The sequence below is a fragment of the Salvelinus alpinus genome, chromosome 5, assembly GCF_045679555.1.
Source record: "Salvelinus alpinus chromosome 5, SLU_Salpinus.1, whole genome shotgun sequence".
NCBI lineage: Eukaryota > Metazoa > Chordata > Actinopteri > Salmoniformes > Salmonidae > Salvelinus > Salvelinus alpinus.
In genome coordinates this window covers 23,213,543-23,285,631 of record NC_092090.1, presented here as the reverse complement: position 1 = coordinate 23,285,631, position 72,089 = coordinate 23,213,543, and the positions used below count along the sequence as shown (strand labels likewise).

At 43.1% G+C, this 72,089-nt stretch overlaps 1 protein-coding gene and 1 long non-coding RNA gene across 6 annotated transcripts; one reads left to right on the top strand and one right to left on the bottom strand.

Annotated features, from left to right (window-relative positions):
• Positions 1-12,859: 12,859 nt before the first annotated feature.
• Positions 12,860-60,179, bottom strand: sema6d (semaphorin 6D). 5 transcript variants are annotated; one of them, XM_071401019.1, is made up of 19 exons: positions 60,034-60,179; positions 46,188-46,364; positions 41,774-41,946; positions 39,572-39,634; positions 39,090-39,191; positions 38,871-38,961; positions 38,463-38,582; positions 38,049-38,137; positions 34,564-34,781; positions 34,108-34,239; positions 30,951-31,106; positions 30,586-30,759; positions 29,692-29,832; positions 29,001-29,078; positions 27,697-27,755; positions 27,004-27,060; positions 26,151-26,381; positions 23,347-23,591; positions 12,860-17,033 (listed from the first exon to the last, which is right to left on the bottom strand). In XM_071401019.1, the coding sequence occupies exons 2-19, from the start codon at positions 46,297-46,299 to the stop codon at positions 15,828-15,830; spliced, it is 3,447 nt and encodes a 1,148-aa protein (XP_071257120.1). In that variant the 5' UTR covers positions 46,300-46,364; positions 60,034-60,179; the 3' UTR covers positions 12,860-15,827. The 5 variants fall into 5 exon arrangements, with proteins under 5 accessions (XP_071257120.1, XP_071257121.1, XP_071257123.1 ...); XM_071401020.1 differs by lacking the exon at positions 60,034-60,179 and adding an exon at positions 59,394-60,022; XM_071401022.1 differs by lacking the exon at positions 26,151-26,381.
• A 176-nt stretch (positions 60,180-60,355) lies between these two features.
• Positions 60,356-65,776, top strand: LOC139575755 (uncharacterized). The gene is made up of 2 exons (XR_011674998.1): positions 60,356-60,753; positions 64,916-65,776. It is a non-coding gene; the product is annotated as an uncharacterized lncRNA (long non-coding RNA).
• Positions 65,777-72,089: the final 6,313 nt, after the last annotated feature.

The following is a 72,089-nucleotide window of genomic DNA, read 5'->3' as shown; positions in this document are numbered from 1 at the left end:
TTATGTTCATTATGTGTTGTTAGAACCCTGTTTATGTTCATTATGTGTTTTTAGAACCTGTTTATGGTCATTATGTGTTTTTAGAACCTGTTTATGTTCATTATGTGTTGTTAGAACCCTGTTTATGTTCATTATGTGTTGTTAGAACCCTGTTTATGTTCATTATGTGTTTTTAGAACCTGTTTATGTTCATTATGTGTTTTTAGAACCTGTTTATGTTCATTATGTGTTTTTAGAACCCTGTTTATGTTCATTATGTATTTTTAGAACCCTGTTTATGTTCATTAAATGTTTTTAGAACCTGTTTATGTTCATTATGTGTTTTTAGAACCCTGTTTATGTTCATTATGTGTTGTTAGAACCCTGTTTATGTTCATTAAATGTTTTTAGAACCCTGTTTATGTTCATTATGTGTTGTTAGCACCCTGTTTATGTTCATTATGTGTTTTTAGATCCCTGTTTATGGTCATTATGTGTTTTTAGATCCCTGTTTATGGTCATTATGTGTTTTTAGAACCCTGTTTATGTTCATTATGTGTTTTTAGAACCTGTTTATGTTCATTATGTGTTGTTAGAACCCTGTTTATGTTCATTATGTGTTTTTAGAACCTGTTTATGTTCATTATGTGTTTTTAGAACCCTGTTTATGGTCATTATGTGTTTTTAGAACCCTGTTTATGTTCATTATGTGTTTTTAGAACCTGTTTATGTTCATTATGTGTTTTTAGAACCTGTTTATGTTCATTATGTGTTTTTAGAACCCTGTTTATGTTCATTATGTGTTTTTAGAACCTGTTTATGTTCATTATGTGTTGTTAGAACCCTGTTTATGTTCATTATGTGTTTTTAGAACCCTGTTTATGGTCATTATGTGTTTTTAGAACCCTGTTTATGTTCATTATGTGTTTTTAGAACCCTGTTTATGTTCATTATGTGTTTTTAGAACCCTGTTTATGTTCATTATGTGTTTTTAGAACCCTGTTTATGTTCATTAAATGTTTTTAGAACCTGTTTATGTTCATTATGTGTTTTTAGAACCCTGTTTATGTTCATTATGTGTTTTTAGAACCTGTTTATGTTCATTATGTGTTTTTAGAACCTGTTTATGTTCATTAAATGTTTTTAGAACCCTGTTTATGTTCATTATGTGTTTTTAGAACCTGTTTATGTTCATGATGTGTTTTTAGAACCTCTTTATGGTCATTATGTGTTTTTAGAACCCTGTTTATGTTCATTATGTGTTGTTAGTACCATGTTTATGTTCATTGTGTTGTTAGAACCTGTTTATGTTCATTATGTGTTTTTAGAACCCTGTTTATGTTCATTATGTGTTTTTAGAACCCTGTTTATGTTCATTATGTGTTTTTAGAACCTGTTTATGTTCATTATGTGTTTTTAGAACCTGTTTATGTTCATTAAATGTTTTTAGAACCCTGTTTATGTTCATTATGTGTTTTTAGAACCTGTTTATGTTCATGATGTGTTTTTAGAACCTGTTTATGGTCATTATGTGTTTTTAGAACCCTGTTTATGTTCATTATGTGTTTTTAGAACCTGTTTATGGTCATTATGTGTTTTTAGAACCTGTTTATGTTCATTATGTGTTTTTAGAACCTGTTTATGTTCATTATGTGTTGTTAGAACCCTGTTTATGTTCATTATGTGTTTTTAGAACCTGTTTATGTTCATTATGTGTTTTTAGAACCTGTTTATGGTCATTATGTGTTTTTAGAACCCTGTTTATGTTCATTATGTGTTTTTAGAACCTGTTTATGTTCATTATGTGTTTTTAGAACCTGTTTATGGTCATTATGTGTTTTTAGAACCCTGTTTATGTTCATTATGTGTTTTTAGAACCCTGTTTATGTTCATTATGTGTTGTTAGTACCATGTTTATGTTCATTGTGTTGTTAGAACCCTGTTTATGTTCATTATGTGTTGTTAGCACCCTGTTTATGTTCATTATGTGTTGTTAGAACCTGTTTATGTTCATGATGTGTTTTTAGAACCCTGTTTATGTTCATTATGTGTTTTTAGAACGCTGTTTATGTTCATTATGTGTTTTTAGAACCCTGTTTATGTTCATTATGTGTTGTTAGAACCCTGTTTATGTTCATTATGTGTTGTTAGTACCATGTTTATGTTCATTGTGTTGTTAGAACCCTGTTTATGTTCATTATGTGTTTTTAGAACCCTGTTTATGTTCATTATGTGTTGTTAGTACCATGTTTATGTTCATTGTGTTGTTAGAACCCTGTTTATGTTCATTATGTGTTGTTAGAACCCTGTTTATGTTCATTATGTGTTGTTAGTACCATGTTTATGTTCATTGTGTTGTTAGAACCCTGTTTATGTTCATTATGTGTTTTTAGAACCCTGTTTATGTTCATTATGTGTTTTTAGAACCCTGTTTATGTTCATTATGTGTTGTTAGTACCCTGTTTATGTTCATTATGTGTTGTTAGTACCATGTTTATGTTCATTGTGTTGTTAGAACCCTGTTTATGTTCATTATGTGTTGTTAGAACCCTGTTTATGTTCATTATGTGTTGTTAGTACCATGTTTATGTTCATTGTGTTGTTAGCACCCTGTTTATGTTCATTATGTGTTTTTAGCACCCTGTTTATGTTCATTATGTGTTGCTAGTACCATGTATATGTTCATTGTGTTGTTAGAACCCTGTTTATGTTCATTATGTGTTTTTAGAACCCTGTTTATGTTCATTATGTGTTGTTAGAACCCTGTTTATGTTCATTATGTGTTGTTAGTACCATGTCTATGTTCATTGTGTTGTTAGTACCATGTATATGTTCATTGTGTTGTTAGTACCATGTATATGTTCATTGTTGTCACGATCGTGTGGAAGAGATTCGGACCAAAACGCAGCATGAGGAAAATAAGCCATCTTCTTTTTATTATAGAAGAAGGCAAAACGAAACAAAACACTTACAAACTACCAAAACAACAAACGATCGTGAAGCTAAATAACGTAGTGCACACACACACAGGCTACAAACGTTCTACATAGACAATTCCCCCACCACAAACTAAAGCCTATGGCTACCTTAAATATGGCTCCCAATCAGAGACAACAGAAACCAGCTGTCTCTAATTGTGTTGTTAGCACCCTGTTTATGTTCATTATGTGTTGTTAGTACCATGTTTATGTTCATTGTGTTGTTAGCACCCTGTTTATGTTCATTATGTGTTGTTAGTACCCTGTTTATGTTCATTATGTGTTGTTAGTACCCTGTTTATGTTCATTATGTGTTGTTAGAACCCTGTTTATGTTCATTATGTGTTGTTAGGACCTGTTTATGTTCGGCCCGGATTCAATCTGAGCGCTCTATACGACAATGTGGCCTTTAAAGGTAATGATACTGCGTACATATAGATCACATTCAGAGTAAACGCAGATGACAGCTCAATTGGAAATTACCTTAAAATGCCAAGCACACTATAGTGCTGTTTCGGATTGAACCATGGCCTGAATGTGTTGTGTGTACTCTGTTAATGTGTTGTGTGTACCCTGTTTATGTGTTGTGTGTACTCTGTTTATGTGTTGCCTGTCGTGTTTATGTGATGTTGTATGTAGTGTTTATGTGTTGTCTGTAGTGTTTATGTGATGTTGTCTGTAGTGTTTATATGATGTTGTCTGTAGTGTTTATGTGATGTTGTCTGTCATGTTTATGTGATGTTGTCTGTAGTGTTTATGTGATGTTGTCTGTAGTGTTTATGTGATGTTGTCTGTAGTGTTTATGTGTTGTTGTCTGTAGTGTTTATGTGATATTGTCTGTAGTGTGTATGTGATGTTGTCTGTAGTGTTTATGTGATGTTGTCTGTAGTGTTTATGTGATGTTGTCTGTAGTGTTTATGTGATGTTGTCTGTAGTGTTTATGTGATGTTGTCTGTAGTGTTTATGTGATGTTGTCTGTAGTGTTTATGTGATGTTGTCTGTAGTGTTTATGTGTTGTTGCCTGTAGGGTTTATGTGATGTTGTCTGTAGTGTTTATGTGATGATGTCTGTAGTGTTTATGTGATGTTGTCTGTAGTGTTTATGTGATGTTGTCTGTAGTGTTTATGTGTTGCCTGTCGTGTTTATGTGATGTTGTCTGTAGTGTTTATGTGATGTTGTCTGTAGTGTTTATGTGATGTTGTCTGTAGTGTTTATGTGATGTTGTCTGTAGTGGTTATGTGATGTTGTCTGTAGTGTTTATGTGATGTTGTCTGTAGTGTTTATGTGATGTTGTCTGTAGTGTTTATGTGTTGTTGCCTGTAGGGTTTATGTGATGTTGTCTGTAGTGTTTATGTGATGTTGTCTGTAGTGTTTATGTGATGTTGTCTGTAGTGTTTATGTGATGTTGTCTGTAGTGTTTATGTGATGTTGTCTGTAGTGTTTATGTGATGTTGTCTGTAGTGTTTATGTGATGTTGTCTGTAGTGTTTATGCGATGTTGTCTGTAGTGTTTATGTGATGTTGTCTGTAGTGTTTATGTGATGTTGTCTGTAGTGTTTATGTGATGTTGCCTGTAGTGTTTATGTGATGTTGTCTGTAGTGTTTATGTGATGTTGTCTGTAGTGTTTATGTGATGTTGTCTGTAGTGTTTATGTGATGTTGCCTGTAGTGTTTATGTAATGCTGTCTGTAGTGTTTATGTGATGTTGTCTGTAGTGTTTATGTGATGTTGTCTGTAGTGTTTATGTGATGTTGTCTGTAGTGTTTATGTGATGTTGTCTGTAGTGTGTATGTGATGTTGTCTGTAGTGTTTATGTGATGTTGTCTGTAGTGTGTATGTGATGTTGTTTGTAGTGTTTATGTGATGTTGTCTGTAGTGTTTATGTGATGTTGTCTGTAGTGTTTATGTGATGTTGTCTGTAGTGTTTATGTGATGTTGTCTGTAGTGTTTATGTGATGTTGTCTGTAGTGTTTATGTGTTGTTGCCTGTAGGGTTTATGTGATGTTGTCTGTAGTGTTTATGTGATGTTGTCTGTAGTGTTTATGTGATGTTGTCTGTAGTGTTTATGTGATGTTGTCTGTAGTGTTTATGTGTTGCCTGTCGTGTTTATGTGATGTTGTCTGTAGTGTTTATGTGATGTTGTCTGTAGTGTTTATGTGATGTTGTCTGTAGTGGTTATGTGATGTTGTCTGTAGTGTTTATGTGATGTTGTCTGTAGTGTTTATGTGATGTTGTCTGTAGTGTTTATGTGTTGTTGCCTGTAGGGTTTATGTGATGTTGTCTGTAGTGTTTATGTGATGTTGTCTGTAGTGTTTATGTGATGTTGTCTGTAGTGTTTATGTTATGTTGTCTGTAGTGTTTATGTGATGTTGCCTGTAGTGTTTATGTGATGTTGTCTGTAGTGTTTATGTGATGTTGTCTGTAGTGTTTATGTGATGTTGTCTGTAGTGTTTATGTGATGTTGTCTGTAGTGTTTATGTGATGTTGCCTGTAGTGTTTATGTGATGTTGTCTGTAGTGTTTATGTGATGTTGTCTGTAGTGTTTATGTGATGTTGCCTGTAGTGTTTATGTGATGTTGTCTGTAGTGTTTATGTGATGTTGTCTGTAGTGTTTATGTGTTGTTGTCTGTAGTGTTTATGTGTTGTTGTCTGTAGTGTTTATGTGATGTTGTCTGTAGTGTTTATGTGATGTTGTCTGTAGTGTTTATGTGATGTTGCCTGTAGTGTTTATGTAATGTTGTCTGTAGTGTTTATGTGATGTTGTCTGTAGTGTTTATGTGATGTTGTCTGTAGTGGTTATGTGATATTGTCTGTAGTGTTTATGTGATGTTGCCTGTAGTGGTTATGTGATATTGTCTGTAGTGTTTATGTGATGTTGTCGGTAGTGTTTATGTGATGTTGTCTGTAGTGTTTATGTGATGTTGTCTGTAGTGTTTATGTGTTGTTGCCTGTAGGGTTTATGTGATGTTGTCTGTAGTGTTTATGTGATGTTGTCTGTAGTGTTTATGTGATGTTGTCTGTAGTGTTTATGTGATGTTGTCTGTAGTGTTTATGTGATGTTGTCTGTAGTGTGTATGTGATGTTGTCTGTAGTGTTTATGTGATGTTGTCTGTAGTGTGTATGTGATGTTGTTTGTAGTGTTTATGTGATGTTGTCTGTAGTGTTTATGTGATGTTGTCTGTAGTGTTTATGTGATGTTGTCTGTAGTGTTTATGTGATGTTGTCTGTAGTGTTTATGTGATGTTGTCTGTAGTGTTTATGTGTTGTTGCCTGTAGGGTTTATGTGATGTTGTCTGTAGTGTTTATGTGATGTTGTCTGTAGTGTTTATGTGATGTTGTCTGTAGTGTTTATGTGATGTTGTCTGTAGTGTTTATGTGTTGCCTGTCGTGTTTATGTGATGTTGTCTGTAGTGTTTATGTGATGTTGTCTGTAGTGTTTATGTGATGTTGTCTGTAGTGGTTATGTGATGTTGTCTGTAGTGTTTATGTGATGTTGTCTGTAGTGTTTATGTGATGTTGTCTGTAGTGTTTATGTGTTGTTGCCTGTAGGGTTTATGTGATGTTGTCTGTAGTGTTTATGTGATGTTGTCTGTAGTGTTTATGTGATGTTGTCTGTAGTGTTTATGTTATGTTGTCTGTAGTGTTTATGTGATGTTGCCTGTAGTGTTTATGTGATGTTGTCTGTAGTGTTTATGTGATGTTGTCTGTAGTGTTTATGTGATGTTGTCTGTAGTGTTTATGTGATGTTGTCTGTAGTGTTTATGTGATGTTGCCTGTAGTGTTTATGTGATGTTGTCTGTAGTGTTTATGTGATGTTGTCTGTAGTGTTTATGTGATGTTGCCTGTAGTGTTTATGTGATGTTGTCTGTAGTGTTTATGTGATGTTGTCTGTAGTGTTTATGTGTTGTTGTCTGTAGTGTTTATGTGTTGTTGTCTGTAGTGTTTATGTGATGTTGTCTGTAGTGTTTATGTGATGTTGTCTGTAGTGTTTATGTGATGTTGCCTGTAGTGTTTATGTAATGTTGTCTGTAGTGTTTATGTGATGTTGTCTGTAGTGTTTATGTGATGTTGTCTGTAGTGGTTATGTGATATTGTCAGTAGTGTTTATGTGATGTTGCCTGTAGTGGTTATGTGATATTGTCTGTAGTGTTTATGTGATGTTGTCGGTAGTGTTTATGTGATGTTGTCTGTAGTGTTTATGTGATGTTGTCTGTAGTGTTTATGTGTTGTTGCCTGTAGGGTTTATGTGATGTTGTCTGTAGTGTTTATGTGATGTTGTCTGTAGTGTTTATGTGATGTTGTCTGTAGTGTTTATGTGATGTTGTCTGTAGTGTTTATGTGTTGCCTGTCGTGTTTATGTGATGTTGTCTGTAGTGTTTATGTGATGTTGTCTGTAGTGTTTATGCGATGTTGTCTGTAGTGTTTATGTGATGTTGTCTGTAGTGTTTATGTGATGTTGTCTGTAGTGTTTATGTGATGTTGCCTGTAGTGTTTATGTGATGTTGTCTGTAGTGTTTATGTGATGTTGTCTGTAGTGTTTATGTGATGTTGTCTGTAGTGTTTATGTGATGTTGCCTGTAGTGTTTATGTAATGCTGTCTGTAGTGTTTATGTGATGTTGTCTGTAGTGTTTATGTGATGTTGTCTGTAGTGTTTATGTGATGTTGTCTGTAGTGTTTATGTGATGTTGTCTGTAGTGTGTATGTGATGTTGTCTGTAGTGTTTATGTGATGTTGTCTGTAGTGTGTATGTGATGTTGTTTGTAGTGTTTATGTGATGTTGTCTGTAGTGTTTATGTGATGTTGTCTGTAGTGTTTATGTGATGTTGTCTGTAGTGTTTATGTGATGTTGTCTGTAGTGTTTATGTGATGTTGTCTGTAGTGTTTATGTGTTGTTGCCTGTAGGGTTTATGTGATGTTGTCTGTAGTGTTTATGTGATGTTGTCTGTAGTGTTTATGTGATGTTGTCTGTAGTGTTTATGTGATGTTGTCTGTAGTGTTTATGTGTTGCCTGTCGTGTTTATGTGATGTTGTCTGTAGTGTTTATGTGATGTTGTCTGTAGTGTTTATGTGATGTTGTCTGTAGTGGTTATGTGATGTTGTCTGTAGTGTTTATGTGATGTTGTCTGTAGTGTTTATGTGATGTTGTCTGTAGTGTTTATGTGTTGTTGCCTGTAGGGTTTATGTGATGTTGTCTGTAGTGTTTATGTGATGTTGTCTGTAGTGTTTATGTGATGTTGTCTGTAGTGTTTATGTTATGTTGTCTGTAGTGTTTATGTGATGTTGCCTGTAGTGTTTATGTGATGTTGTCTGTAGTGTTTATGTGATGTTGTCTGTAGTGTTTATGTGATGTTGTCTGTAGTGTTTATGTGATGTTGTCTGTAGTGTTTATGTGATGTTGCCTGTAGTGTTTATGTGATGTTGTCTGTAGTGTTTATGTGATGTTGTCTGTAGTGTTTATGTGATGTTGCCTGTAGTGTTTATGTGATGTTGTCTGTAGTGTTTATGTGATGTTGTCTGTAGTGTTTATGTGTTGTTGTCTGTAGTGTTTATGTGTTGTTGTCTGTAGTGTTTATGTGATGTTGTCTGTAGTGTTTATGTGATGTTGTCTGTAGTGTTTATGTGATGTTGCCTGTAGTGTTTATGTAATGTTGTCTGTAGTGTTTATGTGATGTTGTCTGTAGTGTTTATGTGATGTTGTCTGTAGTGGTTATGTGATATTGTCTGTAGTGTTTATGTGATGTTGCCTGTAGTGGTTATGTGATATTGTCTGTAGTGTTTATGTGATGTTGTCGGTAGTGTTTATGTGATGTTGTCTGTAGTGTTTATGTGATGTTGTCTGTAGTGTTTATGTGTTGTTGCCTGTAGGGTTTATGTGATGTTGTCTGTAGTGTTTATGTGATGTTGTCTGTAGTGTTTATGTGATGTTGTCTGTAGTGTTTATGTGATGTTGTCTGTAGTGTTTATGTGTTGCCTGTCGTGTTTATGTGATGTTGTCTGTAGTGTTTATGTGATGTTGTCTGTAGTGTTTATGTGATGTTGTCTGTAGTGGTTATGTGATGTTGTCTGTAGTGTTTATGTGATGTTGTCTGTAGTGTTTATGTGATGTTGTCTGTAGTGTTTATGTGTTGTTGCCTGTAGGGTTTATGTGATGTTGTCTGTAGTGTTTATGTGATGTTGTCTGTAGTGTTTATGTGATGTTGTCTGTAGTGTTTATGTGATGTTGTCTGTAGTGTTTATGTGATGTTGTCTGTAGTGTTTATGTGATGTTGTCTGTAGTGTTTATGTGATGTTGTCTGTAGTGTGTATGTGATGTTGTTTGTAGTGTTTATGTGATGTTGTCTGTAGTGTTTATGTGATGTTGTCTGTAGTGTTTATGTGATGTTGTCTGTAGTGTTTATGTGATGTTGTCTGTAGTGTTTATGTGATGTTGCCTGTAGGGTTTATGTGATGTTGTCTGTAGTGTTTATGTGATGTTGTCTGTAGTGTTTATGTGATGTTGTCTGTAGTGTTTATGTGATGTTGTCTGTAGTGTTTATGTGTTGCCTGTCGTGTTTATGTGATGTTGTCTGTAGTGTTTATGTGATGTTGTCTGTAGTGTTTATGTGATGTTGTCTGTAGTGGTTATGTGATGTTGTCTGTAGTGTTTATGTGATGTTGTCTGTAGTGTTTATGTGATGTTGTCTGTAGTGTTTATGTGTTGTTGCCTGTAGGGTTTATGTGATGTTGTCTGTAGTGTTTATGTGATGTTGTCTGTAGTGTTTATGTGATGTTGTCTGTAGTGTTTATGTGATGTTGTCTGTAGTGTTTATGTAATGTTGCCTGTAGTGTTTATGTGATATTGTCTGTAGTGTTTATGTGATGTTGCCTGTAGTGTTTATGTGATGTTGCCTGTAGTGTTTATGTGATGTTGTCTGTAGTGTTTATGTGATGTTGTCTGTAGTGTTTATGTGATGTTGCCTGTAGTGTTTATGTGATGTTGCCTGTAGTGGTTATGTGATATTGTCTGTAGTGTTTATGTGATGTTGTCTGTAGTGTTTATGTGATGTTGTCTGTAGTGTTTATGTGATGTTGTCTGTAGTGTTTATGTAATGTTGCCTGTAGTGTTTATGTGATATTGTCTGTAGTGTTTATGTGATGTTGCCTGTAGTGTTTATGTGATGTTGCCTGTAGTGTTTATGTGATGTTGTCTGTAGTGTTTATGTGATGTTGTCTGTAGTGTTTATGTGATGTTGCCTGTAGTGGTTATGTGATGTTGTCTGTAGTGTTTATGTGATGTTGTCTGTAGTGTTTATGTGATGTTGTCTGTAGTGGTTATGTGATATTGTCTGTAGTGTTTATGTGATGTTGCCTGTAGTGGTTATGTGATATTGTCTGTAGTGTTTATGTGATGTTGTCTGTAGTGTTTATGTGATGTTGTCTGTAGTGTTTATGTGATGTTGTCTGTAGTGGTTATGTGATATTGTCTGTAGTGTTTATGTGATGTTGCCTGTAGTGGTTATGTGATATTGTCTGTAGTGTTTATGTGATGTTGTCTGTAGTGTTTATGTGATGTTGTCTGTAGTGTTTATGTGATGTTGCCTGTAGTGGTTATGTGATGTTGTCTGTAGTGTTTATGTGATGTTGCCTGTAGTGTTTATGTGATGTTGTCTGTAGTGTTTATGTGATGTTGTCTGTAGTGGTTATGTGATGTTGTCTGTAGTGGTTATGTGATGTTGCCTGTAGTGGTTATGTGATGTTGTCTGTAGTGGTTATGTGATGTTGTCTGTAGTGGTTATGTGATATTGTCTGTAGTGGTTATGTGATGTTGCCTGTAGTGTTTATGTGATGTTGCCTGTAGTGGTTATGTGATGTTGTCTGTAGTGTTTATGTAATGCTGTCTGTAGTGGTTATGTGATGTTGCCTGTAGTGGTTATGTGATGTTGCCTGTAGTGTTTATGTGATGTTGTCTGTAGTGTTTATGTGATGTTGTCTGTAGTGTTTATGTGATGTTGTCTGTAGTGGTTATGTGATGTTGTCTGTAGTGGTTATGTGATGTTGTCTGTAGTGTTTATGTGATGTTGTCTGTAGTGTTTATGTGATGTTGTCTGTAGTGGTTATGTGATGCTGTCTGTAGTGTTTATGTGATGTTGCCTGTAGTGGTTATGTGATATTGTCTGTAGTGTTTATGTGATGTTGTCTGTAGTGTTTATGTGATGTTGTCTGTAGTGTTTATGTGATGTTGTCTGTAGTGGTTATGTGATATTGTCTGTAGTGTTTATGTGATGTTGCCTGTAGTGGTTATGTGATATTGTCTGTAGTGTTTATGTGATGTTGTCTGTAGTGTTTATGTGATGTTGTCTGTAGTGTTTATGTGATGTTGCCTGTAGTGTTTATGTAATGCTGTCTGTAGTGTTTATTTGATGTAGTGTTTATGTAATGCTGTCTGTAGTGGTTATGTGATGTTGCCTGTAGTGTTTATGTAATGCTGTCTGTAGTGTTTATGTGATGTTGTCTGTAGTGTTTATGTAATGCTGTCTGTAGTGGTGACTGAGAGGAGAAGGACCCCCAGATGCATGGTGTACTTCAGGCCCAGTGTTACAGCATGCATGAGTGTGTGTGCCTGACATCAGAGCTTAACAGTGGGGGGGGGGGGGGGGGTGTAGCAGGCAAATAGAGGAGCCATTAAATAGCACTACATCTGCCACTGTAATGACAACACCATGAATCACACAGGTAAGCAGAACCCCATTGTGTGTTAGTGTGTATCTGTAAAACAGAGAATTTCATTCTTCAGCATAATTATTGTTCATTCAACGGATCAAGCGGGGTAAGAGTAGCCTCCTCATACCCCCACCCAGGCCTGGTCCGCTCTTCTATATCTCATCACTGTGACCGTACTGGGTTAGTGTGCATGTGTACGGTGTGGTAGTGTGTGTTCAATTGCCTGGCACAGTGCTGAGGCTCAGATCTTAAGCCCAGAGCAGGGAGGGAACTGATGTTCATCTCCACAGCAACAAACCACTTTGGAAACTTTCCCACATGACCACACACAGACACACACACACACACGCACAGGCACAGGCACAGGCACAGGCACAGGCACAGGCACAGGCACAGGCACAGGCACAGACACAGACACAGACACAGACACAGACACACACACACACACACACACACACACACACAAATACCCTTTGCTCTGCAACAGATCTCCTCTCAGATGGCAATCACCAATCCTGCACTGCTATGACCAAAAGGGAATCGAACCAAGGTCAACTGCAAACCTCAAGACCATGTAAGCCCACTAAGCTAAAGCCTAGGCATGCAACAGCACTACTTTGCTTTGGAAATGCAACAACTCAACATTGTTGTTGGCAAGACAACAACACTACTGGCAAGGCAACAATGACTTATCTCAGCAGAAACAGCCTGGCCTGCAACACCAAATCTTAACAAATCTCCATCCACATTTTGAATTTCTATTTCTGAAACAATGCTGTCTTACATGTATAACTGTAGATATGTAGCTCACTCAGTGCCAGAGGAAAACAGGACATTGTTTGGCAGAGGTGTAAATAGTGTTTGATGTTAGCTAGTGGTTTGTGATGATAGCAGGGGTGCATGGAGGCAAATAGCCTGTTCCTCTGCTGTGGGATATGTTGAAGAAGGAACACTTTAGTATAAATATAGGCATTAGTGTCCCAGTTAAGATTTCGCTCATGAAACTCTAATGAAACATAAGCTTGGGGAGTGGCTTTGCTAAATCACTACAGTTGAACATTAACAATATGTTGATGTCTGACTTCTATAGTGAGTTCAGTGATCGCTGCATCTTGTGCTCACTAACTGGATTAGAGAGTCACTGGTCTAATCCGCTGTCTTCTGAGAATCATAAAAAACAAGGATATCTCTCAGAATCAGAATTCTGTGCAGTAATATTTTATTTCAACTATACATGCCGTGTTAAAAAAAATTCAACAAGAAGTCCTGAAACAAAAGACGATCATTTTGTACACATTCACAGTTCCAACCTTACAACATATCTACAAACACTCTGAACAAACATCAGGGGGTCTTACTGTCCAATCAGAACAGTATTAGAAAGGTAATGTCAACGAGGCTGGTTCATCTGCACACATAGAGCATAGATAGACAGGAGGGTAGGAAGGCTGTAGACTGACACTGCAACACAAAGACCCAGGTCAATATGGTAATTCACAAGACAGCTGAGCACAGCCTGTCTGTCTGGACCAATGGAACAGGGGTGTGTGTGTGTGTGTCTCTGAGCCCAAACACTGGTTAGCAGAGGACGACTGATAGACAACAGACTTTAATTAATACAATTATCTTTTTTAACAAAATGTGGCTTCGGGTTCGAAATAGGCAGACAAATTAATTCCCCAAATAAAGTAAATGTACCCAAATCATGAACCTCATTGTCAATGTAAGATCTGACCCACATCCTGTTCTTATGTCCCGGTCACATGACCACTGCTCACTCTAATGGAACAGTTTATTAAGACATTAGATACACATCTTTGATCTATAATAATTACCCGGAGTGTTTACCTTAATACTGGGTTGGATGTTTTATTGAGTACTCTATCGACTGTTTACTGTATATTGGCTGTATAGTGCCATGTTGAGTGTTATGAAGCAAAGCGTTTAGAGAGAAGACACGAGTCAGTCTACATCCCCATGCCATAATAGTACATTCACTGCATGGAACCTCAGCTTGGTCTATCAGCAGCCTTTTTCTTCATGAGGTCATATATGGATACTGTAATCCCAGCATGCTTTGCTTCAGCCTGTATTCTGTAATGGAATGTTGGTGACTAAACCGACTCTTAGTTCTAGAATCGAAATAACTGCAGTTTGGTAGATAAATACAAATTTAAATGCGGAACACAAATTTCACTCTGAATTCAAATAATCAGAGTTGCTTAGGTTATATTGTAACAATAATGACATTCAGGACCAAATCACTTTTTTTCCTCAATATTTCTGTATATCGATCATTTGTTGAATAAGGCACACGATACACAGATTGGGATTAACTGGCCTAAAAATATGTATACTCATATATTTATAATATGTACAGTATCTTGTCATTACCAGCATGACTCGGTAGGACACATTGGTAGATGTTGGTGTGATTGTACACTTGTCACTCACTGGGAAACTGCAAACACAACACTGCCTCTGGAACCAAAATGGCAACCAGAGAACTGAAGATCTAAGATCAGTTACCCTGGAAATGGTTAAGATTAGGTTTGAGAGAGGGTAAGCTGATCCTGCATCTGTACCTTGGGGAAACTACCACACAGAGAGCAGTGTGTGAACTCCCACCGGAGCACAGAGACCAACACTAGTGATGGACATGCGGTTGGCAGGTGAGACAGACAGACATGTTAAGACTAACACTAGTGACGGACATGCAGTTGGCAGGTGAGACAGACACGTTAAGACTAACACTAGTGACGGACATGCGGTTGGCAGGTGAGACTGACATGTTGCAGAACGCCATTTCAACCTGACAGAACTAAACACATTGGTGTTGCATAAAATGTTTACGTCTTTCATTTCTGAATAAAATAAAGAAAACCAAACCAAAACAACACCAGCCTGTTGAAGTGGGTTGGATGAAACGTTTCTAAATACCACTCTGCTACATTGAAAGACTGGAGGAAAGGTCTCTGCATCGCCAGTTTGTATCTGTGTGTCTGTGTGAGACAGGAGAAGAGTGGTATGTGTTGATAGAGGACTCTGATGGCACTGGAGCCTGTTCTAACGGTGCATTGAATTGCATGGTTTGTACGCACACACACACACACACACATACGTCAGGAGACAACGGCAGCTGTAGGGTACAGACGCATAAGAGGACTAAACACACTCAACATATAGTACTCATCATAAACCAATAGCAACATACATTACTCATCATAAACCAATAGCAGCAAACGTGTTCAGTAGATATCCCAGTGAGTTACAGAGGGTCCCTGTTAGGGTACGTAGGCAGCCAGGCCTTTCACCTCCCCAAGCAAAGTGTGTGTGTATGTGTTTGCTGTACATTGGGTTTTGCCCTCCAGCTGACACACACTGGTGTTCTCTCTGTTGCCTTCCTTCCTCCTCCGTCTTTATAGTTGAGTTAAACACCTCTAAAGGGACACTATGTTTAGTGTGTCTCCTCGCTGCTCTCCCCCATCAGTCAGACAGATAAGATACAAACAGTTCTATCGTATTCCTCCCCCTTGTTCAGTTCAGTCCAGTTCACATTCATGGGAAGACAGAGGGTGTCCCCCAAATGGCACCCTTATTCCCTATATAGTGCACTAGGTACAACCAGGCCTATGTGCCGTGGTCAGAAGTAGTTGACAACAAAGGGAATAGGGTGCCATTTGTGACACAAACAGACAGTGCTTAGTGACAGTGAGACATCAGACCCATTCTTCAAGTAGTTCTCGGAGTTAGACCTCGTACCGTCCACAGTCTGGATCATAGAGCCAGGCTACACACTGGGGGCCACACTAGTCCCCTACAGGACCCCTACACCCATCTACCCCCACCCTGCCTTATGTCCTGGGGCTGGGGTTAGTGAGTCAGGGCCAGGGGTCAGGGTTAGAGGAGACTGACCAGTGTGTTGTGAGATGGAGAGAAACATGGAGCCACAAGACAAGACACAGAACTCCACGTCACATCTTTGGCCACTGGTGTGATTTTCCCTTTTTAGAGTGAAGGAATGAATCATTCCATGGGGACACACCCCGACACACACATGGTCCTACTCCCTCCCTAAGCCTTCTCACAACCAGTCTGGCTCTAGAGCACACTCAGTAGTGCCCCTGCCCTTTCCCAGTTAGTACACTTGGTAGTACACTCCATAGTGTCCTAGTAGCTGTACTTGTTGACCACCCTCATCTGAGGAGTCTGTGGGGTGAAGGGGTTGGGTTTAGGGGGGACGTCAGGCTTTAGGGATGGGGTCCGTTTAAGTCCCTGGCGGGGGAGCGAGCCGTGCCCACTGTAGCTACTCTGGCGGGACAGGGAGGGGGGGTGGGGGTGTTGATGGGGGGAGTGGAGCCCCCTCTGGGAGTCCAGTCTGGAGGGAGGGGTGGGGGGCATGTACCCCCCTCTGTTCATACTGTGTTGGTGGGACAACGACACCCCCATACTGACCCCGTTGGGAGAGGTGGCGGTGAGGGAGTGTCTGTGAGAAGAGCTCCTGTGATGAGAGCCGTACCTCCTCTCCAGGGTGCCGCTCATGCTTCCTCCCATACCCAGGCTGCCTGTGGGGGAGCTAGGGGTGGAGGGCAGGGGGACGTCAACCCTCTTGGTGGGGCTGTGCCTGGGCAGGGAGGAGGAGGAGGAGGGGGAGTAAAGAGAGGCCTCTCGGCTGGGGACCTTGGGGGGAACCTCAGTGATGTCCCCTAGAGGCTCCAGCATCAGGTGTTGTCTGCTGGGTCGGGGCGCTGAGCCGGCCCCCTCTTGGAGGATAGCCTTGGAGCTAGCGTTAGCCGTGTTAGCATCGTTCAGGTGCTTCAGCAGGTCGTTCAGTGTGTTCCTGGCATCCAGCGACCTCTTCTGCTCCTTTCTGCTTCCTTTAGAATGAGGGGGCGTGGCCTGCAGGTGTTCCATGTTCTCTGGCTTCCTGTCCAGGGTGCGTGGCGGCGTGACGTCGTCGGCCGGGTTTCCATGGTAACCACTGCGGTATTCGTGCGTGGCGTTGGGAAGGACGACGGCGCTGGGGATGTGGGAGTGTCCCAGCGCAGGGTGGGGCTGGGGGTGAGGAGGGGGGGGGGAACTGGGGTGGAACTGGGGACTCTTGGCGATGGAGGAGGAGGAGGTAGAGTTGGAGTTCTTCCTGGATCCGTTGATCTTCCCGTGGTGATTGGCTCGCTCCCACTGGTTCCTGATTGGCTGCAGGCCTTTCTGCTGCAGCACAGGGGTAGACTCGGGGGTGGGCAGGGCGGCCAGCTCGGGAGGCTGACAGCCGTCCCGGAGGATCATGGTCTTGGTGTCTCCGTTAGGCGTCAGGTCCTTACCACTGCTCAGTAAGTTGGTGTACAGCTTGGGACAGTCCAGACTTGGCTGGTACTCCTGGAGACAAGACAGGAGGACAGAAGAGAGGGCTTTGTTCATTTGGTTCCTCTAGCCAACACAAACTGTACATACATACACACACACACACACACACACACACACACACACACACACACACACACACACACACACACACACACACACACACACACACACACACACACACACATACAGTGCCTTCGGAAAGTATCCAGACCCCTTGACTTTTTCAACATTTTGTTACGTTACAGCCTTATTATAAAATGGATTAAATAAAAATAAATCCTCAGCAATCTACACACAATACCCCATAATGACAAAGGAAAAACAGGTTTTTAGATCTGGGGAAGGGTACCAAAAAATGTCTGCAGCATTGACGGTCTCCAAGAACACAATGGCCTCCATCATTCTTAAATGGAAGAAGTTTGGAACCACCAAGACTCTTCCTAAAGCTGGCCCCCAAACTGAGCAATCGGGGGAGAAGGGCCTTGGTCAATGAGGTAACCAAGAACCAGATGGTCACTCTGACAGACCTCTAGAGTTCCTCTGTGGAGATGGGAGAACCTTCCAGAAGGACAACCATCTCTGTAGCACTCCACCAATCAGGCCTTTATGGTAGAGTTGCCAGATGGAAGCCACTGCTCAGTAAAAGGCACATGACAGCCCACTTGGAGTTTGCCAAAAGGCACCTAAAGACTCAAGACAATTCTCTGGTCTGATGAAACCAAGATTGAACTCTTTGGCCTGAATGCCAAGCATCACGTCTGGAAGAAACCTGGCACCATCCCTACGGTGAAGCATGGTGGTGGCAGCATCATGCTGTGGGGATGTTTTTCAGAGGCAGGGATTGGGAGACTAGTCAGGATTCAGGGAAAGATGAACGGAGCAAAGTACAGAGAAATCCTTGATGAAAACCTGCTCCAGCGCACTCAGGAACTCAGAATGGGGGCGAAGGTTCACCTTCCAACAGCACAACGACCCTAAGCACACAGCCAAGACAACGCAGGAGTGGCTTCGGGACAAGTCTCTGAATGTCCTTGAGTGGCCCAGCCAGAGTCCAGACTTAAACCTGATCGAACATCTCTGGAGAGACCTGAAAATAGCTGTGCAGCAACGCTCCCCATCCAACCTGACAGAACTTGAGAGGATCTGCAGAGAAGAATGGGAGAAACTCCTCAAATACAGGTGTGCCAAGCTTGTAGCGTCATACCCAAGAAGACTCAAGGCTGTAATCGCTGTCAAAGGTGCTTCAACAAAGTACTGAGTAAAGGGTCTGAATACTTATGTAAATGTAATATTAGTTTTTCATTTTTTTCAAAATAAATTAGCAAACATTTCCAAAAACCTGTTTTTGCTTTGTCATTATGGGGTATTGTGCGTGTCATTATGGGGTATTGATGAGGATTTTTTTTTAAATGAATTTTAGAATAAGGCTGTAACCTAACAAAATGTGGAAAAGGTCAAGGGGTCTGAAAACTTTCCGAAGGCACTGTAAATGGTCTATCCGGGCGGTGAATTACAGGGAGCCAGGGGGGCTCAGCTCCCCTGAATGAAACAAAAGTCCAACTTTGGTGGATTTGCCATTCTCCTATTTGTTTAAAAGCAGTGGTAAATATGTTTTACAGTGGTAAATATGAAAATAAAAGTTTACAAATTAATCGAACACCCCCACCTTTCTGTCATGGTTTAAAACATTTATTTCTATGTGGCTGCAAAAACCGTCTCCCTGTCCACAGCACTGTCCACTCTCTAGTGCTGAATTTCAGCCTCAGCTGGGCTCCTTTAAACACATAGATTTCTCTTTGTACTTGCTCATTTTTGCGATTTGTTTGCCAAGTCCCCTTGATAAAAATAGCCTTTAATTCCAATGCATTAGATTTATCCGTTCATTCATAATTGTTTGCTTTTGTCAGTCAGCTGTTTAGAGCGCTCATTGCTTTGTTTCTCAGGCGGGCGCGGGTATTGCTGTTCTCTGTGCCGTCCGTGACCAGAAGTAGACCATTTATTTAGCTTTATTATTTTCAATCAATATCACTTTTCTTGCCTGGATCAGCTGATGAGTGTCTCCAATATCACTGGACAACTAGCCTACAGCTCAACACCAATGCGCAACCATTCCATCCAACATTAATGACAGTAGGCCTATAGTAGACTCTTTAGAAGACTTCGATTTTGCAATGGCATAGGCCTACATGATTTTGGATAAGGACATTTTACATAGGCATGGTTACACTTAGTGCTTTTCCCGAGATCTCCAAGATCCAGGAATAGTACAAGGTTTAAGTTCAATGTTCTAATTCAATCGTTAAATGCTTAATAATTACAAATTACACTGTCATTAATGTCATAAATGTAGGGAAAGAAAGGTTGTGGTTTATGTCACACGATCTGTGAAGAATCTAAGCATTCAACTCGTGAATCATGGACAACTCATGAACTAGGGTGTAACCATGTTTTGATTCAACTTGTGTATTATATTGAATGTAGGCTACCTGTTCTGCTTATGTTCATGTGTGTAAAATTGCTTCAGTTGCGAGCGTAGGCTACTGGCAGTGGTGTAGGCCTAGTGGAGGGTAAAGGCAACACAATGCAGTTCACCCTCCTTTTCTGAAAAATGCATTGAAAGTATAGGGAGCGTAACTTTTTTCACCGCAACCAGCAATCAGAGTTTACCCACCATTTATTTACTACTACATCACTGGCTACCTCACAGTGGAGGTGTCAATACCCATAAAACCTAGCGGTCAAACATGGAAATGGTTCCAATCGTTTTTCCATCATTTATTTTTCCCATAGGGAGTTTTAGAAACACTTAATGTAAGGGATGTGTTTCGTGGAGGCTTACCCAGCCGTGACGTTTTGATAACCATGTAAATCTCTCTCGGACAAGGTGACTTTTATCAATATAGTCAGCTCTATTTACTTTTCGGTTTGAAAATGCTAATTAGCATCAACGTAGACATCATGCAAGACTACAAATCCCTGCAAGCTTCTGCACGTCGTCTCTAGCTGACACCTTTGCTAACAGGTATTGTGTCAATTTAAAACGTGCACAAGACAGTTTACAGAATTGCTATGTGTCTATTTCCAGTCATCAGTGTGAACATGCAGATGTCTATTTCCAGTCATCAGTGTGAACATGCAGATGTCTATTTCCAGTCATCAGTGGGAACATGCAGATGTCTATTTCCAGTCATCAGTGTGAACATGCAGATGTCTATTTCCAGTCATCAGTGAACATGCAGATGTCTATTTCCAGTCATCAGAGTGAACATGCAGATGTCTATTTCCAGTCATCAGTGTGAACATGCAGATGTCTATTTCCAGTCATCAGTGTGAACATGCAGATGTCTATTTCCAGTCATCAGTGTGAACATGCAGATGTCTATTTCCAGTCATCAGAGGTAACATGCAGATGTCTATTTCCAGTCATCAGTGTGAACATGCAGATGTCTATTTCCAGTCATCAGTGTGAACATGCAGATGTCTATTTCCAGTCATCAGAGTGAACATGCAGATGTCTATTTCCAGTCATCAGAGTGAACATGCAGATGTCTATTTCCAGTCATCAGTGAACATGCAGATGTCTATTTCCAGTCATCAGTGTGAACATGCAGATGTCTATTTCCAGTCATCAGTGAACATGCAGATGTCTATTTCCAGTCATCAGAGTGAACATGCAGATGTCTATTTCCAGTCATCAGAGTGAACATGCAGATGTCTATTTCCAGTCATCAGAGGTAACATGCAGATGTCTATTTCCAGTCATCAGTGAACATGCAGATGTCTATTTCCAGTCATCAGAGTGAACATGCAGATGTCTATTTCCAGTCATCAGTGTGAACATGCAGATGTCTATTTCCAGTCATCAGTGAACATGCAGATGTCTATTTCCAGTCATCAGTGTGAACATGCAGATGTCTATTTCCAGTCATCAGAGTGAACATGCAGATGTCTATTTCCAGTCATCAGAGGTAACATGCAGATGTCTATTTCCAGTCATCAGAGGTAACATGCAGATGTCTATTTCCAGTCATCAGTGTGAACATGCAGATGTCTATTTCCAGTCATCAGAGGTGAACATGCAGATGTCTATTTCCAGTCATCAGTGTGAACATGCAGATGTCTATTTCCAGTCATCAGAGTGAACATGCAGATGTCTATTTCCAGTCATCAGAGGTAACATGCAGATGTCTATTTCCAGTCATCAGAGTGAACATGCAGATGTCTATTTCCAGTCATCAGAGTGAACATGCAGATGTCTATTTCCAGTCATCAGTGTGAACATGCAGATGTCTATTTCCAGTCATCAGAGGTAACATGCAGATGTCTATTTCCAGTCATCAGTGTGAACATGCAGATGTCTATTTCCAGTCATCAGAGTACATGCAGATGTCTATTTCCAGTCATCAGAGTACATGCAGATGTCTATTTCCAGTCATCAGAGTACATGCAGATGTCTATTTCCAGTCATCAGTGTGAACATGCAGATGTCTATTTCCAGTCATCAGAGTGAACATGCAGATGTCTATTTCCAGTCATCAGAGTAACATGCAGATGTCTATTTCCAGTCATCAGAGGTAACATGCAGATGTCTATTTCCAGTCATCAGAGTGAACATGCAGATGTCTATTTCCAGTCATCAGTGAACATGCAGATGTCTATTTCCAGTCATCAGAGTGAACATGCAGATGTCTATTTCCAGTCATCAGTGTGAACATGCAGATGTCTATTTCCAGTCATCAGAGGTAACATGCAGATGTCTATTTCCAGTCATCAGAGTGAACATGCAGATGTCTATTTCCAGTCATCAGAGGTAACATGCAGATGTCTATTTCCAGTCATCAGTGAACATGCAGATGTCTATTTCCAGTCATCAGAGGTAACATGCAGATGTCTATTTCCAGTCATCAGAGGTAACATGCAGATGTCTATTTCCAGTCATCAGAGGTAACATGCAGATGTCTATTTCCAGTCATCAGAGGTAACATGCAGATGTCTATTTCCAGTCATCAGAGGTAACATGCAGATGTCTATTTCCAGTCATCAGAGGTAACATGCAGATGTCTATTTCCAGTCATCAGAGGTAACATGCAGATGTCTATTTCCAGTCATCAGAGTGAACATGCAGATGTCTATTTCCAGTCATCAGAGTGAACATGCAGATGTCTATTTCCAGTCATCAGTGAACATGCAGATGTCTATTTCCAGTCATCAGAGTGAACATGCAGATGTCTATTTCCAGTCATCAGAGAACATGCAGATGTCTATTTCCAGTCATCAGAGTGAACATGCAGATGTCTATTTCCAGTCATCAGAGTGAACATGCAGATGTCTATTTCCAGTCATCAGTGAACATGCAGATGTCTATTTCCAGTCATCAGAGGTAACATGCAGATGTCTATTTCCAGTCATCAGTGTGAACATGCAGATGTCTATTTCCAGTCATCAGAGGTAACATGCAGATGTCTATTTCCAGTCATCAGAGTGAACATGCAGATGTCTATTTCCAGTCATCAGTGAACATGCAGATGTCTATTTCCAGTCATCAGTGTGAACATGCAGATGTCTATTTCCAGTCATCAGAGGTAACATGCAGATGTCTATTTCCAGTCATCAGAGTAACATGCAGATGTCTATTTCCAGTCATCAGTGTGAACATGCAGATGTCTATTTCCAGTCATCAGAGGTAACATGCAGATGTCTATTTCCAGTCATCAGAGTGAACATGCAGATGTCTATTTCCAGTCATCAGAGGTAACATGCAGATGTCTATTTCCAGTCATCAGAGTGAACATGCAGATGTCTATTTCCAGTCATCAGTGAACATGCAGATGTCTATTTCCAGTCATCAGTGAACATGCAGATGTCTATTTCCAGTCATCAGTGAACATGCAGATGTCTATTTCCAGTCATCAGAGGTAACATGCAGATGTCTATTTCCAGTCATCAGTGTGAACATGCAGATGTCTATTTCCAGTCATCAGAGGTAACATGCATTGCACTGTTTGGATTATTTAGGAGTGGATGAACATGCACAGGTAGCCTACATTTTGAAGTGATTTGTTTGACAATCAGATGAAAGCATCATGACTGGTTGTGTTCATGCCACATTAAAAGGTAATACATTTTTACCGTTAAATTACGGCTTTATTATTATTATTAGGCCCCTCCCCCCCAAATAATTGTGGCCGCCGCACCCTGAATGTCAGTGTCATTCTCACTCTGGTTCTATCTATCTACATAAGATACAACGACAATGTCAGTCAGTAACACTCGGTTACTGAATAATGTGTTGACTCATAAATCTGTATTCAGGTCTCCAGGTTACCTTGACAGGACTGTCGAAGAGCCCGTTGAGCTTAGTGAAGGATCCGGTGGAGTCGCTGCAGGAGGGGGCTGACTCTGCATCTTTGTGGGCGTGCCGGGGCTTGTGGCGGAGGAAGGAGTCTCTATAGCAGAACACCACCAGGCCTGCCACTAGCGCCCCCAGGAGGAAGGCAGCCAACACACAGCTGATCAGGATATTCATGTGGACCATCTGATTGGCTTCTCCCGCCTGGATCTCCCACACACCTGAAGTCACACACCCCATTGGTTTACGAACACCCTGACACACACAATCACAGCCAATCACAGCTTTACACTACACCTCTATATCAGGTGTGTTTGTGGACACTCAGTCATGCATGATTTCTCTGCTTTTCCCCTTAAAGGTATTCTGTCCGCTATCCAACAGGGATTTTATCGTTACCAAAACCATTCAGATTTGCTTCCACTCTCGTCATTCTTAATTGTAAATACATGGTGAAAATGGTTAGGATCCCACAAGCACTCCGGTGATGTAAGCCAATCTAGAAGAAGTAGTGTTATGTTAGTTTGAAGAGGAAGAATTCAAGTGTTGCTTTTTCTCTACCAAGTGTCAAACATTTGTCCAGATAAAAAGGAGGGTTAGTGCATTCCTAACTAGGACAGAGATAGACTTGTTCTCCCAAAATCAGAAAGACAATGAACAATTGACTCCCCAGCGTTGTCAAAGGAAGAGGATTGTAGTTTGTCCTCTACATGGTGAGGCTGTTCTGTTTCTAGACTGCAGCTTGGTTAGTAACCACAGACATGGACGAGTTAAACATCCACAGAGCAGGAGAGAGACAGAGAGAGGTCCTGGAGCAGGAGGGTTAATGGACAGGCCTGGGACATGCTCTAATGCTCCTAGGGTTAAAAAACCTAACTCCCAGGGTTAACCCTTTACACCCGGGAACAGGGTTGACCCTTCAACTGTAACAGCCAGGGTTATAGGGTCTACTGGCAGAGAGAGAAACGAGGGCCAAATAAAAGAGTCTGAAGAAAGAATATAGAAGTGCAGAAGGTTTGAAGATAAGATTTGAAAGAATTGTTTAAAAAGGGAGAAAATACATTTTCACCATGTACAAAATCATTATAATCATGACAATAAATCAATGAATAAATCAAAATACATGAAGTTGGATGAAATATAAATCATAACAAAATCTGAAAAATGTAATCTGCTATATCAATTGATGGTAATCCCAAATACCTGCCCCTGAGTGTGTGTGTGTGTGTGTCAAGTGTGTCTGTCTGTGTGTACAGTACCAGTCAAAAATGAACACACCTACTCATTCAAGGGTTTTTCTTGTAGAATAATAGTGAAGACATCAAAACTATGAAATAACACATATGAAATCATGTAGTAACCAAAAAAGTATTAAATAAATCAAAATATGTTATATTTGAGATTCTTCAAAGTAGCCACCCTTTGCCTTGATGACAGCTTTGCACACTCTTGGCATTCTCTCAACCAGCTTTATGAGGTAGTCACCTGCAATGCATTTCAATTAACAGGTGTGCCTTGTTAAAAGTTCATTTGTGGAATTTCTTTCCATAATGCATTTGAGCCAATCAGTTGTGTCGTGACATGGGAGAGGTGGTATACAGAAGATAGCCCTATTTGGTAAAGACCAAGTCCATATTATGGCACGAACAGCTCAAATAAGCAAAGAGAAATGACAGTCCATCAATACAGAAAATTTCAACAAGTTTCTTCAAGTGCAGTCGCAAAAACCATCAAGCGTTATGATGAAACTGGCTCTCATGAGGACCAGCACAGGACAGGAAGACCCAGAGTTACCTCTGCTGCAGAGGATAAGTTCATTAGAGTTACCATACCTCAGACTACAGCCCAAATAAATGCTTCACAGAGTTCAACTAACAGACACATCTCAACATCAACTGTTCAGAGGAGACTGCGTGAATCAGGCCTTCATGGTCGAATTGGTGCAAAGAAACCACTACTAAAGGACACCAATAATAAGAAGAGACTTGCTTGGGCCAAGAAACAAGAGCAATGGACATTAGACCGGTGGAAATCTGTCCTTTGGTCTGATGAGTCTAAATTTGAGATTTTTGGTTCCAACCGCTGTGTCTTTGAGACACAGAGTAAGTGAACGGATGATCTCCGCATGTGTGGTTCCCACCGTGGGTGTGTGTGATGGTGCTTTGGTGGTGACACTGTCTGTGATTTATTTAGAATTTAAGGCTCCCACAGCATTTTGCAGCGATACGCCATCCCATCTGGTTTGCGCTTATTGGGACTATCATTTGTTTTTCAACAGATCAATAACCCAAAACAAACCTCCAGGCTGTGTAAGTCTATTTGAACAAGGAGAGTGGTGGAGTGCTGCATCAGATGACCTGCCCTCCACAATCACCCGACCTCAACCCAGTTGAGATGGTTTTGAATGAGTTGGACCGCAGAGTGATGGAAAAGCAACCAACAGGTTCCTCATGAAGCTGGTTGAAAGAATGACAAGAGTGTGCAAAGCTGTCATCAAGGCAAGGGTGGCTACTTTGAAGAATCTAAAATATAACATGTATTTTGATTTGTTTAACACTTTTTTGGTTACTACATGATTCATATGTGTTATTTCATAGTTTTGAAGTCTTCACTATTATTCTACAATGTAGAAAATAGTAAAAATAAAGAAAAACCCTTGAATGAGTAGGTGTGTCCAGACTTTTGACTGGTACTGTGTGTGTGTGTCTGCTGTAGCAGCTCTGGGACAGTCAGGGCTCCATACAGTGTGGTAGCAGCAGTTCTCTCCCTGCAGGCCTTACCCTCTAGGCCCCCTGGGAGTGACTCTAGTGAATGGGAGGTGGCCGGGTCATCCTGCTGCACAAACCCTGAGCCATACAGGTCTGGAGAACCAGCCCCAGGCCCCAACCCAGGCCTTTCCCCGGGACCAAGCCCAGGATGGGGGCTCAGGGTGGGGGTGAGTACTGGGGGTACTGGGGGGTGTATGGGCCCACTGGGCTGGTCTGTGAATGACGTAGATGACAACTCCATGTCTGTGGTGACAAACAAACTGTTAACACGGTGCGTAGACATGAGGCCAGCAGGCTGTTAGCTTACATCCTGGTTAGTAGGCAAGGGTTGGTATGTGTACGCACATATGGGTTAGTTTACATAACATAATAGGTTTTATGTTTTATGATAATGTTGTTTTAAAAAATAATAAATTGTCTGATTCAAGAGCAATTTTATTTATCATTACCAGTAATAGAAATACAGTTGTAAGATTAATTTTGTTCAGACAGGATACAGTTTGAAAGGGGAAAAGGGTGAGAGTTGTCTGAGGAAGGTCTTTGGTACACAGCAGCGATGATTCCATAGCAGTGATGACGTCAGAGGAGGGAGGGGCGCCGAGTGAGCATGCAGGAAGTAAACAGGAAGTGCGTGAGGAAGATGAAGTGAGGAAATGAGTCAGTGTAGCGGTGAGATGGAGATTTCTGACGTGACCCGGTGATGATGTTGTTTGTTAAGATGCTGAAGAATATAAAAAGGTGTTGAAGAAGAGGAGGGTTGTTCAAAAAGATGAAGGGTGAGCAGCGTTGAAGGAAGGATGGAAGGAGAGAGGGGTTCGGAGCTCAAGGTAAGAAAGAAACCAGCGGAATAAAAGATCCAACTAACCAGAGGTCGGGTCACCAAATGATTTGTAATCTGTCGCTGATGTAGTGGCCAAAAACACTAAAACAATTAAAGGAACAAGAAATCAGTATAAAGGAACCCAAAAGTAAAGTCCCAAAACAAAAAAAGGCCCTGATAACTAAGAGTGTAGTTATTTTTTATCAAATGATAAAAAGCTAAAGGACAGGTTGTCTGAGTAGGCCTATTGCTCCAGGTCTTGTCTGTCTCTAGACCTGAGGAGAGACAGCATGGCCTCGATCCCCTGTTCTAGTTCTATGGTTCAGCCTGGTGTGTCTCCTATAGCAACGCTGTCTTAGTACTGCTACTGGTAGAGCGCGTCTGTTTCTTCCCTCCAAGTAGGTAGCATTAGTTACAGGTGGCCTGGGTGTGTACAATATGTGGATCTACAGTAGATGTGTATGTTAATACTGAACATAGAACCATGTAGGGAGGGTTACTGATTGGTGTGTTGGTATGGTGTGGTTACTGGTGTTACTGGTACGGTGTTACTGGTTGGTGTGTTGGTATGGTGTGGTTACTGGTGTTACTGGTACGGTGTTACTGGTTGGTGTGTTGGTATGGTGTGGTTACTGGTGTTACTGGACGTGTGTTACTGGTTGGTTGTGCAGACTGATGGTGTGAGATAGTGAGAGAGAGCGAGAAAGAGATGGGTTGGTATGAATGGGAGGGGCTCACCATGGCAGTCTCCCAGCTGAACCGTGTTCCCAGCCTCTACATCCTGCTCATAACCAGACCTGAAACAGAGGCAGAGGAGAGAGAAATTAGAGCAGAGAACCAAACCTCTCTAACCAACAATTCCTTCCGTTATTCCATTTTTTCCTGAACTCTGTAGTATGTACCGTAGCTTAGTACTGTGGTAGTATTGTAATATTTAATACTCACAGGGCTCTAAATGTACATTTTTCATTGGTAGCACTGGTCCTCCCGCCTTTAAAAAAGTTAGGAGCACCAGAAAATCTGATTTTTTAAATGGATTGAGATATAGCCTATATGAAGTCTAGCTGCTCATGTTGTGCCCTAAAAACTCATATGGAACCCTGTAAATACATGTGTTTATTATAAAAACCTACAATGTTGATACAGACACCTGTCATTGAAATGAAAAAGTCATTTTGTGGAATATTCGGTTTCTACATTATGTAAAAGCACTATTTTCCTATTGAGATGCATTACAGTGAAAATTGTACACTGTCTCTTTAAGAGCATTTGTGATGACGCCATGCAGGACATCTCTCATTCAAATCAAATCAAATTTTATTGGTCACATACGCATATTTAGCAGATGTTATTGCAGGTGTAGCGAAATGCTTGTGCCATTCATTGTTCCATTCATTCATTGATCATTGATCTCCTGAAGAAGATATACCCTTTCCTTTCTGTGCCTCCAAATGTTTGGATATACTGGTAAAGTTACCAGGTTGTTTGCTAGCTAGCTAATGAGCTAACAAACACGACTGAACAAGGGGTAAAACAAATGCGGCCTGAGAATAGTTGTAGAAAGGCCCACGACACGGTTTATGAATGTAAAATGTGTCCCACCAATCCGTGACCGGAAGAAAAAAATGTTGCTTCAGTAATATGGGTCAGATCTGGGTCAGATCTGGGTCAGATATGGGTCAGATCTGGGTCAGATATGGGTCAGATATGGGTCAGATCTGGGTCAGATATGGGTCAGATATGGGTCAGATATGGGTCAGATATGGGTCAGATCTGGGTCAGATATGGGTCAGATATGGGTCAGATATGGGTCAGATATGGGTCAGATCTGGGTCAGATATGGGTCAGATATGAGTCAGATATGGGTCAGATATGGGTCAGATATGGGTCAGATATGGGTCAGATATGGGTCGCACTGGTGCTCCCAAATTAAAAACTCCAGGTCGCACAGCAAAATATTTTGTTGCATATGAGATCAAATTGGTCACACTTTATGGCCCTGAGTATGCATACTATTTAGTATTGTAATACTTGGTACTCACAGAACTCCAGGCAGGATCCTCTCACAGGCTCCATGAGGCATCCAGCCACAGTAGGGGTCCCTGGACGCTATACAAGACCTAGGGGAGAAACACAACACAGGGTTAACACATATCTGTAAATATACAGTTCACCATACAGGGTTAAATAGGCAGCACCAGTTAACCTCTGTCTGGCTGTATATTAACCAGTGTGCTACAGGTTCTCAGTGTTTATGACATGTAGATAGAGAAAAACACATCAATAAACACACAAACCTGTGACCAGGTACAGCATAAAGTAACCTTGGACTGGAGTGTGTGCATGTTTCTGAATGTGTGTGTATGTGTGTGTGTGTGTGTGTGTGTGTGTGTGTGTGTATGTGTCTGTATCTGTCTGTGTCTGTATGTGTCTCTATGTGTCTGTGTCTGTGTGTATCTGTGTGTGTGTGTGTATCTGTGTGTGTGTGTGTGTGTGTGTGTGTGTGTGTGTGTGTGTGTGTGTGTGTGTGTGTGTGTGTGTGTGTGTGTGTGTGTGTGTGTGTGTGTGTGTCTCTGTGTGTGTCTGTGTGTGTCTGTGTGTGTGTGTATGTGTCTGAGTCTGTGTCTGTATGTGTCTGAGTCTGTGTCTGTATGTGTCTGTCTGTGTCTGTATATGTCTGAGTCTGAGTCTGAGTTGGAGTGCACGCTCGTGTGTGTCAGTGTGGGGACTCACTTGTGGCAGTTAGTGTGTCGCTCACAGCGGCTGAGAGGCATGCGAACCACACAGCTAGAGAAAGCTACATACACACTGTGTGTGTCTCTGTCAACATGGAGCGACAAAATATGCCTGTCATCCTCATTGTTAGACAGACACCTGGGAGACAGAGAGAAGAAAAGAGAGGGAAGAGAGGGGTTGGGAGAGTAGAGGCAGTAGGGGAGGGAGAGAAAGGAAGGGTGGTGGAGGGGGGAGACAGAGAGGAGAGTCAGAAATCAGATTACAGGTTACTTGATCAGTTGTTTATCAGAAAGGTCTGTCTACAGTTTCACTCTCCAGATGTAATCACAGTGGCACTGTTTAGCCCTGATACCCTTACTGACCGAAGAGAACGAGAGCCTGAGAGGAAGACAGAGGAGAGTGAGAGACAGAGGAAGACAGAGGAGAAAGAGAGACAGAGGAAGACAGAGGAAAGAGAGAGAGACAGGGAAAGACAGAGGAGAGAGAGAGACAGAGGAAGAGAGAGGAGAGTGTGAGAGAGAGAGAGAGAGAGAGAGAGAGAGAGAGAGAGAGAGAGAGAGAGAGAGAGAGAGAGAGGAGAGACTGAAAGGAAGAGAGAGGAGAGAAACAGGAAGAAAGAGGAGAGAGGAGGAGAGACTGAGAGGAAGAAAGAGGAGAGAGAGAAAGACAGAAGAAAGAGGAGAGTGAGAGAGACTGAGACTGAGAGGATGAGAGAGGAGAGACAGACGGTGAGAGACACACAGAGAGAAAGAGAAAAACACAGAGTGAGAGATAAGAGACCAAAGAAAGAGAAAGACAGTGAGAGACAGAGACTAAGAGAGAGACGCAAAGAGAGTAAGAGAGAGACTAAGAGAGAGAGACAGTGAGAGACGTGTAGTGAGTGTTCCGTACTTGGCTCTGTTGAACAGGTCGATCTCCTCCAATAGGATGCTGTCGTTTAGGGACAGAGGGGAAGTCTTGGCTAGAACCTTCAGCACCACGCCCGCCTCTGAACCAATGAACAGCACCGTGTAGTTACCATGTGGACCAGCCGCGTTGTCCACCGCCAAGGCTGTCAGCCTGTACCTAGAGAGACAGGGACAAGACAGGAGGACAGTCAGACTTCAGTAGGAATTATCAAGCCAGTATTTAAAGGCCCTCCGTGCAATCTACAAATGTGCATTTTGATTTTGGGTTTTGTTGATTGTTACCCGGGAATTTAGATCCCACAAGCAACACATGTGTGCATGTGTGTGTGTTTGTCTGTGTGTTCTTACCTGACGCGTGTCTTGGTGAACCAGGGCTCGTCTCCTATGTTAGGCACGGAGGCGTCCATGAGGGGGTGAGACTTGATGAAGAGGAGGGTCTCATCAGGGAACTCTATAGAGGTCTTATAGGACTCAGCTGGGCCATGACCCGAACAGCAGCCTGGCCTGGAGTCATAGGGGTCAGAGAGGGGTCAAAGGTCAACACAGGTCACACATGAGCCCAGCTACCATCACCCTGCAGGGACTAATAATGTTGACTCTATTGAATTGAACTGAGGAGAGGGGTTAGGGTATGAGAGAGGAGCAGATGCCTGTCAGGACAACAAAGAGACGTGCTGCTGTATCACCGTAAACATGAAGTCATAACAGAGGATTAGAATGTGAATTATTTACCACCATAATGAGCAGCTCTGTGGACTTTGTGTGGGGCCAGAGAGCTGAGCTACGTGTGCGTGTGAATACAGGTTAAATATGCAACGCGTATAATTATCCAGATTAATTATTTACTGCTAATAACCACCAGCTATGTGTGTGTGTGTGTGTGTGTGTGTGTGTGTGTGTGTGTGTGTGTGTGTGTGTGTGTGTGTGTGTGTGTGTGTGTGTGTGTGTGTGTGTGTACATGCGTGTGGTCATAGACCATGTCTCTCTTGTTAAAGAGGGTTTATCTCAATGAGACCAAAACTCAAGGTTATAGTGACAATACAGTCCTGCCCTGCATCATAAACTGAAGGGAGGGTCATGTACCTGTTGTTGTGCAGACTGACATACACTTACTGAGACATACTGGGCTTGGGTCAGGTTTAGAGACTGACATACTGTAGGTATAGTACCTGGGCTTGGGTCAGGGTTAGAGACTGACATACTGTAGGTATAGTACCTGGGCTTGGGTCAGGGTTAGAGACTGACATACTGTAGGTATAGTACCTGGGCTTGGGTCAGGGTTAGAGACTGACATACTGTAGGTATAGTACCTGGGCTTGGGTCAGGGTTAGAGACTGACATACTGTAGGTATAGTACCTGGGCTTGGGTCAGGGTTAGAGACTGACATACTGTAGGTATAGTACCTGGGCTTGGGTCAGGGTTAGAGACTGACATACTGTAGGTATAGTACCTGGGCTTGGGTCAGGGTTAGAGACTGACATACTGTAGGTATAGTACCTGGGCTTGGGTCAGGGTTAGAGACTGACATACTGTAGGTATAGTACCTGGGCGTGTGTCAGGGTTAGAGACTGACATACTGTAGGTATAGTACCTGGGCTTGGGTCAGGGTTAGAGACTGACATACTGTAGGTATAGTACCTGGGCTTGGGTCAGGGTTAGAGACTGACATACTGTAGGTATAGTACCTGGGCTTGGGTCAGGGTTAGCGACTGACATACTGTAGGTATAGTACCTGGGCTTGGGTCAGGGTTAGAGACTGACATACTGTAGGTATAGTACCTGGGCTTGGGTCAGGGTTAGAGACTGACATACTGTAGGTATAGTACCTGGGCTTGGGTCAGGGTTAGAGACTGACATACTGTAGGTATAGTACCTGGGCTTGGGTCAGGGTTAGAGACTGACATACTGTAGGTATAGTACCTGGGCTTGGGTAAAGGTACAGGTTCATACCTGGGTTTGGGTTAGGGTAAAGGAACAGGTACATACCTGGGTTTGGGTTAGGGTAAAGGAACAGGTACATACCTGGGTTTGGGTTAGGGTAAAGGAACAGGTACATACCTGGGTTTGGGTTAGGGTAAAGGAACAGGTACATACCTGGGTTTGGGTTAGGGTAAAGGAACAGGTACATACCTGGGTTTGGGTTAGGGTAAAGGAACAGGTACATACCTGGGTTTGGGTTAGGGTAAAGGAACAGGTACATACCTGGGTTTGGGTTAGGGTAAAGGTACAGGTACATGCCTGGGTTTGGGTTAGGGTAAAGGAACAGGTACATACCTGGGTTTGGGTTAGGGTAAAGGAACAGGTACATACCTGGGTTTGGGTTAGGGTAAAGGTACAGGTACATACCTGGGTTTGGGTTAGGGAAAAGGAACAGGTACATACCTGGGTTTGGGTTAGGGTAAAGGAACAGGTACATACCTGGGTTTGGGTTAGGGTAAAGGAACAGGTACATACCTGGGTTTGGGTTAGGGTAAAGGTACAGGTACATACCTGGGTTTGGGTTAGGGAAAAGGAACAGGTACATACCTGGGTTTGGGTTAGGGTAAAGGAACAGGTACATACCTGGGTTTGGGTTAGGGTAAAGGAACAGGTACATACCTGGGTTTGGGTTAGGGTAAAGGAACAGGTACATACCTGGGTTTGGGTTAGGGTAAAGGAACAGGTACATACCTGGGTTTGGGTTAGGGAAAAGGTACAGGTACATACCTGGGTTTGGGTTAGGGTAAAGGAACAGGTACATACCTGGGTTTGGGTTAGGGTAAAGGAACAGGTACATACCTGGGTTTGGGTTAGGGAAAAGGTACAGGTACATACCTGGGTTTGGGTTAGGGAAAAGGTACAGGTACATACCTGGGTTTGGGTTAGGGTAAAGGAACAGGTACATACCTGGGTTTGGGTTAGGGAAAAGGTACAGGTACATACCTGGGTTAGGGTAAAGGTACAGGTACATACCTGGGTTAGGGTAAAGGTACAGGTACATACCTGGGTTTGGGTTAGGGAAAAGGTACAGGTACATACCTGGGTTTGGGTTAGGGAAAAGGAACAGGTACATACCTGGGTTTGGGTTAGGGAAAAGGTACAGGTACATACCTGGGTTTGGGTTAGAGAAAAGGTACAGGTACATACCTGGGTTTGGGTTAGGGTAAAGGAACAGGTACATACCTGGGTTTGGGTTAGGGAAAAGGTACAGGTACATACCTGGGTTAGGGTAAAGGTACAGGTACATACCTGGGTTTGGGTTAGGGAAAAGGTACAGGTACATACCTGGGTTTGGGTTAGGGAAAAGGAACAGGTACATACCTGGGTTTGGGTTAGGGTAAAGGAACAGGTACATACCTGGGTTTGGGTTAGGGTAAAGGAACAGGTACATACCTGGGTTTGGGTTAGGGAAAAGGTACAGGTACATACCTGGGTTAGGGTAAAGGTACAGGTACATACCTGGGTTAGGGTAAAGGTACAGGTACATACCTGGGTTTGGGTTAGGGAAAAGGTACAGGTACATACCTGGGTTTGGGCAGTCTCTCCTCTGGGAAGGCGGTCCAGACAGAGTCAGGTGTTTTCTGTTCTTTAAATCGTCCTCTGAACACCTTCTCTATGTCATCCATGGAGAACGCACACACTGCAGACCCTGGGATACTGAAGAGAGAGAAACACACTGTTACACAACTACTATTAACTATAGCTACTAATATACACACCGCAGACCCTGGGATACTGAAGAGAGAGGAACACACTGTTATACAACTACTATTAACTATATATGGAGAGAACACACACAACAAGAGATTCACAATAACAACACATATGTTACACCAATATTACAGGGTGTACCCCAAATGGCACCCTATTCCCGTATAGTGAACCACTTTGACTAGGGACCATAGGGCTCTAGTCAAAGTGGTTCACTATACAGGGAATAGGGTGCCATTTGGGATGCAGCCTCAGTGTGTCCATCCTTACCTGTTCATCTGTGTAGTGAAGACTCCCACCACAGAAGGAACTCCGTTGATGTTGATGATGTCAGTGATGGACTGTAGAACATCGAAGTAGAAGAACGATTCTCCAGGAACAGAACAGTTGAGTCTGGCCTTGACGAAGGACGTCCAGTGTTTCTCCAACACACGCTGGGACCCGCCTACGTCGTTCTTACAGATACGAGCCACTCTGGAGTAGACGGCCTGGAAAGGAAAGGGGGAGCAGGGGGAGAGAGACTCTGCAATCAGCATCACTAAAACACTTCCAGCCTCTGAATAAGACATCTGCCTCATCCTGTGGCCTCACAGTGTGACGCACACTGACGCATACACAAGCACACGCGCGGCGGGCGCACACACATGCTTATCCAGGACCCTGTGTCAGAGAGGACATTTGTTTGAAGCTCCGACTGAACAAACGCCTCACACTCACACCTCTTAACCCTAAACCTGATCACACACACCTCTTAACTCTGATTAACCTTGAACTAGAACAGAGCTGGGCTATAGGACTGGGCTATATGATAGGGGCTAGGCTATATGATAGGGGCTAGGCTATATGATAGGGACTGGGCTATAGGACTGGGCTTTATGATAGGGGCTGGGCTATAGGACTGGGCTTTATGATAGGGGCTAGGCTATATGATAGGGACTGGGCTATAGGACTGGGCTATATGATAGGGGCTAGGCTATATGATAGGGACTGGGCTATAGGACTGGGCTTTATGATAGGGGCTAGGCTATATGATAGGGACTGGGCTATAGGACTGGGCTTTATGATAGGGGCTAGGCTATATGATAGGGACTGGGCTATAGGACTTGGCTTTATGATAGGGGCTAGGCTATATGATAGGGACTGGGCTATAGGACTGGGCTTTATGATAGGGGCTAGGCTATATGATAGGGACTGGGCTATAGGACTGGGCTATATGATAGGGGCTGGGCTATATGATAGGGACTGGGCTATAGGACTGGGCTATATGATAGGGGCTAGGCTATATGATAGGGACTGGGCTATAGGACTTGGCTTTATGATAGGGGCTAGGCTATATGATAGGGACTGGGCTATAGGACTGGGCTATATGATAGGGGCTGGGCTATATGATAGGGACTGGGCTATAGGACTGGGCTATATGATAGGGGCTAGGCTATATGATAGGGACTGGGCTATAGGACTAGGCTATATGATAGGGGCTAGGCTATATGATAGGGACTGGGCTATAGGACTGGGCTATATGATAGGGGCTAGGCTATATGATAGGGACTGGGCTATAGGACTGGGCTTTATGATAGGGACTAGGCTATATGATAGGAGCTATAGGACTGGGCTATAGGACGGTGCTATATGATAGGGGCTGGGCTATAGGACTGGGCTATAGGACGGTGCTATATGATAGGGGCTGGGCTATAGGACCGGGCTATAGGATGGTGATATATGATAGAGGCTGGGCTATAGGACAGTGCTATATGATAGGGACTGGGCTATAGGACTGGGACTGGGCTATAGGACGGGCTATTTGATAGGGACTAGGCTATAGGACTGGGCTATAGGATGGTGCTATAAGACGGTGCTATATGATAGGGACTGGGCTATAGGACTGGAATTGGGCTATAGTACGGGGCTATATGACAGGGACTGGGCTATATGATAGGGACTGTGCTATAGGACTGGGACTGGGCTATAGGACAGGCTATATGATGGGGACTGGGCTATAGGACTGGGCTACAGGATGGTGCTATAAGACGGGGCTATATGATAAGGACTGGGCTATAGGACTGAAATTGGGCTATAGAACGGGGCTATATGGTAGGGACTGGGGTATAGGACGGGACTGGGCTATAGGACGGGGCTATATGATAGGGACTGGGCTAGATCTTTGGGCTAGAGCTCTGGGTGTTGGACTGTTGGCCTGTGGGGGACTAGGGCTAGGGCTCTGGGTGTTGGACTGTTGGGCTGTAGGGGACTAGGGCTCTGGGTGTTGGAGTGTTGGGCTGTAGGGGACTAGGGCTCTGGGTGTTGGAGTGTTGGGCTGTGGAGGGCTAGGGCTCTGGGTGTTGGAGTGTTGGGCTGTAGGGGACTAGGGCTCTGGGTGTTGGAGTGTTGGGCTGTGGAGGGCTAGGGCTCTGGGTGTTGGAGTGTTGGGCTGTGGAGGGCTAGGGCTCTGGGTGTTGGAGTGTTGGGCTGTGGAGGGCTAGGGCTCTGGGTGTTGGAGTGTTGGGCTGTGGAGGGCTAGGGCTCTGGGTGTTGGAGTGTTGGGCTGTAGGGGACTAGGGCTCTGGGTGTTGGAGTGTTGGGCTGTGGAGGGCTAGGGCTCTGGGTGTTGGAGTGTTGGGCTGTAGGGGACTAGGGCTCTGGGTGTTGGAGTGTTGGGCTGTGGAGGGCTAGGGCTCTGGGTGTTGGAGTGTTGGGCTGTGGAGGGCTAGGGCTCTGGGTGTTGGAGTGTTGGGCTGTAGGGGACTAGGGCTCTGGGTGTTGGAGTGTTGGGCTGTGGAGGGCTAGGGCTCTGGGTGTTGGAGTGTTGGGCTGTAGGGGACTAGGGCTCTGGGTGTTGGAGTGTTGGGCTGTAGGGGACTAGGGCTCTGGGTGTTGGACTGTTGGCCTGTGGAGGGCTAGGGCTCTGGGTGTTGGAGTGTTGGGCTGTGGGGGACTAGGGAGCGGGTTCTGGGTGTTTGGCTGTGGGGGGACAAGGGCTAGAACTCTGGGTGTTTGGCTGTGGGGGACTAGGGCTAGAGCTCTGGGTGTTGGACTGTGGGGGACTAGGACTAGAGCTCTGGGTGTTGGACTGTGGGGGACTAGGGCTAGAGCTCTGGGTATTGGACTGTGGGGGACTAGGGCTAGAGCTATTGTGGTTTAAATGAAGCGTGTGAAGCAGTCAGCAGAAACAGCTTTAATAATTGACCAGTGCAAAGCTCCATCTGCCCAGGTGTCATCCCAGGCCCATCAGCATCGACACATACACACACAGGAACACACACAAACACACATCCCAGCATTAGTAGCGCTAAAATATTTATCAGCCCGCGGTTTCAGCCTGGCCGCCCATTTTCTGAATGATGCATCATGGGTAAATATGAGGCCTGCGGTGGCTAAAGCATGCAGAAAACATCCATTACCACCAAGGGTGTGTGTGTGTGTGTGTCTGTGTGTGTGTGTGAATCCTCTCCATGGGTAAAGGGTTTACATGTAAAGTAGTTTGACCTACAGTTCAGTCACTACCAAACTACACTTTACACATTCTGCTGTACTCAGCACTTTTCTACAACACTAGCTGTTGTCTGGTAATATAGTGTTTACTATTTATAATACATAAATATTTATAATACACAAGGTTGTCTAGTAAACTGTGTGTGTGTGTGTGTGTGTGTGTGTGTGTGTGTGTGTGTGTGTGTGTGTGTGTGTGTGTGTGTGTGTGTGTGTGTGTGTGTGTGTGTGTGTGTGTGTGTGTGTGTGTGTGTATGTTTGTGTGTTACCTTGCCCAAGTTGTTGTGTTCTGCTGCGATCTCTCTGTAGAAGAAGTAGACATAGTTCCCATAATCCACTGCATGCAGGAAATGGGGCTCTGGAAGAGAGAGGGGACAGTGTTGTGTTGTCACTTCTCTTTTTTTCTCTCCCTCTATTTCTACTTCTACCTCTGTCTATACATAACTACCTCTGTCCTCCCTTTAACTCTGTCTCTCTCTGTTCTCCTCCCCTCTCCCTCCTTCCCCACTTCTCTCTCTCTCTCTCTCTCTCTCTCTCCATCCATCCTGAATATTTCAGTGTTCCTGTAACAGCTGCGTGTAAAAGAGTTGACCTAGATAGTGTGACAGAGCAGAGCTACAGGACGTCTTCGCAGGACAGGGACATGGACAGAGTCTGCGGTCACCACACACTGCTGTGTTTACCTTTCAGCCATTTGGAGTCGTATTTGATAGTCCTGAGGGCCGAGCCGTCACCCATACTACGGTAGATCACTGCGTCGCTCGCCAGGAAGTCAGCAACCGTCGCCGAGTACAGCTTCCCGTCTGAAACAACACACACACACACACACACACACACACACACACACACACACACACACACACACACACACACACACACACACACACACACACACACACACACACACACACACACACACACACACACACACAGCAACACACACACACACACACACACACAGGTCAGACAAACACATTCCATTCTGTCATACTGGACATGTAGATCTAACACCCTGGTTCAAACTGTTTGTTTACAGACTGACTTATGAACCCTAGTTGCTATGGCCACAGTGTGTGTGTGTGTGGTCATACCAGCGAACAGAGCGACGTTGGTCTGCTTGGCGTCAAACGGGCATCGTGCCAGTCCGCTGATTTCCTCCCCGTCAAACTCCAGGTTATCCAGCTACACACACAGACACACATGCACGCCGTTAACAAAGACACACAGACGGCATAGTAAACAATAGGTGCTTATGGAGGCAGAGCAGGAGGGAGAGAGAACGTTTCTCACACACCCTGCTGTTGTCTTACCCTGTAGTACCGGCACATGGGGTTGAAGCCGTTTGTTCCACAGATGAACACCAGGTCATCATTTCTGGGAACCAGAACCTTGATGTAGTTATGACACTCATCCTGGAAGAGGGGAGAGAGAGAGGAGATCATATTATAAACCGCTTAGCCAGTAGCTATAATGGTCGCTATAGCCAGTAGCTATAATGGTCGCCATAGCCAGTAGCTATAATGGCAGGTATAGCCAGTAGCTATAATGGCAGGTATAGCCAGTAGCTATAATGTCAGGTATAGCCAGTAGCTATAATGGTCGCTATAGCCAGTAGCTATAATGGTCGCTATAGCCATTAGCTATAATGGCAGGTATAGCCAGTAGCTATAATGATAAGACATTATGAGGTGAGAGGTAAAGCCGAGAGTAGAGGGTCTATAGTAGTCAGTAGAAAGGCAGTGTATAGTAATTATAGAAACATAGTATATTAGTAAGTATAGTAAAGTCTTACTCTGTGTTTCCCCTTCATGGCACAGTTCTTTCTGTCTGCCTCGCCTGACCTCCATGTTAACTTCTGTAAACATCAACACACACACACACACACACACACACACACACACACACACACACACACACACACACACACACACACACACACACACACACACACACACACACACACACATTGAGGCACATTCATTCAGGCAAGCACAAACATACACAATTCAGCATTTGGGATTTCCCACACTGGACAACTTTTTACAGCTGTTGATAAGTCATTGATAACAATCTGCGAAAAAAATGTCATGTCATTACATGAAGATGTAATGGGGGATCATTGCTATATTCAATCAAATTCACGAGTTTATTTAAAAACCTATGTTTAACCTTTAATCATGATTGGCGTCTTGACGGATTTGTCCAAAATCGTGTTACATAAAAAATTACTTTTCTGTCCTTGCATTTATGGCAGTGTAAGTTGTCGTTATATCATATACTGTATTAAGCAGTAATCAGTTCAATTAGACATTGAACTTTAACCCTGTAAGATTCCTGGATCTAGCTGTTGGACAGTTTTGTATAGAGATCTCAGAAATGCAGTGTAATCATTTCTTGTCTCCTTATGTTACGGGGTGGAAACTGTTTTTATGGGCACACAAATCCAAAATAATGTATGTGATTGCAAAAGTTAATGCTTCTAACCGAAAGAGTCACCCTACCTTGATACTTAAAACCTGAATTGATACTGTCATTAACATGGTTCTTCAATAATTATGCTTAATACTTGTTGGATGCCATTTGGTGTCCAGCTGATTGGTTACGCCGTGATATTTTCACACATCATCATCTGATCCAGGAAGGAATCTTCTGAATGACAGTCAAGTGCTGAACGAACAGCTGTTGTGATAGCGCATGTGATGCAACAACAGCCCGAGTGCTGGAAAAAAGAATATTTTGGTGTCTGGTGAAGAGTTGTTCCTGGATCCACGATGGATCTAATATCCCTTGTGAATTGATGCTGATCATCTGTTGTTGCCTGCCTGCTTTACAGCAGGGTCTCGTTAGATTTAACAAAGAAAACTTTTACGTAATGAGTTCATGTTTTCATATGTTTTTGTGCCTCCGATTGAACATGGAGTTTACTGTGTGCAGCTGTGCGCAACACCAATGCTATTCCTATGAATTATTCTGGATATAATGACAACAAATTACACAGCCTAGTGGGCTTATTGACATTATGATCTGGTAATGAAATAACGTGACAAAGAAATGTTTTCCCCCTCCATGTTATACCTTCATTTTGAAACAATACAAGGGGCTTGAAGTAGCCTACTTGAAATTACATTTGGAGCCCAGAAATTCAAGAACTGGAATAGGCCTACCTTGAAAATCCGACATTTCCTCAATTTGGTGCTTGAAAAGTATTTTTAATTATTGTAGCGCATTTATAAGTTCTCCTGCTCCCTTATAATTATCTGTGATTTTATTTTTGATCCGTTTTTGTGAGAGATGTGGCCACAGTTTCCCACCGCTTCAATGGAATTCAATTGAAGGGTGTTGCAGTACTCTGTTGGTATGTTGCAATATTCTGTTGGTATGTTGCAGTACTCTGTTGGTATGTTGCAGTACTCTGTTGGTATGTTGCAGTTCTCTGTTGGTATGTTGCAGTACTCTGTTGGTATGTTGCAGTACTCTGTTGGTATGTTGCAGTACTCTGTTGGTATGTTGCAGTACTCTGTTGGTATGTTGCAGTACTCTGTTGGTAAAACTATGTGCAGTTATTATGAAGACATCTGTTGGCTTCCCATACAAAGTCTTCCATTAAAAAGGGAACCTGTTTTTTGGTCACTTTCTCATTATTAAACCAGGGATGGTGAGATTAATGCTACCGTTATTCATGGCTGTATTATGTATCCCTGCATCAACCACATAGGCTACAGACACATCACCATGTATGCATCCAATCTATTTCATCTGTGAAAAACCTTTTTATTTTAGTTTCAAACCACTTTGAAATGTTGATCCCAATGTCACACATTGGCCCCATTATTTATAGAAAGAACCATTTCCACTCTCATTTATAGCCTGTTAATTATGTGATTGATGAGGTAGTTTTTTCAACAGACGACTTGTATGTAACTCAGTGAGTAACTTGTGGTTAGACAGACAGACAGACTCAAAGACAGACAAACTCAAAGACAGACAGACTTACCCTGTAGGGAATGATCTCATTCCTGTAGGATTCTCGGAGACTCACAAGATACACCTGGTCTCTGCCAGCGATGAACAGCGTATCCTGTATCTTGGTCATCAGTTGGAAGTCCAGTCTGTGCTGTGACTCGTTCCCCGACAGACGACCTCGGAATACTGGGTACTGCCGCGAGACTGAAACACACACACACACCTTAGTTAGAGATCACACACATGTAAGCTTTCAGAGTGCTACACACACACACACACTGGCTCTGAGGGCCACACACTATCAATCAGGTTATTGATTAAGCGTAAACATGTTGTGTGTTACAGCTTTATAGAAATCTCTCAGTAGTGTAATTCAGGCTGCTGATACAGCACGGTGGTGTATGTGTGTGTGTGGACATGTTTAACTATACTTGTGGGGACCAGAAGTCCCCTCAGGAATAGTAAACGAACAGAATTGTGACCAACTGGGGACATTTTGTTGGTCCCCACAAGGTCAAATGCTATTTCTAGGGGATTTAGGGTTAAGGTTTAGGGTTAGGAGCTAGGGCTTAGTTTAGGGTTTCAGGTTACAGTTAGGGTTAAGGTAAGGGTTAGTTTTTGGGTTAGTGTTAGGGAAAATAGGATTTTGAATGGGACTGAATTCTGCGTCCCCACAAGATTAGTTATACAAGACTGTGAGTGAGTGAGAGAGTGAGAGAGTGAGAGAGTGAGAGAGAGAGAGAGAGAGAGAGAGAGAGAGAGAGTGAGTGAGTGAGTGAGTGAGTGAGTGAGTGAGTGAGTGAGTGAGTGAGTGAGTGAGTGAGTGAGTGAGTGAGTGAGTGAGTGAGTGAGTGAGTGAGTGAGTGAGTGAGTGAGAGAGAGAGAGAGAGAGAGAGAGAGAGAGAGAGAGAGAGAGAGAGAGTGAGAGAGAGAGAGAGAGAGAGAGAGAGAGAGAGAGAGAGAGAGAGAGAGAGAGAGAGAGAGAGAGAGAGAGAGAGAGAGAGAGAGAGAGAGAGAGAGAGAGAGAGAGAGAGAGAGAGAGTGTTATGGTAGGCCAGGTCAGCAGTCTTTGTATTCCCTGTGTACATCACAGAGGAAGGGAATCTAGTTCATGCCTGAGCTGACAATGGACAGAATTGATTTTATACAGGGCATACTATGTCTGATCAGTCAGCACATTACATTACCATGAAGACCTTATAGTACACCATCAATACACTATTCACTGATACACATTACATTACCATGAAGACCTTATAGTACACCATCAATACACTGTTCACTGATAGACATTACATTACCATGAAGACTTTATAGTACACCATCAATACACTATTCACTGATACACATTACATTACCATGAAGACCTTATAGTACACCATCAATACACTGTTCACTGATACACATTACATTACCATGAAGACTTTATAGTACACCATCAATACACTATTCACTGATACACATTACATTACCATGAAGACTTTATAGTACACCATCAATACACTATTCACTGATACACATTACATTACCATGAAGACTTTATAGTACACCATCAATACACTATTCACTGATACACATTACATTACCATGAAGACCTTACAGTACACCATCAATACACTATTCACTGATACACATTACATTACCATGAAGACCTTACAGTACACCATCAACACACTATTCACTGATACACATTACATTACCATGAAGACCTTATAGTACACCATCAATACACTATTCACTGATACACATTACATTACCATGAAGACCTTATAGTACACCATCAATACACTATTCACTGATACACATTACATTACCATGAAGACCTTATAGTACACCATCAATACACTATTCACTGATACACATTACCATGAAGACCTTACAGTACACCATCAATACACTATTCACCGATACACATTACATTACCATGACGACCTTACAGTACACCATCAATACACTATTCACTGATACACATTACATTACCATGAAGACCTTACAGTACACCATCAATACACTATTCACTGATACACATTACATCACCATGAAGACCTTATAGTACACCATCAATACACTATTCACTGATACACATTACATTACCATGAAGACCTTACAGTACACCATCAATACACTGATACACATTACATTACCATGAAGACCTTACAGTACACCATCAATACACTATTCACTGATACAGATTACATTACCATGAAGACCTTACAGTACACCATCAATACACTATTCACTGATACACATTACATTACCATGAAGACCTTATAGTACACCATCAATACACTATTCACTGATACACATTACATTACCATGAAGACTTTACAGTACACCATCAATACACTATTCACCGATACACATTACATTACCATGAAGACCTTATAGTACACCATCAATACACTATTCACTGATACACATTACATTACCATGAAGACTTTACAGTACACCATCAATACACTATTCACCGATACACATTACATTACCATGAAGACCTTACAGTACACCATCAATACACTATTCACTGATACACATTACATTACCATGAAGACCTTATAGTGCACCATCAATACACTATTCACTGGTACACATTACATTACCATGAAGACCTTATAGTACACCATCAATACACTATTCACTGATACACATTACATTACCATGAAGACCTTATAGTACACCATCAATACACTATTCACTGATACAGATTACATTACCATGAAGACTTTATAGTACACCATCAATACACTATTCACTGATACACATTACATTACCATGAAGACATTATAGTACACCATCAATACACTATTCACTGATACACATTACATTACCATGAAGACATTATAGTACACCATCAATACACTATTCACTGATACAGATTACATTACCATGAAGACTTTATAGTACACCATCAATACACTATTCACTGATACACATTACATTACCATGAAGACATTACAGTACACCATCAATACACTATTCACTGATACACATTACATTACCATGAAGACCTTACAGTACACCATCAATACACTATTCACTGATACACATTACATTACCATGAAGACTTTATAGTACACCATCAATACACTATTCACTGATACACATTACATTACCATGAAGACCTTACAGTACACCATCAATACACTATTCACTGATACACATTACATCACCATGAAGACTTTATAGTACACCATCAATACACTATTCACTGATACACATTACATTACCATGAAGACCTTACAGTACACCATCAATACACTATTCACTGATACACATTACATTACCATGAAGACCTTACAGTACACCATCAATACACTATTCACTGATACACATTACATTACCATGAAGACCTTACAGTACACCATCAATACACTGTTCACTGATACACATTACATTACCATGAAGACCTTATAGTACACCATCAATACACTATTCACTGATACAGATTACATCACCATGAAGACTTTATAGTACACCATCAATACACTATTCACTGATACACATTACATTACCATGAAGACCTTACAGTACACCATCAATACACTATTCACTGATACACATTACATTACCATGAAGACCTTACAGTACACCATCAATACACTATTCACTGATACACATTACATTACCATGAAGACCTTACAGTACACCATCAATACACTATTCACTGATACACATTACATTACCATGAAGACCTTACAGTACACCATCAATACACTATTCACTGATACACATTACATTACCATGAAGACCTTACAGTACACCATCAATACACTATTCACTGATACACATTACATTACCATGAAGACCTTACAGTACACCATCAATACACTATTCACTGATACAGATTACATTACCATGAAGACTTTATAGTACACCATCAATACACTATTCACTGATACACATTACATTACCATGAAGACCTTACAGTACACCATCAATACACTATTCACTGATACACATTACATTACCATGAAGACCTGACAGTACACCATCAATACACTATTCACTGATACACATTACATTACCATGAAGACCTTACAGTACACCATCAATACACTGTTCACTGATACACATTACATTACCATGAAGACCTTACAGTACACCATCAATACACTATTCACTGATACACATTACATTACCATGAAGACCTTATAGTACACCATCAATACACTGTTCACTGATACACATTACATTACCATGAAGACCTTACAGTACACCATCAATACACTATTCACTGATACACATTACATTACCATGAAGACCTTATAGTACACCATCAATACACTATTCACTGATACATGCAGGACAATGGGACACATAATTCATGACAACAGGGTGCAGCATAAAAGTTGATTGGAAATGAAATTGTACTGAGACATGATGCTGCTGTCTTGTGAGTGAGACTAACCTGAGTGTGTGTGTATGTGCAGCGTGTGTGTACTCACAGTGTGCATCGACAATGTCCAGGGGTATACTGTCCTCTGGGAAGCTGGCAGACAGGGTGTGTGTGGCTGTAGCTAGCAGTATGCTGAGCAGAAAGCCTGCCCTCCAAACCATGACTGTTGCTGCTTTTGGTCTGAGACCACTCCTTCCTGCCTGGTTCTCACCCAACTAGATGTTACCTGGAAACACAGAGAGGATCACTCATGAAATACAGAAATACACACATGGTCAGGAAAGTCCAGAACTAACAGATTTCAGTATTGACACCAAATACCTGTATATTCTAAATCGCCAAAGAAAATTATATTTTTCTCTGTCATTTTCTGTAATCGCTCTCTATATCTCTCACACACACACACACAGTCCATTTCTCTCTCATTCTCTCTCTCTGAACCCCTTTTACATGTAAACTGTTTTACCAGGGACTATTGTACCCAGGTCTATTGTAGATCACATGACCGAATGTTTAGTAGTTTCAAGTTGAGATCATTTATGACATGAGCAGTACCTCGGACGGCCTTTTCAGCTAGTGTGTGTCTGTGTGTGTGTGTGTGTGTGTGTGTGTGTGTGTGTGTGTGTGTGTGTGTGTGTGTGTGTGTGTGTGTGTGTGTGTGTGTGTGTGTGTGTGTGTGTGTGTGTGTGTGTGTGTGTGTGTGTGTGTGTGTGTGTGAGAGAGTGGCAGCAGCCCTTTAGAGACGGCGTGTGTGCATATTAATGAACGTCCAGTCAAATATTTATAAGACAAACAAATTATTCATGTGGACAGCCTGAATGGATATACACAATTTACCACTAGACACACGCACACGCACACACGGGGATGGATTAGCCAGCAGCACACTGAGACACACACACACTAAAGTGTGCACACAAGCAGAGTATCCCAGAGTACCACTGATGAGCACGTCATCTCTTTGCGCACACGCACGCACACACGGCCACACACACACAAACCAGTATTGACACGCTTTCAATTAGCCCAAGGTCCACCTGCTTCAGAGCAGAGCTAGCTGGCAGCAGCCGGTGTGTCTGTCTGGCCAGCCCATTAGTATCTGATTGATCCAGTCAGGATGTATGCCTCACTAGGCTTATATACATGTTCACCTATATGAACTATTATACTAACTACAGCAGCCTCTATAGGTTAACACACCACAGCAGTTTACCTATGGAGCATTATATTATATCTTTAGATCTAAGGAATATTAGATGTCATCGTTAGAGCAGCACAGATGACCAATGAGAATGAGGATGTCTGCGGGGGGATCGGATGGAACAATCAACACACTGCAGGCTAAATCTACTCTCCCTGTCTAATACTGTTAGCTGGCTGAATACACACAGCCTTAGATCTATGGTATCTATGTGGCTGTTAAAGTGGCCTGAGGAGGGTTATATCACTGTGGTGATGACAGAGAGACAGAGAGAGTCAAACCAAGCAGTATGACTGGCAGTGATGCATCACCAGACACTATGGAGGTACGCATGCACTACTGCTGGGAGGACCCAGCCCAGTGCCAGCTGGCAGAGCAGATCTGCTCTTCTCTTTAATTAGTGGTTTTAGTGGAGAAATTAGAGTTCTGATGTTTCACCAATCAGAGCAGAAAGATCCCTCTGATGATCTAACACACATTGATGAGGCTGGCTACAGGATATCCTATACACAAATGATTCACTGATCCATACCGAACAATTCATATAATCTATATAGAACGATTCACAGATCTATACCGAACGATTCACTGATCTGCAACTGTCAGCAATTTCATCCCTCACCCTAATCAGTTGAGAAGAGGAATTGATACAGTGGAGAAAGAGAGAAAAGTAAAGACAACTACATGGGGACATGCTGCTTTAGCTACTTAAAGGGGTAATGTGAGACATTGGCAATTAAGACCTGTTTCTACTTACCCAGAGTCAGATGAGCTCATGGGTACAATCGGTATGTCTCTGCATGCAGTTTGAAGGAAGTTGAAGGTACAGTGCCTTCAGAAACTATCCACACCCCTTGACTTTTTCCAAATGTTGTTGTGTTACAAAGTGGGATTAAAATGGATTTAATTGTCTTTTCTTTTTCAATGATCTACACAAAATACTCTGTAATGACAAAATGGAAGAAAATTCAACAACCAAAAAATCTATATATGTAAAATAAACCACTAAGTAAGTATTCAACCCCCTAAGTCAATACATGTTAGAATCTCATTTGGCAGTGATTACAGGTCTGAGTCTTCCTGGGTAAATCTCTAAGAGCTTTGCTCACCTGGATTCTACAATATTTGCCCATTATTCTTTTAAAATTATCAAGTTGGTTCTTGATCATTGCTAGACAGATATTTTCAAGTTTTGCCATAGATTTTCAAGTCGATTTAAGTCAAAACTGTAACTAGGTCACTTAGCAACATTCAATGTCATCTTGGTAAGCGACTCCAGTGTATATTTGGCCTTGTGTTTTAGGTTGTTGTCCTGCTAAAAGGTGAATTTGTCTCCCAGTGTCTGTTGGAAAACAGACTGAATCAAGTTTTCCTCTTTGATTTTGCCGGTGCTTAGCTCTATTCCATTAATTTTTATCCTAAAAAACTCCCTATTCCTTGCTGATGACAAGCATACCCATAACATGATGCAGCCACCACCATGCCTAAAAATATGAAGAGTGGTACTTAGTGATGTGTTGGATTTGCTCCAAACATAACGCTTTGTATTCAGGACAAAATGTTTATTTCTTTGCCAATTTCTTTGCAGTATTATTTTAAGTGCCTTACTGCCTATTCTGTACAGGCTTCCTTCTTTTCACTCTATCATTTATGTTAGTATTGTGGAGTAACTACAATGTTGTTGATCCATCCTCCGTTATCTCATTTTACAGACATTTTAAACACTTTAACTGTTTTAAAGTCACCATTGGCCTAATGGTGAAATCCCTGAGCAGTTTCCTTCCCTGGTCTTTGTGGTTGAATCTGTGCTTGAAACTCACTGCTCGACTGAGGGACCTTACATATAATTGTATGCAGGTGCGCATCTTTCACTGGGGACGGGGGGAACATGTCCCCTCCACATTTTGAAATTGCATTTTTGTCCCCGTTTTATCATTGGAATGTGATCCAAAAACGAGGCAACGGTGTGCTCTAGGACCGTGTGGACGCCTCTGAGCGGTCAGGTAGGCTGTTTGGAGTGTTTACCCGAATGGATAAAAAAAACATTTTTAAAAAACCAAGTTATGCCCCCCCACTTCTAAAACCAAAGGCGCGCCCCTGATTGTATGTGTGGGGTACAGAGATGGGGTAGTCATTTAAACACTATTACTGCACACAGAGTGAGTCCATGCAACTTACTATGTGACTTGTTGAGCACAGTTTTACTCTTGAACTTATTTAGGCTTGCCTTAACAAAAGAGTTGAATACTTATTGACTCAAGACATTTCAGCTTTTCAGTTTGAATTAATTTGTAAACATTTCTAAAATCATAACTCCACTTTGACATTATGGGGTATTTATTGTGTGGAGATCAGTGTCACCAAATCTCAAATTAACACATTTTAAATTCAGGCTGTAACACAACAAAATGTGGAAAAAGTTGAGGGCTGTGAATACTTTCTGAATGCACTGTAGATTCACCAGTCATTGCTAACTAGCATTAGCGCAATGACTGGAAGTCTACCAGAACAGCTAGCATGCTATCTTAATTGCCCAAATCTGGCAATATCCCCGCTGCTGCTGTTACTCTCCCTACAATTCAGACCTTCAAATCAATTCCAAAAAGTTGTCCTAGAGAAAACGTCTTGTTTTCCAAATTATTCTCGAGACAACAACTGATAATTAAATATCTAAGAAGAAAAAAATGAATACAGATACAATCAATAAAGTATAAACCCTGGGAAAATGATATGAACATTATAGAGCATTACTATACTGCCTCAGGGCTGCCTCAAGATACAACAAGGCTCCTTTCACAGGTTAATCATTTATTCACAGGTAAATCATTCATCTCCCTTGTTAAGGATAATTGTATTTATTTTTCCTTTCTTTCTAACGCTCTCCTTTTCTCCCTTCCTTCATTCCCTATCCTTTCTCTTTTTCTGTCTCTTTCTTTTCTTTCAAGACTCTCTCTCTCTGTTATTGTGGAACACTTGGGCTGTAACTTCCCATGATGCCTAGCGGTGGAGTAGCAGTTGTTCCTGGGCAGCTCTAATGTAAAACAGAACAGAGAGGGAGAGGAAGGGGAGACATGGAGGGGTCAGCCTGCTAAAATTACCCTCAATCTGAGGCCAACCTAGCATGTTCCCTATTCACTATCCTATTCCTACCCTGCAGAGTGTTTGTGTGTGTGTGTGGAGGGGGGCTCGACAGGCCCTGAGACGCAGGAATAGAGCTAGTCACGCAACTCTGTCCTGTTCAGTCTTCCCCCTCCTTCTCTCTCTGTCTGTTATTACAGGCTTTTCAGTATCCTACAATCACTCTCCTACTGCTGATGTTGTTGGCTCAGACTCCCGCTGTTTAAACACCAAGACGAGGGTGTGTGTGTAAGTATAGTGTGTGTGTATGTGTGTGGCGGGGGTTGTTGGCTGGGTGTTTGTTATTGGCAGGATCTGCACCAAGTTGCCTTATGAAGCTTGTTCTAGTTGCAGTGTTTCAATCACAAAACCTGACCAACACCTATATTGTGGTAACGTTGTAAGTAGCACAAGGTTAACAAAGAACTTACAGACTGGGAGCAGCAATCAGTGTGGACTTCCTCTCTCTGCATATATATATCAGTACCTGTCAAAAGTTTAAAAACACCCACTCATTCAAGAGTTTTTCTTTATTTTTTACTATTTTCTACATTGTATAATAATAGTGAAGACATCAGAACTATGAAATATCACATGTGGAATCATGTAGTAACCAAATAAGTGTTAAAAAAAGAAATATATTTTATATTTGAGATTCTTCAAAGTAGCCACTCTTTGCCTTGATGACAACTTTGCACACTCTTGGCATTCTGCCAACCAGATTCATGAGGTAGTCACCTGGAATGCATTTCAATTAACAGGTGTGCCTTGTTCAAAGTGAATTTGTGGAATTTATTTTCTTGTTAATGTGTTTGAGCCGATCAGTTGTGTTGTGACAAGATGGGGGTAGTAAAGACCAAGTCCATATTATGGCAAGAACAACTTAAATAAGCAAAGAGAAACGACAGTCCATCATTACTTTAAGACATGAAGGTCAGTCAATCCGGAAAATTTCAAGAACTTTGAAAGTTTCTTCCTGTGCAGTTGCAAAAACCATCAAGCGCTATGAAACTGGCTCTCATGAGGACCGCCACAGGAATGGAAGACCCAGAGTTACCTCTGCTGCAGAGGATAAGTTCATTAGAGTTACCAGCCTCAGAAATTGCAGCCCAAATAAATGCTTCACAGAGTTCAACTAACAGACACATCTCAACATCAACTGTTCAGAGGAGACTATGTGAATCAGGCCTTCATGGTCGAATTGCTGCAAAGAAACCACTACTAAAGGTCACCAATAATAAGAAGAGACTTGCTTGGGCCAAGAAACACAAGCAATGGACATTAGACCGGTGGAAATCTGTCCTTTGGTCTGATGAGTCCAAATTTGAGATTTTTGGTTCCAACCACCGTGTTTTTATGAGACGCAGAGTAGGTGAACGGATGATCTCCGCGTGTGTGGTTCCCACCGTGAAGCATGGAGGAGGAGATGTGATGATGTGGGGGTGCTTTGGTGGTGACACTGTCTGTGATTTATTTAGAATTCAAGACACACTTAACCAGCATGGCTACCACAGAATTCTGCAGTGATATGCCATCCCATCTGGTTTGCTCTTAGTGGGACTATCATTTGTTTTTCAACAGGATAATGACCCAACACACTTCCAGGCTATTTGCGCTATTTGACCAAGAAGGAGAGTGATGGAGTGCTGCATCAGGTGACCTGCCCTCCACAATCACCCAACCTCAACCCAATTGAGATAGTTTGGGATGAGTTGGACAGCAGAGTGAAGGAAAGAAGTGCTCAGCATATATGTGAACTCCTTCAAGACTGTTGGAAAAGCATTCCAGGTGAAGCTAGTTGAGGCAATGTCAAGAGTGTGCAAAGCTTTCCTCAAGGCAAAGGGTGGCTACTTTGCTAATATATATTTTCATTTGTTTAACACTTTTTTGGTTACTACATGATTCCATATGTGTTATTTCATAGTTTTGATGTCTTCACTATTATTCTACAATGTAGAAAATAGTAAAATTAAAGAAAATCCGTTGAATGAGTAGGTGTGTCCAAACTTTTGACTGGTACTGTATATTTAGTCCAGCTTCTGTGATTGTTGGACATACTGTATGTATAGTTATTTCTCTCTCGTTTTCTCTGTCCATCCATCTTTCTATTCTCTCTCTCTCTCCCTCCCCTCCTTCTCTCTGTCTATTCTCTCTCTCTCTCTCCCTCCCGCGGTTCCCATTCTGCCTGTAGAAACAACAGTCTCAGCAACAGTCTCCTCTCCTGCAGGTCAGTACAACTGGGGCTGTGGAGGAATTGGCCCAATCAAGTGTGGTACACAATAAGACTGCAGTAATGTAACCCCCATGACCCCACCCTGTGTGTTGTTGTAAATACCCTCCATCAGTGTGACCAGGGTGACTAGAACACCACTGAACAATAGATGCCGCGCCAGGGACAACTCTGTTAGTCACCCAGCCCTATGTTACACGCACGCACGCACGCACGCACGCACGCACGCACGCACGCACGCACGCACGCACGCACGCACGCACGCACGCACGCACGCACGCACGCACGCACGCACGCACGCACGCACGCACGCACGCACGCACGCACGCACGCACGCACGCACGCACGCACGCACGCACGCACGCACACACACACACACACACACACACACACACACACACACACACACACACACACACACACACACACACACACACACACACACACACACACACACACACACACACATTTGTTTTACACATTTGTTTTACTATACTTGTGGGGATCAAACAATTGCTTCCCATTAAAAATCCTACTTTCCCTAAACTTTAAACCCTTAACCCTAATCTCAAACCCTATTTCTAATCTTAAACCTAATTGTACCCCTAAACCTAACCCCTAAGCCTAAAATATATTTTTTCCTTGTGGGGACCATGGAATTGTCCCCTCTTGTCCAAATTGGAATTGTTTTAGTATCCTTGTGAGGGCTTCTGGTCTCCACAAGGAGAGTAAAACCAAAAACACACAGCCACACACACAACGTAGAGGAAATCAGATACCCTCAGTACAAACTGTAGTATTACTTCTACTGCACTTCACTGAATACAATGACATTTTACTGGTAGCAGTCCCTGTGTGTGTGCAAGTGTCTGCCTGACTACGCGCGTGTGTCTGCATGTGTGTATGTGTGTGTGCTTGCCTACGTGCGTGCATGTGTGTGTGCAGCCATGCCAAATTGGATGTACTAAATAACTTTGTTGTCCTCATCAGGGCTTTGGGAAAGTAATCAGTTTGTGACCGAGCAGCCAGACGATTAGCAGACCTCCATCAGAGCAGACTAGAGAAACCATTACTGCTCCCTCTCCTTCTCTTCAATAACAACATGAGCCAGTCATCTCAGTATTTACTGAGGATTACATCTGAAGAGCCTGACTTGTTGCTACAGAGAGAGTTGGCAGAGAAAGAAGGCTGTGCCACCTCACACCATCCCCCCCTCCTCTCTACTTCCCTCCTTTCCTCCCTCTTTCTTTCCCTTCGTGTGTAGTGGGTTATAAGAGGAGAAAGACAGTTGTCTCTCTCCTTCCCTCCTTTACTCTCTCTTTCCATATACCTTGGTGAGAGGGGGATTGTAAGAGGAGAAAGGCTCCATGGTAGTTCAGCTGTAGTGAAGCACAAAGGCCAGAGCTGCAGGTGTGACGGGAACAATAGAGGCTTTGGGCTGGGCTGTACAATGGAGCTACCGCCTCTAACACTGTCCAACTCACTGGGATTAGTAGTAGTGGCCCTTCACTGTCCAACTCTCTGGTGCTTAGGGTTAGTAGTAGTGGCCCTTCACTGTCCAACTCTCTGGTGGTTAGGGTTAGTAGTAGTGGCCCTTCACTGTCCAACTCTCTGGTGGTTAGGGTTAGTAGTAGTGGCCCTTCACTGTCCAACTCTCTGGTGGTTAGGGTTAGCAGTAGTTGCCCTTCACTGTCCAACTCTCTGGTGGTTAGGGTTAGCAGTAGTGGCCCTTCACTGTCCAACTCTCAGGTGGTTAGTAGTAGTGGCCCTTCACTGTCCAACTCTCTGGTGGTTAGGGTTAGCAGTAGTGGCCCTTCACTGTCCAACTCTCAGGTGGTTAGGGTTAGTAGTAGTGGCCCTTCACTGTCCAACTCTCTGGGATTAGTAGTAGTGGCCCTTCACTGTCCAACTCTCTGGTGGTTAGGGTTAGCAGTAGTGGCCCTTCACTGTCCAACTCTCTGGTGGTTAGGGTTAGTAGTAGTGGCCCTTCACTGTCCAACTCTCTGGTGGTTAGGGTTAGTAGTAGTGGCCCTTCACTGTCCAACTCTCTGGGGGTTAGGGTTAGTAGTAGTGGCCCTTCACTGTCCCAACTCTCTGGTGGTTAGGGTTAGTAGTAGTGGCCCTTCACTGTCCAACTCTCTGGGGGTTAGGGTTAGTTGTAGTGGCCCTTCACTGTCCAACTCTCTGGGGGTTAGGGTTAGTTGTAGTGGCCCTTCACTGTCCAACTCTCTGGGGGTTAGGGTTGGTAGTAGTGGCTCTTCACTGTCCAACTCTCTGGTGGTTAGTAGTAGTGGCCCTTCACTGTCCAACTCTCTGGTGGTTAGGGTTAGTAGTAGTGGCCCTTCACTGTCCCGGTAGTAGTGGAGTTAACAAACATGATTAAATTAGTTAAAGTTGGTTAATTTCATATTCAGCACATTATTACTTTGTAGGGAAACACCAGAGTGGGTATGAGTAGTGGCCCTTCACTGTCCAACTCTCAGGTGGTTAGGGTTAGTAGTAGTGGCCCTTCACTGTCCAACTCTCTGGGATTAGTAGTAGTGGCCCTTCACTGTCCAACTCTCTGGTGGTTAGGGTTAGCAGTAGTGGCCCTTCACTGTCCAACTCTCTGGTGGTTAGGGTTAGTAGTAGTGGCCCTTCACTGTCCAACTCTCTGGTGGTTAGGGTTAGTAGTAGTGGCCCTTCACTGTCCAACTCTCTGGGGGTTAGGGTTAGTAGTAGTGGCCCTTCACTGTCCCAACTCTCTGGTGGTTAGGGTTAGTAGTAGTGGCCCTTCACTGTCCAACTCTCTGGGGGTTAGGGTTAGTTGTAGTGGCCCTTCACTGTCCAACTCTCTGGGGGTTAGGGTTAGTTGTAGTGGCCCTTCACTGTCCAACTCTCTGGGGGTTAGGGTTGGTAGTAGTGGCTCTTCACTGTCCAACTCTCTGGTGGTTAGTAGTAGTGGCCCTTCACTGTCCAACTCTCTGGTGGTTAGGGTTAGTAGTAGTGGCCCTTCACTGTCCCGGTAGTAGTGGAGTTAACAAACATGATTAAATTAGTTAAAGTTGGTTAATTTCATATTCAGCACATTATTACTTTGTAGGGAAACACCAGAGTGGGTATGAGTAGTGGCCCTTCACTGTCCAACTCTCTGGTGGTTAGGGTTAGTAGTAGTGGCCCTTCACTGTCCAACTCTCTGGGGGTTAGGGTTAGTAGTAGTGGCCCTTCACTGTCCCAACTCTCTGGTGGTTAGGGTTAGTAGTAGTGGCCCTTCACTGTCCAACTCTCTGGGGGTTAGGGTTAGTTGTAGTGGCCCTTCACTGTCCAACTCTCTGGGGGTTAGGGTTAGTTGTAGTGGCCCTTCACTGTCCAACTCTCTGGGGGTTAGGGTTGGTAGTAGTGGCTCTTCACTGTCCAACTCTCTGGTGGTTAGTAGTAGTGGCCCTTCACTGTCCAACTCTCTGGTGGTTAGGGTTAGTAGTAGTGGCCCTTCACTGTCCCGGTAGTAGTGGAGTTAACAAACATGATTAAATTAGTTAAAGTTGGTTAATTTCATATTCAGCACATTATTACTTTGTAGGGAAACACCAGAGTGGGTATGAGTCTGGCAACACCAGAGTGGGTTTGGTACTGGCAACACCAGAGTGGGTTTGGTACTGGCAACACCAGAGTGGGTTTGGTACTGGCAACACCAGAGTGGGTTTGGTACTGGCAACACCAGAGTGGGTATGGTACTGGCAACACCAGAGTGGGTTTGGTACTGGCAACACCAGAGTGGGTTTGGTACTGGCAACACCAGAGTGGGTTTGGTACTGGCATCATCAGAGTGGGTTTGGTACTGGCAACACCAGAGTGGGTTTGGTACTGGCATCACCAGAGTGGGTTTGGTACTGGCATCACCAGAGTGGGTTTGGTACTGGCGCAACACCAGAGTGGGTTTGTTACTGGCAACATCAGAGTGGGTTTGGTACTGGCATCACCAGAGTGGGTTTGGTACTGGCAACACCAGAGTGGGTTTGGTACTGGTTTGGTACTGGCAACACCAGAGTGGGTTTGGTACTGGCAACACCAGAGTGGGTTTGGTACTGGCAACACCAGAGTGGGTTTGGTACTGGCAACACTAGAGTGGGTTTGGTACTGATAACACCAGCGTGGGTTTGGTACTGGCAACACTAGAGTGGGTTTGGTACTGGCAACACCAGAGTGGGTTAGATTCCAGCGTGGGTTTGGTACTGGCAACACCAGAGTGGGTTTGGTACTGGCAACACCAGAGTGGGTTTGGTACTGGCAACACCAGAGTGGGTTTGGTACTGGCAACACCAGCGTGGGTTTGGTACTGGCAACACCAGAGTGGGTTAGATTACAGCGTGGGTTTGGTACTGGCAACACCAGAGTGGGTTAGATTCCAGAGTGGGTTTGGTACTGGCAACACCAGAGTGGGTTAGATTCCAGAGTGGGTTTGGTACTGGCAACACCAGAGTGGGTTAGATTCCAGAGTGGGTTTGGTACTGGCAACACCAGAGTGGGTTAGATTCCAGAGTGGGTTTGGTACTGGCAACACCAGAGTGGGTTAGATTCCAGAGTGGGTTTGGTACTGGCAACACCAGAGTGGGTTAGATTCCAGAGTGGGTTTGGTACTGGCAACACCAGAGTGGGTTAGATTCCAGAGTGGGTTTGGTACTGGCAACACCAGCGTGGGTTTGGTACTGGCAACACCAGAGTGGGTTAGATTACAGCGTGGGTTTGGTACTGGCAACACCAGAGTGGGTTAGATTCCAGAGTGGGTTTGGTACTGGCAACACCAGAGTGGGTTAGATTCCAGAGTGGGTTTGGTACTGGCAACACCAGAGTGGGTTAGATTCCAGAGTGGGTTTGGTACTGGCAACACCAGAGTGGGTTAGATTCCAGAGTGGGTTTGGTACTGGCAACACCAGAGTGGGTTAGATTCCAGAGTGGGTTTGGTACTGGCAACACCAGAGTGGGTTAGATTCCAGAGTGGGTTTGGTACTGGCAACACCAGAGTGGGTTAGATTCCAGAGTGGGTTTGGTACTGGCAACACCAGAGTGGGTTAGATTCCAGAGTGGGTTTGGTACTGGCAACACCAGAGTGGGTTAGAATCCAGCGTGGGACATAAACTGAATAGATGTGTTTACTGTAAATCGCTTAATGTAAGTCAACTGTTCAAGTTGCTGCTATATGCTAATTCAGCACCTACATATTCCTGAATATATTGATATATTGATGGGTTTGAGCCTGGATACCCTGTAGACCTGCTACTACTGACCAGGGTGAATGGGGGATCATTTTACTGGATTACATTTACCCTTAAAACAATGGTTTAGAATTATATTCAACTTTCCATATCATTTCAGCCACAAAAAAATCTAGGACTTGTGATGTTATGTATGTCACATAATAATCAGAATGGCATCAACTATTTGCTCATTTTACCAAAAGAATTTGTCTAACTAAACGAGGCATGACCCTCCTAAACACAACATGCAGCGTGTGAATATTGACTTGAATAACTTCTCTTCTCGACACAGTCCTTCCACGGCTGTCATTCAGTTAGCTGACTCTATTGCGCCGATTCATTCATTCTCCCACGTTAACCCCTACACTACCGCACCCCAACTCCCCCTAACCTTAACCCATTCATCCTATCACTGGATTACAACACAGATGTTCAGGGATCCAGAGCAGCGGGACAATCTGGCTATTTACCCTAGCGGACAGGGCAGGCCAGGGAGAGTGCGTGGGGGGGAGTGCCGGTGGACCCAAGCCACATCCCGGCTCCACAACACCTATTGTCCCGGCTGGGAGAGAACGCATTCAACATTGATCTGTGCTAACCTTTATGCTCCACATGAAATGCGAAAGACAACAAAGACGTGAGGGAGAGCAGAGGAGTGACACACCAGTAATGGGGAGAGGAGAGAATTGATTGTTCCACTAATGCGGGGATGGGCTCCGAGGCGGGCGCATTCGCTAAAAGCTCCCTGCCACGGCGGACGGAACGACGGCTGATTAGTTCACAGGAAACACTGATTTATTTAGGCTAATCAACCATACCTATTTACTAACATGTTTAGACGTGTATCTTACTAAGATACAATCTAACAACAAATGAAATTAACCATTGGATAACACGTATAGGTAGTCGCCTACCTATCCAACCTAACGCCAATAACGAATAAAATATCTCGTTTCACAATCACAATGAAGGTGCAATTTCGCTGGTCATATTCTGTTGATCAGTACCAAAGTCCACTGTGTGAGTATGTGAAAGTTTACATCTTATTCTCATTGCTTACATGCCTATACACCGTAACGACCCCCCAATACAATGTGAGAAACGCTGTTCTCCCGTGCGCTTTAAATCAACAATCAGGGCTCATCCATCATATCTTATCTGCGCCACAGTATTAGAACAATAGTGAACTATTTTCTTCTCTGTAAATATAATGATGTTTATTTGTTCATCTATCCATGAGAGGACAACAAACTAATTACGCTCTTACTTCATTCACTCCAACAATAAAGTGCTGTTATCTGAAATCTATTGTGAATTCTGTACCAATCTATTATATAGGACGAAAACTAGAGCCAAACAAATGTAGTCTAGATAATTAACAGAAAGTCCAATGCCCAATTAGAAGAAAATATATTTTAACAAACCCATTTGACGCACTTTTCAAACGGTTTATTATGAACACTAATAACCTACCTTGTGGTTCCAAAATGATTCATGAAAGCGTATTGCAGATCTCCTTCCAATCCCAATGAAGGCTATATTCCCTATAACGTTCATCCATTATAATAATTCCATTTGGTGGAGTTATAAACGTATATAATTCCTTATTCCCAGGGCCATATGGTCTCCACACTTCTCTTTTCCAGTCGCGGACCGCGGACATTAATTCAGAGTCGCGGACTCCTCTCTCTCTGCGTCCTTGGGCCCGGCTCAATGCTCACTGATCTTCAAAGCTCAACCGTGATCAAATAGCACTACAGTCCCCTCGTACCTTCACTCCCCACCCCCCTTTACTATTAACTTTAAAACCAGAGGGAAAACGTAAATAAGAGAGGTGCACATTCCGTTCAGCACTGAGCGCGCACATAGAACAAATCAGGCAAAAGAGATACAAGCAGAACGATAATGTTTCATAAACTATGATTATATAGGCTGCAGCCCATACGAAGAAAGCCCATGTATAAATAGCCCGGTCGACAACTATTTCTGTAGTATTCACCACTTGTGCAGGGCAGCCCTACAAGCCGACTCAGTTTGCAACAAATACAACCTTTCCCCTTCAGTTTGCAAGGGCACTTTCGCTGCTCGTTGCTGATTTAAAGAATAAACTCACCTCATCGGGTATATTTTTTTAAATCCTTTTACGTTTCTATACAATCACAAAATCACGAATAGTCCAACTGGTCGCTGTTAGCTTGCAGTGGGCAGCCAGAAAAACAATCTAATGCACGGCAAATGGTGTAACTCGATCCATACTGAGTCAATCCATCACACAGCGCTCTGCCTGTCTTCCAATAGGCCGCGCTCTCGCTTCAGTCCCTCCCACATCTCTCTCCCTCTCCGCGTCTCTCTCTCCAGGGCTGTGGGTTTTGGCGACTCTCCCTCCCCGACCGCTTTCTTTCCTACGAGAGAGAAAGAGAAAAGAAAGAGAAGAGAAAGGCCCCCACCTTCCCACATGACCCTGCCTTGCCCCCCCTCTCCTTTCTCCCATCCCCCACAGCCAGTAAGTGAAGCCCGTTGGTAAATCTTTTCAGCAGAATTGTTTTTGGAGGCGGAAAGGGGGACTTGCTGAGAAAGGAACTATCTTTAAACCATTTAACTCCAGTCTGCTATACTGGATTACAGCTAGCCTAATGCTATGACTTTTCTACACCAACTTGCAGTTGTTGAGTGCAATAGACCAAATGCATTTTTATGTATGAAACTTAGACATAGTTTTTCATGCACTTTACCCATGTGTACTCTTTCTGACGTTCCACAAATGGATCCCACAGTTAATCTGTGCATCACGCAACGATGCTGATGGATTTAAACGTTTTTCTTTAACACACCAGTAAGTAATGCCCTGATCTAACAACAATGCACACACACACAAATGCAGAGCCCAGCGCTGCACTGAACTGAACAATTGGTATGGCCTATGGTAATAAATTCTTACAATTTGTTCCATTAACCCAGTTTGTCAGTGAGAATCACATCAGAGGGATAACGAAGGCTAGCTAGGCGGAGACGAGGGTCGAGGAGTGGAGAGGAGGGTTGTGGATGAGGAGAGGAGGGGAGAGATACAGACAGAGAGATGCACTGGAAGTAGACACAAATACAGTTACAGTCTATCAGAACTGAAGGAAATCCCCCACAAGCCCTTACATTACTCAGACCCCAGGACTCACTGACTCAATGTCTATGACATGGCTCACATACTCCTATACCATGCTTCAGTCACTCCTATAAGATGCTTCAGTCACTCCTTTAACATGTTTCAGTCACTCATATAACATGCCTCACACACTCCTATTAGATGCTTGAGTCACTCCTATAACATGCTTCAGTCACTCCTATAACATACCTCACACACTCCTATAACATCTTTCAGTCACTCATATAACATGCCTCACACACTCCTATTAGATGCTTCAGTCACTCCTATAACATGTTTCAGTCACTCATATAATATTCCTCACACTCTCCTATAAGATGTTTCAGTCACTCCTATAACATGCTTCAGTCACTCCTATAACATGCCTCATACACTCCTATAACATGCTTCAGTCACTCCTATAACATGCCTCACACACTCTTATAACATGCTTCAGTCACTCCTATAACATGCTTCAGTCACTCATAAAACATGCTTCAGTCACTCCTATAACGTGCTTCAGTCACTCATCAAATCTGCAAGACTGTTCAAGCAGCGGATGATTCTCGATGCACATTTGGAGAATCAGAATGTGTGTCTGTTTGAGTGTGTGGGTCTCTCTCTCTCTCTCTCTCTCTCTATGTGTGTGTACAGTATGTGGTGTGTGTGTGAGAGAGAGAGGGAGAGAGAGAGGGGGAGAGGGAGCGAGACAGACAAAGAGATATAGGGAGCTGGGAGGGGAGTGAACGTCCTTATTGACCGTGTCAAGTCATTCTAGGGCCACTTACCCAAACAGTGGCCGTCCATTTGCAACACGTTAGTAGATGGTGGGGCAGCAGGTAGCCTAGTGGTTAGAGGGTTGAGCCAGAAACCGGAAGGCTGCTAGATTGTATCCCTGAGCTGACAAGGTAAAAATCTGTCTTCTGCCCCTGAACAAGGCAGTTCCTAGGCCGTCATTGTAAATAACAATTTGTTCTTTAACGGACTTGCCTAGTTAAATAAAGGTTAAATAACATTTTAAAAATAAATGTATGTAAACCCCCCTCACACATACTCTGCCCCCCCACACACACAGACCTCCCCCTCACACACACTCTGCCCCCCCCACATCCCCCCACCTACCCACTCACACACACTCTGCCACCCACACACATTATTCCCCCCCCCCTCACACACACACACACTCTGCCCCCCACCTCCCCCTCACACACACTCTGCCCCCCCACCTCCCCCCTCACACACACACTCTGCCCCCCCCCACACACACTCTGCCCCCCCACCTACGCCCTCACACACACTCTGCCCCCACCTCCCCCCTCACACACACTCTGCCCCCTACCTCCCTCCCCCCTCACACACACACTCTGACACCCCCCCCCCCTCGCACACACACTCTGCCCCCCACTTCCCCCCTCACACACACTCTGCCCCCCTACCTTCCCACACACACACTCTGCCCCCCTACCTTCCCACACACATACTCTGCCGAACGACCTCCCTACCACTCACACACTCTGGCCCCCCCATTAGTAACTGTGAAGGTGGTATTTCCATGTGAATGGTTCGACAGGAAGAGCTAGTTTACACTGTTGATGTGTCTGATCCCATGCTGGCTCTCTGGCCACTGATTCACTCTCTCCACTGATTCACTCTCTCCACTGATTCACTCTCTCCACTGTTTCACTCTCTCCACTGTTTCACTCTCTCTACTGATTCACTCTCTCCACTGATTCACTCTCTCCACTGATTCACTCTCTCCACTGATTCACTCTCTCCACTGATTCACTCTCTCCACTGTTTCACTCTCTCCACTGATTCACGCTCTCCACTGTTTCACTCTCTCCACTGATTCACTCTCTCCACTGTTTCACTCTCTCCACTGATTCACTCTCTCCACTGTTTCACTCTCTCCACTGTTACATATCAAGACTGTTTCAAAGACAGCTTTTTTCCATCTACGTAACATTTCAAAAATCTGACATTTTCTGTCCAAAAATTATGCAGAAAAATGTATCCATGCTTTTGTTACTTCTAGGTTAGACTACTGCAATGCTCTACTTTCCAGCTACCCGGTGTCACACCCTCTATTTGGTGAGGTCAGGGTGTGATGTGGGGTGGGCATTCTATGTTGTGTATTTCTTTGTGTTTGGCCCAAGTGTGGTTCCCAATCAGAGGCAGCTGTCTATCGTTGTCTCTGATTGGGAATCATACTTAGGCAGCCTGTTTTCCCACCTATGTTGTGGGATCTTGTTTTTGTACAGCTCTTGTAGCCTACGGAACGGTACGTTCATTTTGGTTTCACTTTGTTATTTTGTTGCTGGTTCTCATTAAATAAATATGATGACCACAAATTACGCTGCGCCTTGGTCTCCTTCAAACAACGCACGTGTAACGGTTGTCGTCGGTGGAAGAAGGAGAGGACCAAAGCGCAGCGAGGTTAGTGTTCATCTTAATTTAATAATAAACCAAAAACTGAACACTTCAAAATACAAAACAACAAAATTGAAAACCGAAACAGTTCTATCTGGTGCAGACACACAAAGACTGAAAACAACCACCCACCAAACCCAACACAAAACAGGCTACCTAAATATGGTTCCCAATCAGAGACAATGACTAACACCTGCCTCTGATTGAGAACCATATCAGGCCAAACACAGAAATAGAAAAACATAGATAAACAAACATAGACTGCCCACCCCAACTCACGCCCTGACCATACTAAATAAAGACAAAAACAAAGGAAATAAAGGTCAGAACGTGACAGCACGTTACATCCGGATAAAGCACTAAATAAACTTCAGTTAGTGCTAAATACGGCTGCTAGAATCCTGACTAGAACCCCAGAATTTGATCATATTACTCCAGCGCTAGCCTCCCTACACTGGCTTCCTGTTAAGGCAAGGGCTGATTTCAAGGTTTTACTGCTAACCTACAAAGCGTTACATGGGCTTGCTCCTACCTATCTTTCCGATTTGGTCCTGCCGTACATACAGTACATACACGTACGCTACGGTCACAAGACGCAGGCCTCCTAATTGTCCCTAGAATTTTAAGCAAACAGCTGGAGGCAGGGCTTTCTCCTATAGAGCTTCATTTTTATGGAATGGTCTGCCTACCCATGTGAGAGACGCAGACTCGGTCTCAACCTTTAAGTCTTTATTGAAGACACATCTCTTCAGTAGGTCCTATGATTGAGTGTAGTCTGGCCCAGGAGAGTGAAGGTGAACGGAAAGGCACTGGAGCAACGAATGGCCCTTGCTGTCTCTGCCTGGCCGGTTCCCCTCTCTCCACTGGGATTCTCTGCCTCTAACCCTATTACAGGGGCTGAGTCACTGGCTTACTGGTGCTCTTCCATGCCGTCCCTAGGAGGGGTGCGTCACTTGAGTGGGATGAGTCACTGACGTGGTCTTCCTGTCTGGGTTGGCGCCCCCCCTTGGGTTGTGCCGTGGCGGAGATCTTTGTGGGCTATACTCGGCCTTGTCTCAGGATGGTACGTTGGTGATTGAAGGTATCCCTCTAGTGGTGTGGGGGCTGTGCTTTGGCAAAGTGGGTGGGGTTATATCCTGCCTGTTTGGCCATGTTCGGGGGTATCATCGGATGGGGCCACAGTGTCTCCTGACCCCTCCTGTCTCAGCCTCCAGTATTTATGCTGCAGTAGTTTATGTGTCGGGGGGCTAGGGTCAGTCTGTTATATCTGGAGTACTTCTCCTGTCTTATCCGGTGTCCTGTGTGAATTTAAGTATGCTCTCTCTAATTCTCTCTTTCTTTCTTTCTTTCTTTCTTTCTTTCTTTCTTTCTTTCTTCTTTCTTTCTTTCTTTCTTTCTTTCTTTCTTTCTTTCTTTCTCTCTCTTGGAGGACCTGAACCCTAGTACCATGCCTCAGGACTACCTGGCATGATGACTCCTTGCTGTCCCCAGTCCACCTGGCCGTGCTGCAGCTCCAGTTTCAACTGTTCTGCCTGCAGCTATGGAACCCTGACCTGTTCACTGGACGCGCTACCTGTCCCAGACCTGCTGTTTTCAACTCTCAAGAGACAGCAGGAGCGGTAGAGATACTCTCAATGATCGGCTATGAAAAGCCAACTGACATTTACTCCTGAGGTGCTGACCTGTTGCACCCTCGACAACTACTGTGATTATTATTATTTGACCATGCTGGTCATTTATGAACATTTGAACATCTTGGCCATGTTCTGTTATAATCTCCACCCGGCACAGCCAGAAGAGGACTGGCCACCCCTCATAGCCTCTAGGTTTCTTGCTAGGTTTAGGCCTTTCTAGGGAGTTGTTCCTGGCCACCGTGCTTCTCCGTCTGCATTGTTTTCAGGTGTAGAAGCACCCTGCCTGTCTCCAGTGGTGCAAAGTACTTAAGGAAAAATACTTTAAAGTACTACTCAAGTAGTTTTTTTGAGTATCTGTACTTTACTTTACTATTTATATATTTGACAACTTTTACTTCACTACATTCCTAAAGAAAAGTATATATTTTTTACCCCATACATTTTCCCTGACACCCAAAAGTACTCATTACATTTTGAATGCTTAGCAGGACAGGAAATGGTTCAATTCACACATTTATCAAGAGAACATCCCTGGTCATCCCTACAGCCTCTGATCTGGGGGACTCATTCAACACAAATGCTTTGTTTGTAAATGATGTCTGAGTGTTGGCGTGTGCTCCTGGCTATATGTAAATAAAAAAACAAGATAAATGTGCCATCTGGTTTGCTTAATAAAAGGCCATTTTAATTATTCATACTTTTACTTTTAATACTTAAGTATATTTGACCAATTGTATTTACTTTTGATACTTAAGTGTATTTAAAACCAAATACTTTTAGACTTTTACTCAAGTAGTATTATACTGGGGGACTTTCACTTTCATTTTCCATTATGGTATCTTTACTTTTACTCAAGTATGACAATTGGGTACTTTTTCCACCATTGTCTGTATCTCTACCAGTACCCTGTCTGAATCTCTACCAGTACCCTGTCTGTATCTCTACCAGTACCCTGTCTGACTCTCTACCAGTACCCTGTCTGTATCTCTACCAGTACCCTGTCTGTATCTCTACCAGTACCCTGTCTGTATCTCTACCAGTACCCTGTCTGACTCTCTACCAGTACCCTGTCTGACTCTCTACCAGTACCCGTTCTGTATCTCTACCAGTACCCTGTCTGTATCTCTACCAGTAACCTGTCTGTATCTCTACCAGTACCCTGTCTGTATCTCTACCAGTAACCTGTCTGTATCTCTACCAGTACCCTGACTCTCTACCAGTCCCCTGTTTGTCTCTACCAGTACCCTTTCTGTATCTCTACCAGTACCGTGTCTATATCTACCAGTACTCTGTCTGTATCTCCCAGTCAGTTTCCTGTCTGTCTCTACCAGTCAGTTTTCTGTCTGTCTCCACCAGTCAGTTTCTGTCTGTTTCTACCAGTCAGTTTCCTGTCTGTCTCTACCAGTCAGTTTCCTGTCTGTCTCCACCAGTCAGGTTCTGTCTGTCTCTACCAGTCAGTTTCCTGTCTGTCTCTACCAGTCAGTTTCCTGTCTGTCTCCACCAGTCAGTCTCCTGTCTGTCTAGTAAACTGTCTGCTCCCCAGATGCTGGTCAGATTGCTGTGTCAGCATGGAGGAAGGAGAGGCATCTGTCCTCATTGTGAGGATGGATGTAGGGATGGATTAATGTGTCCAATGTTGGTGGAAGGGAGAGATTGATGTATTGATGGTGCTAGATGGACAGGAGTAGGTCGGGTGGGAATGGATGGATGGAGGGTGGGGGAGGATGGACAGATGACAGAAGGAGAAAGTGGTGCTTCCAAGCCCTTGTGTGTCCGAGAGAAGGGAGAGGGTGGTGGGGTGACCGTCGGGGGTGTGCAGGGGCCTGAGACTTAGGGGGTGTGGGACATGTGTCCTCAGGGGTGTGTGGGATGACCTTAGGGGGTATATAGGGCTTCGCCAGGGGCCAGAGGGCCATACCCCCGACGGGGCTGGTCCAGGGTCCAGAGGGCCACCATTGCAAACAGATTTATAGACAGAAATGCCTCCACAGATGGCCCAGGGCTTATTCCTGTGGGGCTTGAGGTAGAAGCTGGGGTATGGAGATGGGGCTCTGAGGTAGGTGCTGGAGGCAGGGCTGGGGCTGAGCTGTGGCTTGATGCTGGGGCTGGGGTTGGGGTATAGGGCTGCTGGGGTATATGGCTGGGGCTAGGCCTTGATACTGAGGCCTGAGGTAGAGGCTGAGAATGAGTTAGTAGCTGGCTGTACAAGGCTGGGGATACATAAATGATATTAGCTGAATTAATCCATTCAAAAGATTACGTGTTGACCAGGTTACGTTAAAGACAAGGTTACAGTGAGGTTAATTCCCAGCCAGCAGGGTGAGGCTGTGTACCTGTCTGAGCTGTGGTCTCTGTCTGACTCCTGAGTCACTGTCTGAAACAGCTGTATCTTACCCGACAACACAGGTAGAGGCACATTAAATGTTCCAGAACACTCAAATGATATCCCCAAAATCTGAGAGGAACTAAGCTGACAGAATAGCAGATGGAAGGTATAGGTTTGGCAGTTGAGATATGACATGGGAAATATGGCCATTTACCAAGCAGATGCTTCTATCCAAAACGATAACAGCACCAACTAACTGAGCTACAGGACCACATCTTTACCTCCAAAATAAATAGTACTTTTACCTTATAGTGTATTTTATATCACAGTGAGTGGTCTCTCAGATGGTTCTCTATGGGTTCTCTATGGGAGGCTAGAGGCCTCTCTCCTGACCTCTGGCTGATTTAGAGGCCATATCTGGCACTCTGCCTGCCTGGTCACCATTTGTCACTCAGGTTGTGTCCCAAATGGCACTGTTTATAGTGCACTGCTTTTGACCAGGGCCCATGCTCTTTTGACCAGGGCCCATGCACATTTGGGACACACCCTAGTGTTTAGTGCTCCTGAGACCCCCTATCCCTTCACCCTCATGCTCAACCAGTCATTTTGTACCAAAGTCATAATTTCCTTATTTATCTACACAACTACTACACACCCTGTGAGCTGAGGTTCAGTGAAATGCTACCTACAGTATGTTGTGGATTTTCCCTATTTGTCTTGGTGGTTGGAAACAGGCAGGATGTGATGATGTCACTACGTGGGTTAGAGTTTAGAGAGCAAAGGGAAAGTTCAACAGGCTTTAAGGTATTTCAACTTTGCTTTTTTTCTGTAAGCATTTGTGAGTGTCTGTGTGGGTAGGTTGTGATGTTACAGTGCCTGTACCCTGATCCTTGGCCAGACCCAGTTTGGATTGATTTGAAACGTTTCAGTTTGACATCAGATCCTGTTTATTTCTGTTAAGCGTTTGACATTTCAGCCTATTCTGCCTAACTACTGCTATCATCATCACTACCATGATTTTGTTAATAAAAGCACTTTTGCACAATATAGTTTGCCTCCTGCTTGCATAATGAATCAGACTGTGATACCAGCTTTCTGCTAACACAGCCTGAATTAAAGCACTGCAAAAACCAGGAAGGTTTCCTTACAAGCCAGAATGTTGAATAAAATGACATTTGAACTTACTCGACCGGTTGTCTGTACAGTTGGTCCTTATTCAGGTCGAAATTTGAGAAAAACATTGTTATAATAAAACCGACTTTTCAAAACACTGGTACTGCCTTTGAGATCACCTGGCACATGCGCCAAACACCTGCCTGACTTTAAATATATATATAAAAAAAGGTATTCGTTTACAGCAGGTATTAATTAAAGGTGCAACGAAATGCAAAATTCCGTTAGTTTGCATGCATCACACGCATGTACTTCCGTCTTCTGCGAGTGCCTTCCCACCGGGAACACCGGCTGAATCAACGTTGTTTCCACGTCACTTCATTGAAATGACGTTGAACCAACCTGGAATAAACATTGAATTGACATCTGCGCCCAGGGGGTTAGGTGATTAACAAACAAATCGTGATAGCCACACACACAGACACGCGTTTTGAAGTCACGTTAATAGCACTTTACAGTGGATGTTAAGTCTCGTATATCCACCCGAATAAGCAGGAAATCAGTAGAGTTCAAATGTTTCAGTGTAAATGTTGTAGCCGAGTGAAGAAGGACATTCCACAGTCGGATTTGAAAGGGGCAAGCCTCCTGCCTGCCTGAATAAAGGTTGCCCTTTATTGTCATGAGTCTTGTACTGGAGGCAGAACTGAGCCATTTCCCCTCAAATAGGCCAGCTGCAAAGTCAAAATTGGCTGGGTTTATATAGTATATTCCATAACTAACCTGTTTAGTTATATCTGGGTTTATATAGTATATTCCATAACTAACCTGTTTAGTTATATCTGGGTTTATATAGTATATTCCATAACTAACCTGTTTAGTTATTTCTGGGTTTATATAGTATATTCCATAACTAACCTGTTTAGTTATATCTGGGTTTATATAGTATATTCCATAAATGACCAGGAAATGAGCATTACAGCCAGTCTGCTGTAATGTGATGAACCAGATGACTGTCACAATGTGACAACAGTGGAACGGTCTGTAAAGGTAGAATGTAATCTGTGACAGCTGATGATTGTGGTTATTATAGTTGTTCTGCCCAGAATGGGATACATAATCATATTCATAGACCAGCGACTGGCTGACTCGTGACAGTGCACGCACGCACGCACGCACGCACGCACGCACGCACGCACGCACGCACGCACGCACGCACGCACGCACGCACGCACGCACGCACGCACGCACACACACACACACACACACACACACACACACACACACACACACACACACACACACACACACACACACACACACACACACACACACACACAGCTGTTGATTGAGGAAAGTAGATGACATTCTGAGCTCATGATGTATTGATCCCTCCAGCTCCTATCATAATGTTGACGTCTGCTGCCCAACATTAGCCCTCACAGGGGCGTTTCTACTGTTTAGTGTTCATGGAGGTTGATGCTTTGAATGTTGAAATGTTTTCAAATGAGGCCTCTGTCTTAGACTAGGATAAACAACTCCAAACACATCTCATAATATCCCCTGTTCTGTGACCTTGACACTGTTAGATAATGTTGTTTACTCTCCTCTGACCTACAAGGCCTTCTGGCTGTGTGGCTGTTGGTTCATTATTATCATTATGAAGGAGGAGAGGTTCATTATTATAGCAAATGATAATGAGTGTTTCCTCCCACACACACACACACACACGCACGCACACATTAACACAGACACACACACATGCACACACACACACACACACACACACACACACACACACACACACACACACACACACACACACACACACACACACACACACACACACACACACACACACACACACACACACACACACACACACACACACACACACACACACACACACACACACACACATTAACACAGACACACACACACACACTGCCCTTTGCTTCTTTAGTCCATCGATCCTGTTAAAGGTTCTTGTTAAGTCTATCATCATAACTCCTGTAATGACAGTTCTAAACCAAACAGCTCACCCCTCAGGTCTCTCTACACAGGTAGACAACTTCTGATATTTTGCCACTAATTGGTATTTTGACCAATCAGATCAGATCTTTTCCCAATAATAATTATTTCCCAAGAATTGGGCTGCCTAAGTTTAATAGAAAGGTGTGAAGGCCTCTTCTGACCTGAGTGGTGGGTTGTTTGGTTTAGAACCATCATAACAAGAGTTATGATGATAGACTTAACAAGAACCTTTAACGGGATCCATGGCCTAACGAAGTGAAGGGCAGTGTGTGTCTGTGTGTGTGCGTTAACATAGCCTTCATGATATGGTGATTGGGTTCTAGAGGTTATAGATGCATGGAAACGTGTTCTAGAGCTTCTAGATGCATGGAGAAGTGTTAAAGAGGTTATAGATGCATGGAAAAGTGTTATAGAGGTTATAGATGCATGGAGAAGTGTTATATGGGTTATAGATGCATGGAGTAGTGTTATAGAGGTTATAGATGCATGGAGCAGTGTTATAGAGGTTATAGATGCATGGAGTAGTGTTCTAGAGGTTATAGATGCATGGAGCAGTGTTATAGAGGTTATAAATGCATGGAGAAGTGTTATAGAGGTTATAGATGCATGGAGTAGTGTTATAGAGGTTATAGATGCATGGAGCAGTGTTATAGAGGTTATAGATGCATGGAGAAGTGTTATAGAGGTTATAGATGCATGGAGTAGTGTTATATGGGTTATAGATGCATGGAGTAGTGTTATAGAGGTTATAGATGCATGGAGAAGTGTTATAGAGGTTATAGATGCATGGAGTAGTGTTATATGGGTTATAGATGCATGGAGAAGTGTTATAGAGGTTATAGATGCATGGAGCAGTGTTATAGAGGTTATAGATGCATGGATAAGTGTTATAGAGGTTATAGATGGATGGAGAAGTGCTATAGAGGTTATAGATGCATGGATAAGTGTTATAGAGGTTATAGATGCATGGATAAGTGTTATAGAGGTTATAGATGCATGGAGTAGTGTTATAGAGGTTATAGATGCATGGAGAAGTGTTATAGAGGTTATAGATGCATGGAGCAGTGTTATAGAGGTTATAGATGCATGGATAAGTGTTATAGAGGTTATAGATGCATGGAGTAGTGTTATAGAGGTTATAGATGCATGGATAAGTGTTATAGAGGTTATAGATGCATGGATAAGTGTTATAGAGGTTATAGATGCATGGAGTAGTGTTATAGAGGTTATAGATGCATGGAGAAGTGTTATAGAGGTTATAGATGCATGGAGCAGTGTTATAGAGGTTATATATGCATGGATAAGTGTTATAGAGGTTATAGATGCATGGAGTAGTGTTATAGAGGTTATAGATGCATGGATAAGTGTTATAGAGGTTATAGATGCATGGAGAAGTGTTATAGAGGTTATAGATGCATGGATTAGTGTTATAGAGGTTATAGATGCATGGAGAGGTGTTATAGAGGTTATAGATGCATGGAGCAGTGTTATAGAGGTTA

Excerpts from the sequence above, each read along its gene's own strand:
- sema6d (XM_071401019.1), bottom strand. The coding sequence starts at position 46,299 with ATGGTTTGGAGGGCAGGCTTTCTGCTCAGCATACTGCTAGCTACAGCC. Across the intron at positions 41,947-46,187 it reads GGACATTGTCGATGCACACT|TCTCGCGGCAGTACCCAGTA; the intron begins GTGAGTACACAC and ends TGTGTGTTTCAG. Across the intron at positions 27,756-29,000 it reads AGGATCCTGCCTGGAGTTCT|GTCTGGTTATGAGCAGGATG; the intron begins GTGAGTACCAAG and ends CCTCTGTTTCAG.